The sequence below is a fragment of the Malus domestica genome, chromosome 11, assembly GCF_042453785.1.
Source record: "Malus domestica chromosome 11, GDT2T_hap1".
Classification (NCBI taxonomy): domain Eukaryota; kingdom Viridiplantae; phylum Streptophyta; class Magnoliopsida; order Rosales; family Rosaceae; genus Malus; species Malus domestica.
Window position 1 is genome coordinate 25,013,434 of NC_091671.1, and position 63,561 is coordinate 25,076,994.

General features: G+C 39.2%; 2 protein-coding genes and 1 pseudogene across 3 annotated transcripts; 2 read left to right on the top strand and 1 right to left on the bottom strand.

The window, feature by feature from the left end:
• Positions 1 to 33,677: 33,677 nt before the first annotated feature.
• Positions 33,678 to 51,302, top strand: LOC139189305 (palmitoyl-monogalactosyldiacylglycerol delta-7 desaturase, chloroplastic-like; annotated as a pseudogene).
• Positions 51,303 to 51,790: 488 nt separating this feature from the next.
• On the top strand, positions 51,791 to 54,189 carry LOC103423200 (mitochondrial fission 1 protein A-like). Its single transcript, XM_008361273.4, has 5 exons — positions 51,791 to 52,081; positions 52,910 to 53,048; positions 53,283 to 53,407; positions 53,770 to 53,833; positions 53,931 to 54,189. Exons 1-5 carry the CDS (start codon positions 51,989 to 51,991, stop codon positions 54,014 to 54,016), a joined length of 507 nt encoding a protein of 168 aa, XP_008359495.1. The 5' UTR covers positions 51,791 to 51,988; the 3' UTR covers positions 54,017 to 54,189.
• A 1,132-nt stretch (positions 54,190 to 55,321) lies between these two features.
• Positions 55,322 to 59,305, bottom strand: LOC103423201 (serine--glyoxylate aminotransferase). 2 transcript variants are annotated; one of them, XM_008361274.4, is made up of 6 exons: positions 58,770 to 59,305; positions 57,439 to 57,684; positions 56,891 to 57,175; positions 56,205 to 56,571; positions 55,902 to 56,112; positions 55,322 to 55,614 (listed from the first exon to the last, which is right to left on the bottom strand). In XM_008361274.4, exons 2-6 carry the CDS (start codon positions 57,641 to 57,643, stop codon positions 55,477 to 55,479), a joined length of 1,206 nt encoding a protein of 401 aa, XP_008359496.2. In that variant the 5' UTR covers positions 57,644 to 57,684; positions 58,770 to 59,305; the 3' UTR covers positions 55,322 to 55,476. The 2 variants fall into 2 exon arrangements, with proteins under 2 accessions (XP_008359496.2, XP_008359497.2); XM_008361275.4 differs by having other exon boundaries at positions 57,439 to 57,653; positions 58,770 to 59,087.
• Positions 59,306 to 63,561: the final 4,256 nt, after the last annotated feature.

The following is a 63,561-nucleotide window of genomic DNA, read 5'->3' on the forward strand; positions in this document are numbered from 1 at the left end:
GTGCAGGCAAGGTAACAGAGGATGTTTTATTTATGGCCATATGGGACATCAGGCTATCCAGTGCCCACAGAACCAGCAGATTTCCCAAACATCTGCCTTACCACCACTAGTTTCTATCCAGCAGATTCCAGGGTTTAGTGGTTATACCCAGACAGGTCACGGGGGTGCCTATCATTATCAGAGGGATATAGCTCCATATTCCAGAGGGCAGTATCAGTATCTACACGATCCGTATCAGTAGAGTGGTTATGTTTAGTATTCAAAAGGTTATACACCATATCCATTGTATTTAGCTAGAGGATCACAATGGCATCCTGGAGGACAGTCACAAAATGTTGAAGTTACTTCTAGTAGTGCAGGATCATTGTGGCAGCCTAACCAGCCTGGTCAGGGACGAGGTGCATAAGGACGTGGAAATCAAGCTAACAGAGGTCATGAAGGACGGCAACAGCAACAAAGCAGTGTTTACCATAACACTTTACAGGACGCTAAGATCAACCCCGATCTAATTATGGGTACATTAAATATCCTTGGCCATTTTGCTAGAGTATTAATTGATTGTGGCGCTACACACTCTGTTATTTCTCATACGTTTGTTCAAACGACGCAACCTCATCCCACACCTCTCGGGTATGAGTTAGAGTTTTCAATGCCTAGAGGTGAGACATGTTATGTTAGTTGGGTGTATCCAGAATGTCCTGTGTTGGTGGAGGATGTCGTCATGCCAGCTAATCTCATTCCGTTAAATATCGTTGATTTTGATGTTATTTTGGGCATGGATTGGCTACATTACAATCGTGGCAAGATGGATTGTTACGGGAAGACATTCACTTTCCATTGTCCGGGCTTGCCTATGGTTACATTCGTGGGCGAGCGTAGTGGAGTGAGACACGACGTTATTTCTGCCGTGAGGGCTAAAAGGTTATTGAAGGCTATCAGGGGTATTTGGCTCACGTGGTATTAAATGTAGATACTCCTATCATTGTGGAGGATGTACGACTAGTAGGGCATTTTCCTAACGTATTTCCTGATGACTTACCTGGATTACCGCCAGACTGAGAGATGTGGAGTTCATTATCAATTTACTTCCAGGTACAGATCCTATTTCTCTAACACCTTATCAAATGGCTCATGCTGAATTAAAGGAATTGAAAATCCAATTACAGGAATTGGTTGATAAGGGTTTTATTCAACCTAGTACTTCACCTTGGGGAGCTACAGGTTTATTTGTACGAAAGAAAGATGGGACTTTAAGGTTGTGTATTGATTATCGGCAGTTGAATCGGGTAACAATTAAAAACCATTATCCGTTGCCTTGTATAGATGATTTATTTGATCAACTTCGAGGCGACTGCATGTTTTCTAAGATTGATTTGAGGTCTGGATATTATCAATTGAAGATCAAATGTGAAGATGTTCCTAAGACGACTTTTAGGACTCGATATGGTCACTATGAGTTTCTTGTGATGTTATTAGGGTTAACTAATGCACCTACAACTTTTATAGACTTGATGAATACAGTATTCAAGCCATATCTTGATAGGTTCGTTATTGTCTTTATCGATGATATTTTGGTGTATTCTAAGTCTAAAGCGGAACATGTTCGACATCTCACTTCGGTGTTGAAAAAATTGAGGGAACATCAATTATATGCTAAGTTTAGCAAATGCCAATTTTGGTTAGATCATGTGGCATTTTTGGGGCATGTAATATCAGCTCAAGGTATGCAGGTGGATCCACAGAAAGTTGCAGTTGTTGAGAATTGGGAGCAGCCCCGAACCGTCACTGAGGTACAGAGTTTCCTTGGCCTAGCAGGTTATTACATATGGTTTGTTAAAGATTTTTTAGTTATAGCTTTACCACTGACGAGGTTGATTAGGAAAGATGTTAAGTTTGAGTGGGATGATAATTATGAGCAGAGCTTTCAGCAACTAAAGTATTGTGTCACTCACACCCTTGTATTGGTGCTTTTAGATGACAGTGGTAACTTTGAGATTTACAGTGATGTTGCGTGTTGATGCTGAAGGAAATTTTGTGAAAACATGTTCATTTGAGCAACATATATATAGCATGCATTTAACAATTAAAGGAGGAATCATGCTTGCATGCACTCAAAAACAAAACATCAACCATGAAATTCAAAGCCTAGTAGATTGGTGAACCAAGACTCAACTCAAATCAAAGTGAGTTGAGAAATTTATACCTTTGTAGATTCCTCTTTGCATAAGCAAAGGCTAATCACCCAAAGAAAGGGCCTTCATTCCTTGCATCTTAGATCTATGGATTTGGATGGATGAAATGGTTCTCCAAGTTCCCAAAATTGAGAACCTCTAAGTCTCTTCACCAAGGTTAGATTGGAGAAGAAATGAGTGACCTTGGAGTAGTATGATTGCTAGCTAAACCCTCCAAGGAGGCCGGCCACTTTAGAGAGAAAGGAGAGCTTATGTTCTCATCATTTCCCCAAAAGAAAACCCTTAAATGAATTTTGGCTATAAAGTCATATTTATACCTTAATTCATTGGAGTGGCAAACTTGTAAATAAGTCCAAAACTCACTCCATCTCTAAATGGCCGGCCTTAGGGTATTATTGGGCTAATTGGGCCTTTGTGAATCATTATTCATTAAGTTGTCATACAACTTAATTCAATGGGCTTAACGTTCGAAGCCCATTGGGCCTTAAGGTCCAAAACTATCCCGAGGTCTTTAACGAACTTATTCGTTTGATTAATTAACATATTAATTAATCCTTGCCATAAATAATTAAACCATTTAATTATTCTTACTCATCTCCATTGTTTCTTCAATCTCCACCTTACACGGTGTACGATCCATTAGGTTCCTTTTAGCGAGGCAGTGGGCGATTAAAACCATTTCAAATCAATTGTGAATTGAAACTTACTTTCAATTCTCCCTTTAGTGATTATACACGTTTAGGGCTTCCACAAACCATGAGTGACACCTAGCAGCATATCATGGTTACCTAAGCTAATCAGAAGAGGTGGAGAACCTATTCAGTTTAGGATTACAAATGCAATACGGTCTTTCTCTAATACAGTACTTTTGACCACATTGTTTGGTTTGATAGTTTATTCATGTCTACTATCCAATGTGATTCGTGTGCTTATATGTTTACCTTGAATGTGATTTGGAACGACTTCCTAAATCTCATTCATACTCTGGCCAGAAATTCTTAATCATATCATAGAGTATTCTCCCCCAAATGGTTTGAAGGTTAGAGATCCCTTGTTGCGCATTCACTTGCCTCTATGGCTAAGTGGCTTAACCCCGACGATGCCGTGGACACCCGCGGATGGGGTGGCTTTGACATAATCAAAGATCAAGTACCTAATCACAAGTCAACTATGATGCCTCAGGTCAAATGACTACTTTGCATTATCCCAACCATGAGTTCTCATGTGACATGAGTATGAGAACTCCTCGTTGATCGTGTTCAGTGGACTCATTCATTATTGAGCACCTACATGCTTGTCTTGGTGTCAATCACACCAATGACTCGAGACTAGTCACTCTCCCTAAGAGAAGACATAGCATGTACTGATCTTAACGGACTGTCAATGCCCAATTGGCAATCCTATGATCAGGAACGTTTAGGATATGTATACAAAAGAATGGTCTCATGAATCTAACTTCTTTAGATCGCATTCTCCCAATCACATATTCCTTGGACTTATCGTTTAAGCGTATAACATTTATATGAGACGGCTTAAACAATAATCTTTGCCCTTGATATTAAACTAGATTAGTTTAACATGTGAAATGTCCGTAAAGTATCATCATATGATTGGTTTTAGGGCACATTTCCAACAATCTCCCACTTGCACTAGAGCTAATCAGCTTGGTCATCAGTGATGATACTTTTTCTGTAGTCATTTCATAAATGGCTGAGTAGTAGGCCTAGACAATGGATATCTATATGTTATCCATAGAAGCAACCTTGAGAATAACGACGTCACCATTATACATGATTCTCAATCATGTGGTTTAGTCTCTCATTTGAGTTCGGATCTTGATGAGACCTTGATTCCCTGGCTTGAGCTATCGCCCCATTAGTGTCGTAGTGTCGGTACACTAGAGTCACTTTCTAGTTGGAACCGAATAGAGAGTTCATGAATGAACTTTCCCATCCAAACAACATTGTTTGTAAGCTTCTATATGGCAATATATTTGCATTCATAATGGAACACACTAAAGTCATTACTTTTAATGTTTCCATCCAAATATCTCTTTAGTCATAATAAAGAGATATCTGATTATCTCTTCATTCATAATGAAGAAACATCCAATGATGGATTAGATTCATAATCTAATACATTTACACTTCCTTTACGTTACTCTAATTCTTCCTCATTCTTTGAGGAATTTATCCTTTAGTATTTCTTAAATACTTAAGGATTCACTTGACAGTTGCCGTGGTTCTGATCCTGGGCTTGCATTGATATCGTCTTGTACCTTTCTAGGTACAACTCATATCAATGTTTTTCATACAATATGAAATACATAAATCACCTTTCTGCGTATGCATAAAGGATTCTATTTACGCAATATTTCTTTGGGAGTCAAAGGGTACGTTCCCTTTGAGAAGGGCAACTTGCTAGTCTCACTAGAGTCGTCCTTCTAATTGAAGTTTATCATCATATGAGAAACTTCCTAGTATCTCTTGTCTATTATTAGGGATTGATATAATCGAATTATATCTTGAAATATGTCATTATAGATTTCTATCCTATGTTTTTAGACTATATCTCCCATATACATTCTATCGTTATAGAATGTTTAAAGTCATAACTTTAACGAAGAAGTATTCTTTTCATTTCCAAAATTAATATATCATATATGTGTATATATATATATATATATTTAAATTTAGGAATATGATTAACTCCCACTAATCTTTTGTAAACCTAGTAAACAAAAGATTCATTCACATCTTTATGAGAAATCAAACGATTTGATCTTTCTCTCATAAGACGCTTATAGCTCCCACTAGCTTGCTAAGATCCATGATGGATGGATCTCTACAACTTACATGTCTTGTGATTCATAGTTTTAGACATATATATTATCAAGACTATCTTAATAATGGTTTCGGAAACCCATATAATGTCCAAACATTGAATCACCATTTAGTTGTAGCTAGCAATCTTCGAATTAATTGAAACTAAGACTACGTCAAAGATGGTTTCTTCAAAGTCAACCAATCTCTTTGATTGTAGTCACCTTAAGCTACCAATTAGCTATGAAGGTTTCATCATTTCGTGTCAAATGGTACTTTACCATTTCCTTGAGTATATCTCGTATATACACTCAATGTAGTCATAAGGATTTTCATTCTTATTTCTTTCAAATTAAGAGGTGTAACTCTATGACATAGTCATAAAGTTCAAACCATTCAACTGAGACAGTTTATAAATCCTTCTCGACTACCTTGGAGCTTGTGGTGTAGAAACTAGGTTGTTATATTTGTTGATTATCATCTTGTCTCTCAAAGAACCTATTCTTTGAGTTCTATCTCTTGTTCATTTGCGCTATCTTAGGCAAATCCTAGTGTAGGATTACAATGAACTACCCAACAAACAACATTTGTTAGTTGGTTTATAGAAGTGATATCCAAATGTTAATTTAAGGATACCCACAAGATAATTTTAAACAAATATTGCTTATTAGCACACAACCCCAAATCTTAACATGATTTAAGATTTGTCTTTCTTTCCAACTACATCTTATGGACTCATTAAATTTTTTGGAAGATCTTCTAATTGACAATCATATTGTCTTAGAAGCATATATCCTATATATGGGTAATTGATAACATCCAACGAACTAAATCTTATTCAAGTTCGTTCTTCTCCTAATGGAGAAATCCATTATCTTTTGATGCTTCTTTCCTTGATATTTTTCAAAGAAACTGTTCTAAAGTGTTATCTTTCCTTGGATCAAATCTAAGGAGGCAAATACTTTAGACGTCTTACTCATCAACTTACATTTCTTGAATTCTTTGAAACCTTTTGCAAAGTATTCGGATTTGTGTTTATTCAAAATAAACTATAGTCCAACCGAGAGCGATCTTCGGTGAATGTCATACAACATGAGTAGTATTATGTTGCGGACAAGTGCCACTAACATCTAAGTGAATTAACCTCAACAACTTTGTGATTCTTTCTTCTTTCCAAAAGAATAAAGATTCGAACACTTCGCCTCTATACAATTTTAATAAGAAGGTATTGGATCCAGATCTAACGATCCAAAGCATCCATCTATGACCAACTCGTATTTTATGTTTTTGAGGTATCACAACTCAGTTGGGATTAGTCACTACCTTGCAACCTTTTGGGTTTTAAGCATCGTTATATTCTAAACAGTTAACACTACCATATCATCTCTACTATAGAGACAATCAATTAGATTACAATAATCTAATCATTCATTAATAAAGAACAATGTTTTGTCAAACAAAACATTCATCCATCCCTTGTAGTGATGGAATTAAGTTCCTTACAATTGGAATGTAAAGACAATCTTTGGTTTTTCCAATTTCTTTGGTAGTTCATATGAGGAAGTAAGTACCATATGCTTTCGCAGAGATCTACATTTGATTCACTTTCCGAATGTGAAGTACTTTCTCTTCTCTCATTAATCTTCTACTTTTTATTAGCCACACTTTTACAACGATTGTAAAACATAGTTACTAATACTGAATCAAGCATTCAAGTAGAAGAACTAACTGTTTTGAACTTTTCAAGAACAATTTACAACACCTTCGAAAGGTGTGTTCTTGACACTTGCAAGACATTTCTTGCAAATACCCCTTCCAATGTCCATCCTTTCATAAAGAAAGTTTGTTCCCTTGGAGTTAATTTCGCTTTCTTCATTTGACTTCTCCTTTTGACTACAATAGTCATGGTCCCTAAACTCCCACTATCTCTCTTGAAACTTATTTCAATTGTGTTATACACATCAAACGATTTGGAGAGTGTGTGGTTATTGTTCAATAAACTTAGTGAACCATTTGGATAGGGACACAAAGGTGAAGTCCTTGCCTAGTTTCCGCTTCTAGAAGTGGTGTAACACTTCAACACTCAATGATTCAAAATCATCATAAGTCCATGTTGATGGACTATTTTTGTCAACCAACCATTATGTTCTAAACATAATTACAAACTTTCAAGAGTTGTTCAAGGCAACTCTCATTTCTTCATACAACAATTTGTAAGTGAAGAATCATGGCACATAAAGTGTCCATGCCCTTGTGCTTTCTTCTCAAGTTCTTTGTTCATTTAACAAAGAAACAAGCACTAGTGTTTGCATTAGCTAAGGGTTGTTCAAAGCAACTCTTATTTCTTCATACAACGATTTGTAAGTGAAGAACTATGACATTGAAAGTGTTGTCCTCTTTATGATAGACTTATCTAACATGTTCTTCCAATGATACATTACCAATAGGAAGATTGTGAGGATTAGACTACTTAGGTACATATACAATCCATTTAAGACAATCTTTGGGATTGTGGTACCAAGTCCGGAAACTAAAGCATTCGGCTTTTCTTAGTCAAGTTTTGGATAGCGTTTGCAAATATATTGGTAAAAAAATACATAACGAATATAAATTGATTGATTTGAAGCCATTTAATTCTGGTCTTTAAATCAAATAGCACCACCCACTATTTTTGGCAAATTCCATATCCCTCATCGGAATTCGAGAGTTTTGGAGGAAACTCTTAGTAGGGTATGGGAGGCTCACTATTACCAAGCCCACCTCAGAATTATATCATGTTGGCTAGCGTTAATAATAATGAGAGAGTACGCTTACTCATTTGCATCTCTTGCAAGTACCCATCTAATTTGGCCTCTAGAGAATGATGCCTCAGAATTATATCATGTTGGCGTCATTGTACTTAGTTAAGTCATTGCCACCATGCCTAGTTCGTGTAGGGGTTCAAGCATAGCCTCAGAATTATATCATGTTGGCTAAACTCGTTGCCTACCTCACTTCATCATGTATGTATATAGAACTCCTCCTGAGTGTAAGCACGCACTTTGTACTCCCCCATTATAGGGTGAAGTCGGTGTACGAGTCACAAACGATCGGAGCCTACCACGGTGGAAGGCCACGAAAGAGTGTTCAAAGCACTCTCACGCTTATCAACTTAATAATGGTTTGGTTGAGGGTTTTTAGGTCTCATCACATATAAATATTCATTTTAATCTTTATTAAAACAATTTTGGTCCTATTACAACTATTGGTCCATTTGATTGAATTTAGTTGTATATAATACTCCCACTATGCTTATAAAACGGTTTTTAAAGCAAGAGTATATGATACTACTAACATAAACTTTGCATTCATTTGATGGACTATATAGTTGCCTTAGGGCCTTAGGATGACGATGAACCTTTGTTTAGATTCAACACAAGCCTAGTGTTGAATCTCGGTCTAGGGATGGTTATTGATTTTAGTTACGCGTTTAATCACATTAAGGCGTGTTGTCTTAGGGGCGTTGGACCCTCTACTCCATTTTCATGCATATCAAATAATACAAGAAAGGAGTACTCAAAGTAAAGATGAGCTTATGCTCTTTACAACATTTGAATAAAACAAATTACTTTAAAGTAAAGAAGAGCTTATGCTCTTTTACAACATTTGATCAAATCAAATTACAACCAAAATCTAATCTACACATTCCCATGGTTCAAACAAATTTGAAACGGCCTTTCACATAGCTCAATTATCGTAGGCTTAGGTTCATAATCACCCTTTAATTAATTAACACTTTAACTAATTAAACTTGAATGCAACATTTTCATTTGGTTTTTGTATCCATAAAATTGATTTAAATGGAGCTAAATGAAATGAAAATCCAATTCTCATTTAAAGAGACAAAACAATTTTGTTCTCAACCTAATTTGGGCCAAAATGTAATTACCACAACTTTTTGGGCTATATTGCAAAACATAAACTTTTGGGGTCACTTTGTAAAAACACAAAAGTCCACTATTTCATGTAATTACAACTAGAACCTAAAAATTTCAACAAATTCAAAAACTTCATTAAAGGAACAAAACAATTTGTCCTTTAATGATTTTGGGCCTTTACGTAAATACGTAAACTTTTGGGTCAAACTACAAATTACACAAAAGTACCAAAACTTTATGTAATTGCATAAAAGTCTCAAAAACACCCCACTTGTAGGGTGGCCGGTTTTGGAGAGAAGGGAGTGATGTGTGTGTTGATTTGTAGTTTTAGACATAAAGTCATGCAAGTGGTGCATGACATAAATGTCATGCAAGTGATGTGTGTGAAAGGGAATTAATCCTTACACACCCACCAATATTTCTTACACCTTTCTAAATAAATATCTAACACATTTAAACATATGAAAAACATAAAACATAAACTTTATGAAATAAATCAAAACTTTGAATCAAAACACCAAACTTTTTGTTCTTGGCAAAATAGTCAAGAACAATGAAGAACACTCATGAAAAACTCAAAAAATTTCCAAGAACATTTTTCACCCAAAAACATCCCAAAACCATTCAAACTTAAGGGAAATAACATATAACCAAACTAGGGTACATAGGGGTTCCAAAAGTCACTTGAAAACACTTTTAACAAGTCAAACATGAACCCAAAAATCCACCCTTTGGATTTGGCCGAATTTTCCCAAAAACATGGCACCAAATTTTAGCTCCAATATTCATGCTCATATGAACTACATCTACAACATTTGAGATGGCAAATTTTCCAACAAAATTTACATTCAAAGAAACAAGAATAAAGCTTGTAACATATTACAACATTTAAATCAAAGACTATGAACTACAAAACCCAAAAGGATTCACCAACTACTAGACCTAGGCTCTGATACCACTTGAAGGAAATTTTGTGAAAAAACATGTTCATTTGAGCAACATATATATAGCATGCATTTAACAATTAAAGGCGGAATCATGCTTGCATGCACTAAAAAACAAAACATCAACCATGAAATTCAAAGCCTAGTAGATTGGTGAACCAAGACTCAACTCAAATCAAAGTGAGTTGAGAAATTTATACCTTTGTAGATTCCTCTTTGCATAAGCAAAAGCTAATCACCCACAGAGAGGGCCTTCATTCCTTGCATCTTAGATCTATGGATTAGGATGGATGAAATGGTTCTCCAAGTTCCCAAAATTGAGAACCTCTAAGTCTCTTCACCAAGGTTAGATTGGAGAAGAAATGAGTGACCTTGGAGTAGTAGGATTGCTAGCTAAACCCTCCAAGGAGGCCGGCCACTTTAGGGAGAAAGGAGAGCTTATGTTCTCATCCTTTCCCCAAAAGAAAACCCTTATATGAATTTTGGCTGTAAAGTCATATTTATACCTTAATTCATTGGAGTGGTAAACTTGTAAATAAGTCCAAAACTCACTCCATCTCTAAATGGCCTGCCTTAGGGTATTATTGGGCTAATTGGGCCTTTGTGAATCATTATTCATTAAGTTGTCATACAACTTAATTCAATGGGCTTGACGTTCGAAGCCCATTGGGCCTTAAGGTCCAAAACTATCCCGAGGTCTTTAACGAACTTATTCGTTTGATTAATTAACATATTAATTAATCCTTACCATAAATAATTAAACCATTTAATTATTCTTACTCATCTCCATTGTTTCTTCAATCTCCACCTTACACGGTGTACGATCCATTAGGTTCCTTTTAGCGAGGCAGTGGGCGATTAAAACCATTTCAAATCGATTGTGAATTGAAACTTACTTTCAATTCTCCCTTTAATGATTATACACGTTTAGGGCTTCCACAAACCATGAGTGACACCTAGCAGCATATCATGGTTACCCAAGCTAATCAGAAGAGGTGGAGAACCTATTCAGTTTAGGATTACAAATGCAATACGGTCTTTCTCTAATACAATACTCTTGACCACATTGTTTGGTTTGATAGTTTATTCATGTCTACTATCCAATGTGATTCGTGTGCTTATATGATTACCTTGAATGTGATTTGGAACGACTTCCTAAATCTCATTCATACTCTGGCCAGAGATTCTTAATCATATCATAGAGTATTCTCCCCAAACGGTTTGAAGGTTAGAGATCCCTTGTTGCGCATTCACTTGCCTCCATGGCTAAGTGGCTTAACCCCGACGATGCCGTGGACACCCGCGGATGGGGTGGCTTTGACATAATCAAAGATCAAGTACCTAATCACAAGACAACTATGATGCCTCAGGTCAAATGACTACTTTGCATTATCCCAACCATGAGTTCTCATGTGACATGAGTATGAGAACTCCTCGTTGATCGTGTTCAGTGGACTCATTCGTTATTGAGCACCTACATGCTTGTCTTGGTGTCAATCACACCAATGACTCGAGACTAGTCACTCTTCCTAAGAGAAGACATAACATGTACTGATCTTAACGGACTGTCAATGCCCAATTGGCAATCCTATGATCAGGAACGTTTAGGATATGTATACGAAAGAATGGTCTCATGAATCTAACTTCTTTAGATCGCATTCTCCCAATCACATATTCCTTGGACTTATCGTTTAAGCGTATAACATTTATATGAGACGGCTTAAACAATAATCTTTGCCCTTGATATTAAACTAGATTAGTTTAACATGTGAAATGTCCGTAAAGTATCATCATATGATTGGTTTTAGGGCACATTTCCAACAGATGCAGCATGGTATGGTGATTGCTTATGCTTCGCGACAGTTGAAGCCTCATAAGATGAATTATCCTACTCATGATCTTGAATTAGCAGCCATTGTTTTCACCTTAAAGATTTGGAGACATTATCTATATGGGGAAAAGTGTAAGATTTTCACGGATCATAAAAGTCTTCAGTATCTTGTCACCCAGAGAGATCTTAATCTACGACAGCGGAGGTGGATAGAATTGCTCAGCGATTATAATTGCACCATTGAGTATCACCCTGGGCGTGCAAATGTTGTGGCAGATGCACTTAGTAGGAAATCTCAAGGCCGAATTAATGCTTTATACTCTTGTCGTATCCCTCTTCTCACTGATTTGAGATCCATTTGAGTGAAATTAAGGGTGAAAGATTGAGAGGAAGCTTCACTTACTAGTTTCCAGGTCAGACTAATTTTAATTAATCATGTGCTCGAGGCTCAGATGAATGATGAGGAAACTCAAGAGTTAATTCAAACAAGATCACAGGGGAAAAAGAAAGACCTCAGGATTCGAGAGACTGATGGTATGCTTATGCAAGAAAGCTGGATGTACGTACCGAATATTACAGAACTAAAGAAAGATATCCTTGATGAGGCGCACATATCGGCTTATGTGATGCATCCTGGGAGTACCAAAATGTATCACACTATTAAACCTTTCTACCATTGGCCGGGTATGAAAAGGGAGATTGCTGAATATGTGAGTAGGTGTGCAATTTGCCAGCAAGTTAAAGCTGAAAGAAAGAAACCTTTTGGATTACTGCAGCCATTTCCTGTTCCCCAGTGGAAATGGGAAAATATTACTATGGATTTCGTGTACAAGCTTCCTCGTACACGAAATGGTTATGACGGCATTTGGGTGATAGTCGATCAGCTTACTAAATTAGCACACTTTATTCTAATAAGGGAGAAATATTCTTTTAGTCGATTGGCTGAGTTATTTATATCGAGAATTGTTAAATACCACGGGCTTCCAATTAGTATCATTTCTGATCGGGATCCTAGGTTCACTTATAAGTTCTGGGTGGCATTTCAGGAGGCTCTTGGCTCGAGATTGTTTTATAGTATGGCATATCATCCCCAGACAGACGGTCAATCCGAGAGGACTATCCAGACATTAGAGGATATGCTGAGATTGTCAGTACTATAGTTTGGTGACACTTGGCATAAGCATTTGGATTTGATGGAGTTTGCCTACAATAATCGTTATCACTCTAGCATTGGTATGTGACATTTTGAGGCACTTTATGGTAAGTCTTGTCGAACTCCTTTATGCTGGTCAGAGGTTGGTGAAAGAGTATTGGTGGGCCCTGAGATTGTAGACGAAACTACACAGAATATCCAGGTAATTAAATCTAACCTGAAAGTGGCTCAAGATCGACAAAAGAGTCTAGTTGATAAACACGCCACTGATAAGGTGTATAAAGTTGGTGATTGGGTATTTTTGAAACTATCACCGTGGAAAGGTGTAGTATGGTTCGGGAAAAAGGGTAAGTTAAGTCCTAAATATATCAGACCGTACCAAATCACCGAGTGAATCGGTGAAGTAGCTTATAGGCTTGAGTTGCCTCCATAATTATATAAAGTGCACGATGTTTTTCATGTTTCTATGCTTCGCCATTATGTCTCAGATCCATCACACGTGATACCTCTTCAACCACTGGAAATCATTCCAGATTTGAATTATGACGAGCAGCCAGTGATGATTTTAGATTGGAAGGATAAGGTTTTGAGGAACAAAACCGTGCGTTTAGTGAAAGTTTTATGGAGGAACCATTCAATGGAGGAAGCCACCTGGGAGATGGAAGATCATATGAGAGATATCTATCCACACTTGTTTTATGAAAATTAGTGGGTTGTTATGTTGGTGTATGAAATTTCGGGGACGAAATTTTTTAAGGGGGGTAAGTTGTAACAACTCATTCCAATTTGTTGTGCATAATTTTGTCATGAGTATGTAAAATGACGTTTATGCCCTCAAGGCTTAGTGACTAGGATGTACGTATATAGTCTAAATTATTTTCTCGCCAATGTGATTAAGTTGAATTCGACGTCACGATAGTGTGGAGGCAAGTTAGGGCCGAGTTAGGTGTGTATGATAAATCTATGAAGTATAGGGGGTTGGGTTAGTTCTTTTAGACCTAATTGCATGGATCTTGAATTTGGTAGCCTAATTAGAGCTTGAGGTTGTTTTAGGTGATCAACCCCGTAAGCCACACACACACATGCAACCTTCATCATTCTTCCCTCTTTCTCGAACCCTCATCCCCGTCTGTACAATCCATACACACACACACACCCAACCATCTTCATCTTCACATATCGAACTATTAGAGGTCATTTCCAAGTTCCTTGCAAGTTCAGGAACCTAATCATACTATTTGGTTAACGTAAGGACCTCGAGAACTCTGGAACCCGTGAGCTCCGAAGTGGTGTTTTGTAGCTCCATGGTGATCGTGGTCATATTACAGAGTTTTAAAGCTTAAGGGAGTCTTAGAACTACTCCATAGAGACTTGGGGACAATTTTGGAGTGGTTTGGACGTCGGGACACCTAGGTTTATCGAGTTGCAAACTTAGCCGGACTATCGAAGGATTTGCCGACTGTTTCCCGTCAGCTTTAGGTCTTCAAAGTGGTAAGAATATGTTCTACTCGTTCATATCTTCATTTTGGTTTAAATTTCATGAAATTTGGTTGAAAAACGAGGAAGATAGTCCGGTGAATCATCGGAGAAGAAAGAAGAATATTCCGTCAACTTTGACGGAATATGCTAACGATGTCAGTTAACACCGTTAGTTTTTAGATGGAATATGTTGTTATTTAACGGAATATTCCCTAACGCCGTTAGGGATTCCGTCCAACGTGCCTGCGCGTGGCCGCATATATGGCCGTGCCTTGGCCGACTCGTGAGGGCACGTTGGATGTCGAAATTTTTTTCTAAAAATATGGCGATGTTCATGGTGTTGAGTAGGCCACGATGGTATATTTAAACACCTCAATTGAGCAACGTATGAGAAGTTATTACATAGTTTTGGTTATGTGCTCAAAATTGACGTTAAAATAGTGGTTTCACATATAGGTGAGACGTTTCCTGAGGACGACCGCAGCCAGGCGAGACTAGGGGGTTATGACCCGGCTACATACCAGTGAGTAGGCTTTTGATTATATATATGTATATATGCTTACGTTTTCCCAGAAATAGTTTTAAATGGTTTTTATGTTTTAAAATGCCATGTCATAGTTGCTTTATATTTTAGCATATGATTTAGTATAGCTTTGCATAATATTGCATGCTATTGCGGAGGTCAAGGTAAGTTCAGGTGAGTACTCATTGTTGATATGATTACATAGTAGTTAGTGATGAATTGTTGTACGTAGAACTCGTTGTCCTTCACCCCGGTGTTAGTGCTCCGCCCGAGGCTAGGGCCTAGCCTTCACGTGATTGTTCACCTTCCGCACCACACGCTCACCTTGGATCCAAGGCAGGTGCCAACCTGTCGTACAGACCACATTAGGTGGTTCCGACTCGTAAGTGACTTGCGATACTTCGCACAGCCTTCATGTGATCATAGCACTGAGTGTATTTATTTGCACCTAGCATGTTGTACAGGCCACATTAGGTGGTTCCGACTCGTGTGCAAGACTTGACTGATGAGTTATAGACTTAGTCGTACAGGTCACGTTAGGTGACTTCGGCTGATATGTCAATTTATATTGATTCATTTCACTTGACTTACTTATGCATTGTGGAGTCGATTGACATGGCATACATGTGGGTTTTGCTACTCTCGAGCATGGTTCTTATATACGTACGTAGTATTATTTTCTGGGAAATTATACGAGTTTTACGGTGAGGGGTTATTATTTTTGGAAAGCTTTGTTTTTGCCCACTCACACTTTCTGTTTTGCGCCCCTCCAGGTTCTAGATAGAAGTTCTTGCCGGTGGCTCACGAGGACTCCACGGCGGTTCTGACAGACATCCATCAATGTAGGGTTTCTTTTATGATTTGTATGATTAGTAATTAGACTTTTGGGCTACATTCTGATACCTACGTTATGGTTGTGTGTGTATATCTACACTTTAAACACTTTCACTTGTTCTTATATGCTAGTCTAGTGTAAATTAGTTAGTTGGTTTTTTATTACCCACATTTTTTATATCACGTTCACTTCCGCACAGGGCACATGGCTATGTTACCCTCACGTGACGACCATCATGCCTCGATTAGGGTCGGGAGGTGTCAATTTAATTACGATAGCGATAAAAAATAATTTCAGAACAAATAAACACATCCACGTCACTTGACAACAAGGGCATAAATGTCAATTCACATACTCAGGGAGAAATTACATAGAAAATTAGGGACGGGTCGTCACAGAGAAAGAGAAAGAGAGAGAGAGTGTGAGTTTAGAAGGTAATAATAACATGACAGGGCTATGAGGTTTAGAAGAAAAAAAAGCAAAAAGTTGTTTGTCGAAAATTACTTTAATGCCCCCAATTTTTTCTTTTCTCACATTTTTTCAATTATGGATTAAAGGTTATAATTGTAATTTCATTGATTTTTGATTGACAAAGTGAATTTTATTAATATGTAGTTTAGAATATGAAGAATAAAGTGAAATTTAAATTTAAATGTAATTAATACATTAAAAAAAAGGAAGAAATAGATAACAAAACATCAAAATATAATTAATAAATGAGATGGTTAAATTTACCAAGGACTAAAATTGGATTTTAATCTTACACAAGGTTATAGTCTAAAACTTATTATTTTAAGAATTAAAATGAAGTTTTCTATAAAATATATATATGTTCTAGCCTCTTTGTTTATAGGGTAATTCTCACTTTACTGCCCTAAAGTATCATGGTTTTCAAACTTTTATACATCAAATTTTTTTTCATCCCAGTGTCATAGCTAAAGTGAGAATTGTGTGGCACTTTCATACATATGTTAGGTTTTCCGTGACAACTGCCTTTAACTCGTGATATGTCGTTCATGTAGATAATGACTGAGCGCCACTTATCAATACCTCACGTGAATATTAAAAAAATTAAAAAATTAAAAATTGAAAAACTAAAAACCTAACATCTAAACCATCGTGCCCTCCCCTCAACCACCTATCGCTTTAGGTATGAAAGCTAAACCTAAAAGCTAAGAACCTAGGAGCCACAGAGAGGAAGACTCAAAAAGGGGAAGAGACAGAGACAGAGAGGACAAAAGCTCAATCTCGACCAAGGTATTAAATATCGGTAATATCGAAAATATCGGTAGTCCGAAAACACGGAAATATCGATGGAAATATCAGGATAATATCGATATCGATAAAAATTACATGGAAACCACGGAAATTGTAAGAAAAACTTGGAAATTTTTATTGAAACTTTGCAGCATGTTTATTTAGTCAATTATCTATTAGTTTATCACAAAAAAATTGGAAGGAAATGCATTGCATGATGGATTTAACATTATCAAGTTGATTATATAGCGAGCTGACAAACATTGTGAGTGTAGAAAATATGTAGTAATTAATGAAAGAAGTTAAAACACACCAATTGGGGCTTATTGCGGCAAGTTTTTTAGATATGACCTCGCATCAAGTCGTCTTTTGTGTTAATTTGTAATCTTAACTGGTTTTGTTGTGTTGTGTCAATTAGTTAAATTAAGCGGTACATCCAATTGGGGCTTATAAACATTTTAATTCTCCTTAAAAATCTAAGGGCATTTAATCAGGTTTTTAAGTGATTCTTTAAAGTTTAAGGGGTATTCGATCATGATTTTTAAGAAATTCATACATTCCAAATGTATTCATTTAGAAATTGATTCGAAGAGATTTTTAAAAAGTTGGGAAACTCGAAAAAATTAGAAATATTTCACATAATATTTTAAACATTCTCAAATCGCTCCTTGAAAATTTGAGGGAATTCACTTAAAATTTTACATAAAAGTTTTAAAAATTATTAAACTTCATCAACCACACACACACACAGACATGCCACCACACACGCACACAACACACACACACAGACCTCACACGCATAAGTCTCTCTCTCTCTCTCTCTATCCTTCTCTCTTCTTCTCTGAGCTCCCTTCTCCCCCTTCTCCATTCTCCCACACACACAGATCTCCCACACGGGTTCGAGTTTCCCCTCTCCCATGTGCTTTCCTCCGCACTTTATTTCTTCCTTCACACAAAACCCCTTCGATTGCTTCAATCTGCAGCATTTTTACTTCTGGGTTTCAAGCTTTACGATCCAATTTTCCCATTTTTTTCTTCAATCCACGGCGATGGCGTTTTTACTTCTGGGTTTCAACTTGAAACTCGGCGTCTCTGCAACTCGGCGCCTCTGCAACTCGGCGTCTCTGCAACTCGGCGCCTCAGATCCAGGCCGACGCCGACGGTAGGCATGGCGGACGTTTGAGGACTCTGAGTCTCCCTCTGACGATAGCTCTCACTGGGTTTCAACTTGAAACTCGGCGTCTCTGCAACTCGGCGTCTCTGCAAGCTTTACGATCCGCGGCGTCTCTGCAACTCGACGCCGATGGTAGGCATGGCGGACGTTTGAGGACTCTGAGTCTCCCTCTGACGATAGCTCTCACGCAGAGACTTCCAGCACAAGAGAGATTCGCAAAACCCTAAGCTTTGGACTTTACAGAGGTATGCTTGTTTTTCTTTTTCTTTGAGCCTGTTGCAAGGTTTTTGGGACGAAATCGGCACACCCATTATCGAAAATATCGCGATATTTTGTCGAAAACTGCTTGGATAGTAATTAAAATATCGGTACCGTGAAAAACCGATAATATCGGCGATATTTCGCCGATATTATCGGCATTTTGTTCCATGATCTCGACCCCTCCATCCCCGTTCGTAATTACTAGCTTCGATCCCCTCCATAAGATCTAGCAGAGCCAGGCCTCCGGTGAGGGCGATCTCTCCAGCCGCCTCAAGTTCTACCATCGGCAGCTCGAGTTCATTGACATCCAAGAGGAGTACGTCAAGGACAAGATGAAGAATATGAAGCGCGAGCCTCCACGCCCAAGAGATGACCAACGACCCAGCTCAGGTTGGGCGTTTTGATTTAAGGGGAGCCAACTGCATAAAGATCAATATTTGCCCAATAGGGGAGTAGGGTTTTGTGGGCGAATTCTGATTTAGGGGAAGCCATCGACCTCTTCGACAACAGTAAAGGGCTGGTATATGGGTTCCCTTTCACTGCCTGTAACGACATTGCTTCAGGGTCCTCTTCGTTCATCAGCCGTAGATGAACACAAAAAACTCAAAAAACTTTTGTTATGTATTTTTGGAGTTTATAATTATTTTTTTTAATTACTCAATTATATTTGAATTCTTTTAGTTAAATTTCTAATCAATCAAACAAAGGAAGCTGAGAGCTCAAACAAAACAAACTATGAGGAAGAAGTAGTAAAAAAAGGTTCCTTTCTAAAAAGTTTTGTGAATTTTATTTAGTTTGCCATTTAATCGAGATTGTGAAAAAATGATCAAATTTATTTTGGTTTGTAATTTACCCAATTTTTTTATTTTAATTTTTTTTTAGTTTTTAACGTCTATGAGGGGTTAGATGGCACATGGCGCCCAGTCATTGTCCACATGAGCGCCATGTCATATGTTAATAGAGGTTCCCACGAAAAACCTAACGGGCGTATGGAAATGGAAGTGTCCCACAATCATCACTTTAGGTATGACACTTGGATAAACAATAAAAAAAAATTTTAAATAATTGTACGAAAGTTTGAAAATCATAATACTTCTGGATAATAAAATGAGAATGATCCTTGTTTATATACCTCCATGTTTTGACAAAAGTATCATTTCCCTCTAAATTTATAACTGTGTCGCAAGTTATTCTATTTCGTCAAGTTACTCATGGAAATTGTTAATTTACTTGGCTATTGTGGAACTAGAGCGAAAAACTCGACATTTTCTTTGTTTTAGCTTTAGTTTCACAATAGCCAAGTTAAAGATTTTCTTGACTAACTTAACGATACGGGTAACTTGAGACACAGACCAACAACAAATGAGACAAAGTTGAAGTTATTTTTTATAAATTTTTATTCATGGAAAACACTGAATTGTTTATTAATTTCTTTTAAAGTACAATTTCGTAAATTATTTTTTATAAATATAGTGTCAACATTTTTTGAAATAATGTCATTGTTTAGAAATGGTGACACTGTTTCTAAAAATAGTGATTACTATCTAGAAATGGTGACCATTGTTTCTAGAAATGTTGTCACTCCCTCGAATGGTCATCACTGTTTCTAGAAATAGTGATACTAGGGTGTGTTTGTTGTACCAGACTATCTTGGATTGGACTAGCTCTAGGGACTAAGCTGGATTGGCTTGGCTTGGACTAAGCTGGATAAGAATTATGAAGTGCTTGGTGCAGCAACAAACTAAGAAGCAGGACAATAAAAATGTTCATTTTATTTATTATTAAATTGTTATTTTGTAGTTATTTCGATAATCTAAACACCTAATTAATTCTAAAAAATATTGTTTGACCATTTATTAATTTACTTTTGTCCTTAGAAAAACTAAAAAGTAAGGAAAAATAAATAAATTAACTTCAATCATTAGCCCTTCTTCCTCCCAAAAAGATACAAAATCATGTCCATCAAGCAAGACCATCGTTGTTTCTCAAAGCCGTTCTTCTTCTTCGGGAAGCAAAACTCATGAAAATATTTGATTACTGTGGAACAAATGGGAGAGAACCTAGAAATTAATCAAACCCAAAGTCATGAATTCAATTGAACAACATGAAGAACCCAGCCAAACCCATAACAATTCTTGCCATAGAACACAAGATAGAACGTGTTTATACCATATTTAGGGCCTCCGTATTTAGATCTCGTACAAATACTCGGGGGGACTTAAATGTAATTATGTAATAAAGGAAGGAGCAAATATGCAATAAGTGAGGAGCCCTTATTCTATAAAAGGACTCATCACCCTCACAATTAAGGAGAGGCCAATTCCTAGGCCATCAAGGGCCTCACTCTCTCCCTCACAAACAGATAAATACATAATCAGTGTGGACGTAGCCCAAACCTTGGGGTGAACCACGATACATCTTGTGTTATTTACATTTCTTGCAGATTCACGGTCGGATTTACGTTGTTCCAAGACCTCCGGTTTTGTGCATCAACATTTGGCGCCGTCTGTGGGAATCGACACAAAAAGCTACGTCGGTTCTCTCTCAATTTTTCATCTCACCACCGTGAAACCTTCACAACCTCACCACTGTCTACCGTGAAATCTGTAAAACCCAAGAAAACCAAACCCTTCCTCCCAACCCTTATTTCCTCTCATCAGGTTGTACGCGAAACCAACAAGCTTCCTAACACTTGAAGGGCAAAAACCCTTTCATCTCATTTCACACCACTAATTCCTTGTTTCACAAGCAATTCATGACATAAATTGTTGGTCTCCACGACAATGGGAGATCACCAAACCCAATCATTGTGGCGGATGCGCCTATGATCCGCCCTACGCACGGCTTTGGCATGCATCATAGTCAGCTACACCACCCTCTATGGACCTCCACAACTTCAAAAGTACTTAACCTACTCGTCCTTTTCGTACATCACCACAATCCTAATAGTCCCGGACGCAATGGTTGGGGACGTCATGAGAAGCTGTTGGCATGTGATCTTTGCCACAACACAGGTTCTGGTGTCTTCTGTGCTGACCCTTTGGTTGGTCGAGCCTAAAAACTTTTCGGTGGGGCTAGCGGTAGCGGCAGTAGCACTGAGTTCTTTTGTGGTGGCGTTGCCGGAGTCCACGCACTTCATGTCTAAGAGAATTGCATTTGGATAGTTTGTGAATGTTTATGTTGGCACTGTGATTTACGGTGCTCAAACTAGAGTTGTCATACACCCATTTGGTGTTGCATCCAGCACTGCCCTTGGAGCTCTAGCTTCTGTTGTGACCGTCTTCTTTCCTTATCCTCAGCACTGCCCATGATCTGAATCCTCAGAAGGCTATTACCATCGCAGCCACTACCCATGGAGCTACCCAATGCATGTAGAGGCTCACAGAGACTCATCGCCTTAGCCCAGAAGCTCCACATCTACAAGCCGCCGCCTTTTCCCTACGATGACGACATTGAGGAGCAGAGAATCGAAGAAACTGCCGGTAAGGTCGTGTCCCAGGTGGGTTTTGCCAAATCCGACACCCCTGTTGCAAGGGACCCAGAAAAGTTCAGACCCAAAAGAGCCGCCGTCTTGATCTGTCTCTTTGAAGGAGATGCCGACGATCTGCGTGTCATTCTCGTGCCAATGACTGTCGAGGGCCCGCCGGACGAGGTATCCCCACTGCTCCTCTCACCCAGGCCCAGCCCAGTCTCTCTGGCCCGGTTCGCAGCACCGGTGGACCCGCCCTAGGTACAATACAGCCCCAGATCTCGCGCTCGCTAGGTCCGAACTCTCCAAACACCTCCGTCAGCTCTGTCGCGGGCGACACCGTGCCCACTGTCTGCAACATTCTGTAGCTTTCGCCGTTGTCAATCCTGGCCCAGATTGGAATAAATCCCCCAGCAGTATCCCACTCCTTGGATCTTAGTTTTCTTTTTTTTTTCTCATCTGGGTCCTCCTCAAATGGAAGGCCGCTTTGTGGTTCTGATTGGTTCATGAAGGATCTCTACATTCAGTTCGATTCATCGTCGTTTTGCCCAAGACCTGCTACATTCAGTTCGATTACTTGGTCTACTACGAAAAGACCATAACGGGCAAGCTCACATACGGGGCAATCATCTACTTGAATGAGATTCAGGTCCAGAGGTTCTTGTTCTGGTTCGACGCCGACGAGATCAGGATCGATTTACCGCTATCTGATAGCATTTACTTCATTGTTGGGATCATCACTGATAGCATTTACCGCCGTCTGATAGCATTTACTTCACTGTTACAATCAATCCCAAATTGCTTTTCAGATGGACCCATATCATGGAGCTGAGGTTCAATGTCGTGGTGGACAGAGAAAGCTGATGAAAAAAGATAAGAATTTTTTATCTGACGAATTAATGTGTCGACCACCAACTCAAAAAGAAAGAGACACCATCATAAAAAAACAGGCAAACACAATCATCCACTAGTAGTGGCACGGGCACCACCAACGGGTTCTCCATGAACTCCAACCATGCACTCACCTGTTATATATATTATCTCCACTGCAATTATCTGTTGCAACTATGCAAAGCTTGCATGTGCCCATATCCGAACAACATGCAATTATATGGCGTACAGGCAGGCAGGTGGGACTTTTGCGTTTTTCGACTCCAAAGTTTACATTTTTCGAGGTTATTGGGATTTTGATCATTCACTTGCTGTCAAGCCTGGTGTCCATTTCTTTTTGTAGGGTAATGCCATTCAGCTTTTCGGCACAAAGCGCCATCACGACAAGTGGCTGAGTTACACTGAGAACTATGCAATCAAGGGTTGCTTTGCAATGTCTGAGTTGGGCCATGGCAGTAATGTATGTTGAACGTCAACTCGATCTACGCACAAGCAGAGCAGCCACACACCCCGATAAAGCAGGATACAAATAAAGAAGTATCTTTATGCTTCTCAGCCGTTGGATCCATAACCAAGCTGACCAGCTTCACCATTCTTGCTTTCTTGCTTCAAAGAGCATCTTCTTTACAGGGTGGTAGCCATGTGAAATCACTTTCTGAAGGCCCAGAGGATATGTCTACTTGAGCAAAGAAACACAGTGGGAAACAAAAACAAAAGCAAAAACAAAGCAGAAAAGAAAGGAGAAAGCAAAAGCAAGGAATAAACACCCCACCAGAATGATGTGATTTACTTTTCTTGTTTTTGTATAATGTGATTTATTTTTCTTATCTTTCGGAGACATCTGTATAAACCCCATCAGAGGATAATAATAAAAAAATAAAAATAAATAAAAATAAAAAAACGGCAAAGCCCAAAATAAATGGGATGGAATGTTATGTGGAGAGCGAAGGCCTATAAGCCCAAAATAGCACCAACCAGGTGATCAAAAGTACACCCAGTACTCCAAAATTATTCGACAACCTGCCACTATTACCACTAACCAGGTGATCAAAAGTACGCCCAGTACTATAAAATTATTCGGCAACCTGCTGCTATTACCACCAACCAGGTGATCAAAAGTACGCCCAGTACTTCAAAATTATACATGAGCACTACTCATGTCAATCATACATAAACATTCATGAGCATCACTCATATCAATCATACATAAACATTCATGAGCATCACTCATGTCAACATTCATGAGCATCACTCATGTCAACATTCATGAGCATCACTCATGACAACATCCATAAGCATCACTCATGTCAATCAACATAAACATTCATGAGCATCACTCATGTCAATCAGCTTCAAAAGCTTCATTTACAGAGCTCTAGCTTCAAAAGCTTCATTTACAGAGCTCTAGCTTCAAAAGCTTCATTTATAAAAGCTCTAGCTTCAAAAGCTTCATTTACAGAGCTACAGCTTCAAAAGCTTCATTTACAAAAGCTCTAGCTTCGAAAGCTTTCATTTACAGAGCTCTAGCTTCAAAGCTTCATTTGCAAAGCTTCACTTACAAAGCTTCAGTGCAGGGTATACAAATACCACCTCCGAACAACCACCACTTCGGCCCATACATGGATTCAATTTGAAGCCTCCAGCCAACAGACTCTATTGACCGAAGACTTGGGGGACTACATTATGTACCATATATTGGGCCTCAACTGGGCCTCATGAAAAATACTTAGGGGACTTAGCCCATTATTTATGTATTGAGGAGCGAGCCATTATTCTATAAAAGGGACTTCCTCACTTTCATTAGAGAGCACCCATTATTCATGAACTGAGGGCGAGCCCTTATTTTATAAAAGGGACTCCCTCACCATCATTAGAGAGCATCAACTCTAACCCATTATTCATGTATTGAGGAGCGAGCCCTTATTCTATAAAAGAGACTCCCTCACCATCATTAGAGAGCATAGCCGCCTACTGAGCAACCGCATCACCACGAGCATCGACTCTAGCCCATCATTTATGTATTGAGGAGCGAACCCTTAATCTATAAAAGGGACTCACTCACCTTCAACGCCACAAGCCGAGCCAACCAAGGCAACATAAGCTACAAGCTGAGCAGCCTCGCAACATGTGCTACTTCTAGTTGAGCATCATTTCAGATTGAGCACCGCCTCATATCGAGTATCAGTCCTAGACAACATCTAGTCACTTCGGCCCACACATGGACTGAATTTCAAGTCTCCAGCCAAAAGACTCTCTTGACTGAAGACTTGGGGGACTACTGTTTATACCATATTTAGGGCTTCCGTATTTAGATCTCGTACAAATACTCGAGGGACTTAAATGTAATTATGTAATAAAGAAAGGGGCAAATATGTAATAAGTGAGGAGCCCATATTCTATAAAATGACTCCCCACCCTCACAATTAAGGAGAGGCCAATTCCTAGGCCATCAAGGGCCTTACTCTCTCCCTCAGAGGCTCTGAATCTCTCTCCCTCACAAACAGATAAATACATAATCAGTGTGGACGTAGCCCAAACCTTGGGGTGAATCACAATACAACTTGTGTTATTTCCATTTCTTGCATATTCATGGTCGAATTTACGTTGTTCCAAGACCTCCGATTTTGTGCATCAAAAGAACGTTTTCATCATTCTACAATATTTGATCGATGAGTTTCAGAGTCAATAACAAGACAAAAAAAAGTAGATGGCTGATGGGTTTCAGATCTGGGGTGTAAGCGAGTACTCTTAGCGAGTACTCCCAGCTAAGCCAGTCCCCACTAAGGAGGCCTAACAAACAGGGCCCTAGTGTATTAAAAATTTGTTGATAATAATTTGTTGAATTTTGACATGCGATAAATAATTCATATTATTCTGTCTAAAAAAATATGATGAATTTTTAAATTATATACGTAACAAAAAAACAGAGGGAGGAATTAGTGACATGAGAGAGAGAAGAGGGAGAAATGATGGTGATGGGTGAAAGAGAAGAGAGATGATAGTGAGAGGTGAAAGAGGAGAGAGAGATGATGGCGATGCGTGAAGAGAGAGGGGCAACGGTGAGGGAGGATGGGAGAGAAAGAAAGGTGTGGTTTTTTTTTTTTTTATCATATTAAACTTTAGTGAGCTTTATATATAAAGACAAAAACTGGCACTATATTTCAAGGAACTCCACTGGTTCTTAAACATGTGAAAGAGAGACAAAGGCATAAAAACAACTAATGCCTAGCCCAAAAACTTGGAAAGGAAATTTTGAAATACTAGCCATACCCTTAAGGCTTTAGGGCTGATAATAGAATCCAGCCCTCACAACTCTAACAATATTAAGGCTTTTTAGCCAAAATGGTCCCTAAGATTTGCATAACACATCACTTTGGTCCTTGAGATTGAAAATCAACAGAAATGGTCCTTGAGATTGTCCACTATCCATTATTTTGGTCCTTCCGTTAAAAAACTCTGTTAAGTGTCCCGAAGCTCTTGGCCAGAAGTTTGTGCAATTTTCAAAGCTTTGTAACTTAATCATTTCTTAACCAAATTTGACCCATAATATACCAAAATAAAGATAGGAAAGTGCTGAACAAGATTATACCTATTTGGAAGCCCAATGGTTGCCGGAGATGGCCGGAAAATAGCCTGAAAGGTGACTGCTCCGCCAGAAAATTGGAAAACTCGCCAGAAACTAGGTAAAATTTAAACGTTCATAACTTCTTCAATACTCAACGAAATCAAGTGATTCAAAAACGAAAATCATACTTCTCAATGAGATGAAGAGAATGGAATCTTTTTTAATGGCTACTTCGCCAAGGTTTGGCCAAAAAATGGCTCGAAAGTGGCTAACTCGAGAGCAAGACAGCCATTTTCGAGGACAAACCACGATGATTTAGTCATCGAGAAGGGTACCATTCTCTTTGTCTCTCAAAAAGTATGATTTTCATTTTTGAATCACTCGATTTCGTTGAGTATTGAATAAGTTATGAACGTTAAGTTTACCCAATTTCCAGCGAGTTTTCCAGTTTTCCAGCGGACTGGTCACCTTTCAGGCTATTTTCCGGCTATCTTCGGCAATCATTGGGCTTCCAAGTAGGTATAATCTTATTCTACAATTTCCTATCTTCATTTTAATATATTATGGGTTGAATTTGGTTAAGAAATGATTGAGTTACGAAGCCCAAACTTTCGGCCAAAAGCTCCGGGACACTTGATGAAGTTTTTAACGAAATGAAGAAAATAATGAATGGTGGACAATCTCAGGGACCAAAGTGATGTGTTATGCAAATCTCAGGGACCATTTTGGCTAAAAAAAAACCAATATTAATATGTGTCATAAGCTCAATCTATCCTGTGCAGAATCAGTTTTTGAAATTATATGTAGAATTAGCTTGTATGCTTTATTACTAGAATCAATTCAAATCGTCCTCGATCATTTTTGCAGAATCAGTTCAACCCGTCTTTGACCATTTTTGTAGAATCAGTTCAATGAATCTTTTACCATTTTTGCATAATCAGTTCAACCCGTTTTCGACATTTTTTGCAAAATCAATTTAACCCATCTTCGACCATTTTTGCAGAATCAATTTAATCAGCCATTAACTATTTTTGCAGATTCAATTCAACCCATCATCGACCATTTTTGCAGAATCAGTTCAATCAGTCTTCAACATTTTTTGCAGAATCAGCTGAACTCGTCCTCAACCATTTTTATTTTTGTAGAATTAATTCAACCCATCTTTGACTATTTTTACGAAATAAGTTCACCTTGTCCTTGATCATTTTTGCAAAATTAGTTCAACCCATCATTGGCCATTTTTTGCAGAATCATGTCAACTCGTCTTCGACCATTTTTAGCGAATCAGATCCAAATACATGTCGAATCAGTTTTATATACTTTTTTAGTAGAATCAATCTGTATATTTTAGTTCAACTAGTTTGTATATTTCAACAAACTACATACATGTCCTCAGTCCAACCCGTCGAATCCTCCTCCCATAATTTTGTTTAGATTAAATCAGATCACCATTCTAGTAGGAAAAAAAAATACTTCCCTATGTTTTCTTTCATTTCCCATTACTTAAAACACAATGGTTCAAAAAATAATAGACAAGAAGAGACACAAATGTGTCAATTCTATCTCTAAGCCTTTTGAGGAATTTCTCATTATCTTCTACAACAATGTTTAATATGTTGTCCATCAACTGCTTCTTATCTTCAATCAAAAGCTTAGTAACATCAACCTTGTCATGCACCACCATGCCAACAACTGCTTCTTATCTTTAGTCTGTAACTTTCCTACTTACTTTCCAAAAGAAACCTAAAAAGTTAAAATTAATAATTCAGTTTTTTTTTAATTTTTAATTTTGTTCTTTAGATGGATTATAGTTGTCACATCCCGGTCTGGGCCCCCACCACATTATGGACTTGACTCCATCGTAGCACAATAGTGTTTGCTTTGGGCCCCCACTATGACACACCCCGACCGAGGCCAAGGCATGCTGGCTATCACGTGAGAGTGACGTAGCCATGTGCACAGTGTGGAAGCGATAAAGATAGCAATTATACGAATAATTAAAAACCACATTACTAGAGTGCACTTCTAAACAGAAAGTGATAGGAGTTAAGTACAACAGTAACACTCTTAGTTAGAGCATAAAGTCTAGGTACAGTCCAGTAGGACAAGTACTAGTTATACAGTACCAGGAATGTCCTACTATTATTTAGACAAGTCAGAACAGCCTACGTCCGCAAGCCACCAACAGCAAGCTTACTTAAAACCTGGAGGGGCGCAAAACAGAAAACGTGAGTGGGCAAAAACAAATACTTTACAAAATCATTTCATTTATCAACATACTAACCCCTCGCTGTAAATCATATAAGATTTTCCCAGAATCAAGATCTAAGCATATACAAAAATATATCTGAATCATATCAAGTCAATTCATGTTTCACATAATCATGTTCATATGTATGCCATGCCAAAATATAACAAAGTAAACAGTTCAGGTAAGAATGATTTCATGGAAATACGATATGTTAGCCGGAACTCCTGTGGTAGTTTGTACGGTTGAATTCATAGCCCAAACTCAATCTAGCCGGAGTCACTACTATGACCTATACGGCATTATTCTGCACATAAGTCGGAACCACTAAAAATGGGTCTGTATGACAAGATTGGGTGTAATATAATTATGCTCAATTTTACTCTCTCAATGCTAGCTGTACGATACTACGTTAGTTACCTATGAGTCGGAACCACCTATAGTGGTCTGTACGACAAGACTGTGCACCTAATTGGATCCAATGTGATCATATGGTGCGGGAGGTGACATAATATACAGGCCTGTGCCAGCTCTCTCTCTGTGGCTAAATCGCAATCACCCTACTGCAGGTTATGAGCTCAATGTTCATCAATGCATTTATAATCATTCTATTCACAACTAAGGCATTTGCCTCAACTATTGTATGACTGCATCTAACGTATCGTTAGACTGCCTACGTACCCTGAATAGGGATCAAGTCATTCGTAGTTCACATAATCAAACATAACTTACCTGAACTTACATGTGCCTCCACAGCATCACATATATATATATATATATCAAGTATATAAAGGCATTTGGCATGGAAATTCAAGACATACTTTCATTTAAATGCATTTCTAGGAAATATATCAAGTATATAAATATATACTGAAAACCAAAAGCCCACTCATTGATATGTCGAAGGGTCGTAGCCCCCGAGTCGCCCGTGGATACGCTCGTCCTCAGGATAAGTCTCACCTATATGCGAATTAACTATAAAAACGTTATTTTAAAGCACGTAGACAAAACTAGCTAATAACTTCTCATACATTGCTCAAAATGGGTATATGAATATACCAATGTGACCTACACAACCTCACGAACATCGTGATATTTTTAGATAAATTTTTAGGTGGCTCACGCGCCCCCACGAGTCGGGGAGGTCACCGCCTCACGCGCGGCCCAAACGCATCGTCTTCAACCTCCAGACGTCGAAACTGTCACCGGCGTCGGATTCTGGGCAGACCTGCAACTGCCCATTTCTCACTCGATTTTGCACCATTTTTCACGTATTTTATACCAAAATGAAGCTCTTAACTTGTAGAACACAATCATACTAATTTAAAGCTCTAAAAGTCACGGGATCTCACCAAAGAATTCCAAGAAAATCGGCCAAACTTCGTCCACACGATCCCGACGTCCAAAACCTTCAAACGAAGCACTCCGAGCTTCCTTGGGACCTCACTAATCTCGCTATAAGCTTGGATTATCCTAAAACATAACCATTTAAAAGTTCATGAATAGTGCTCAACTCGGAGCTTGAATTTTCAACGAGATATCGAACGAGTTCTTACCTTAAATGGGTGCCCTAGAACTCGTATGGTCCTCACGAACACAATGGTACTAATTTTGGCCACAATCCGTGAAGTTTCAAGGGTCTTGGGTGCTTGTCCGTACCATTTCAAAGGAGAGAGAGAGAGAAAGAGAGAGAGAGAGAGAGAGAGAGAGAGAGAGTCCGAGAGATAGAGAGAACAGGGGAAGGAAAAAAGAGATAGAGTAATGTGGATGAGTGTGTGTGGTCTAATCTACACACCAATCACAACTAACCAAGGTTTAGTTCTCATTGGCCCCAAAAACTTAGGAAAATAATTATATTGGTCCACTTCTAAAACCATGTCACATACGACTCATCTCAACGCTCAAGGGCATTCTAGTCTTTTCACACCTTCGATAAAAGTATTTCAGAACGGGCTGTGACAACCACGTCCTCACGGTTTTGTTTCTGGGAACTCACACGAGAACTTCCCAATGGCTCACCCATCCTGGGATTGCTCTCGCGTGAACTCGCTTAACTTGGGAGTTCCTACGAAACCTGAAGTCAGTGAGCTCTCAAAAGGCCTCGTGCTAGGTAGAGATGAGAATATACATATAAGGCTTACAGGATCCACTCCCCTGGGTAATGTGGGATGTAACAATCCACCCCCTTAAGGGCCCGACGTCTTCGTCGGCACACATCCGACCAAGAATTGGCTCTGATACCAAATTGTCACATCCCGGCCCAGGCCCCCACCTCATCCCGGGCTCGATTCCATCGTAGCACGATATTGTCTGCTTTGGGCCCCCAGATTTTATTTCTGAGAACTCACACGAGAACTTCCCAATGGGTCACCCATCCTGGGATTGCTTTCGTGTGAACTCGCTTAACTTCGGAGTTCTTACGAAGCCTGAAACCAGTGAGCTCCCAAAAGGCATCGTGCTAGGTAGAGATGGGAATATACATATAAGGCTTACAGGATCCACTCTCTGAGGCAATGTGGGATGTAACAATAGTAGTAGTAATGTAAAACATATGTGTGTGCGTGTGTATTTTTGTTGAATTTTCTTATACGGGGAAGAAGTCGTGAAAGTACCTAGTCATTTGGAAAGAACAGATTTTGGAGAATCCTTATTTGGGGTAGCAGCGGTGGGCAAAAAATTATTATTATTATTGTTAGAAGAAATGGTGGTGGCTCTGGTTGGTGCTTTTAATTCTACAATTTCATTGAAAGATGACAAATTCTCTGTTGCTCTCAATACTGACCACGCTCTCTCTCCTACCCATATGTGTTTTTTCACTCTTTTTTTATTTTGAAAATTTGATAACCCAATTGTCTATTTTGCTGAATTGAAAAACTCAATTGTTTGTTTTTGGTGAAATTAAATTTCTTTATCCTTTTCATGCTATGCCGAAATTGACTGTTGATGTGGTAGAAACTAACACATAAATTAAACCCTATAAATTATGCAATCGTAGTACGAGTAAGTAGGGATCGTTCTATTCTGGGGATTAGAAGGGATGCTAATCAACACAAATTAAACTTATAAAATTGAAAACTAAGTTAAACTAATAACAAAACAATGACTGGTGGAATTTTGGACGAATTTGATTAATACAAAAGTAAATGGCAGCAAGCAAATTAAGTTGTGAATGAAATATGGATGAAAGGACAGCTAAAGGATTCTTCTCCACACATGAATCATATGCATACAAATCGATGTCCAGCTATTCTTCCTATAAACCATGAATGACAACGCCCTAAATTAACTGTGAACAACACTAATTAACTCTCAGATTTTCCTAAGTTCATTGAATTGGACTCAGTGACGCAACCAAATTATTCTTCTCAATTTCCGTAACTATGAAAAGCATGATAGAGATACATCTCAAAGATCATTAAGTACTGTGAAAATCATAAGCATTGACAAAGCATTCGTAACTATGAAAAGCATGGTATTCCTACCACAATTAGGTGAAATTCCCTTATATTCTAGCATCAAATCCCTGCATGCAAACTAAGTGTGCATCCTTAATAAACATACAAGAATAAGTTCTCTATAAAGCAAATAAGTAAATCACATTCATGTCTTACAAAATAATAACTGGATGTAATTAATTTATATAAAACATATGATCATGGCTTCGAATTTACCTTTAACTAAAAAGAAACTTAGTTACACATGTTCATGATAGCTAAAAAGCAATCTAAATAAACATTGAAACTTAAAACAAATATAGAAAGAACTCTGAAAATTCCAGCAACTTCAATGGATGAATGGTAGGTGCGGCACACCCTAAAACAAGCAAGAATTTCATATATATATATAAGGAGAAACGGCTGAATCTAAGGAGAAAAGGGATTAAGTGTTTTGAGTTATTTTAGGACTCTAAAAATCCGGTAGAGAGTGTTGGAATGTGATTAGGATTCCTTTTTGCAGCTGGAGATAAGATAAGATAAGATAGGATAAGATAGTGTTCCTCTCCAACTAGGATTCCTCTTTCTTGTGTAATTCCTTGCCTTCCAAGCCTCAACTTTAATTTATCCAGATTTTAGCACATGTCTAACACCATTTAAACACCAAAAACGTCCAGCCCATATGCTATCCATACATGGTATCCAATCCAAGTCCAAAACGGCTCCAGTTTGCTCCATTTTGCCATTTATTGTCATATTTACCAAATGGATCTTCAATAATACGAAAATAACTTAAATTACTACAATAAATAGAAATTAACTAAATAAATGCAAAAAATAAGATAACAAAGTCGCATAAATATGCTCCTATCAGTTGTTTGTTTACTGTATGAATGGTGAAATGGGGAGAGAGAGAGAGAGAGAGAGAGAGAGAAGGAAGCAAGAGAGAGAAGTGTGGAAATACACTAAAGATAAATGGTATTTTTGTAAACTTACACTTCATAGAAGAAAAGTGTTGTCTCGATATGAAATTAAGAAGTGGAAGCATACTCAATGTGTAATTTTTTTCTAAATTTTTGTCATTTTCATTGAGTTTGAGATTCAAGCATTTTGCATTAAATAAAAGGAAAACTAATAAAAATGGCTTGAAAACTTTGAATTTTAACGATAAGGACAAAATAAAGGATAAAGTGAATAGTACCAGAATTGACTTTCTAGTGTAAAAATGTAGTTTTTGGTTTAAGTGAACCAAAACGGAAACTTTTCGTTAAAGTTGCCTTAAATAAAGTTATTAAGTTATTTTTTTGTTAAGAAAAGTTTAGAGAAACCTTTTTATTAAGGGAACTTTAACGAAAAGCACCCGGTACTATTCACTTTAATGAAAAACCATATTTTTACACTAAAAAGTCAATCATGGTACTATTCACTTTACCCTTTATTTTGTCCTTATCATTAAAACTCAAAGTTTTCAAGCCCTTTTCATTGGTTTTCATTTTTATTAAAGCTTCCTAATAATGAGTGGTACATAAATTACCTACCACGCCAATTATTTACCATGCCAATCGTGACAAAGCAGTGCGATATTAAATTGCTTCTCTATATATCTAATGGCTCGCGGACCAACATTTTCCGAACCCATAAGCATTTTCATTCAACGTTCTCTGGATCGAGTAGTAGTGAGATATCAGCTTCTAGCGAGCTTGGTTTTGTTAGTGCAGATACCAGTCGTAGAAATAGCAGGAGTGACTAGTGAGAGAGTCTGCTATTATATACCATATGGGGCGTTGGGTGAAGATTGTGATGATGCCCGTGGAGAGTTCTTGGGGAGAAAATGGAATTTACAGGACCTAGTCATAGCGAGTACCCTTTCGTCTATGCACTTTCATTCTTTATTTGCACCCTGTTATTTTGCTTGGGGTGCATTTTGGGTCGCCTTTGCACTCCATATGTTAACCAGTTTAGGAGTCACTCTGTCATTCCATAGAAATCTTTCACACAAGATTTTCAGGCTTCCGAAATGGCTCGAATACTTATTTGCCTACGTTGCAGTTCTATCACTTCAGGTACATTATATATGTGTGCGTCGTGAGCAACGTTTTGTTACATTTTAGCATCATTCTGTGCTTGAATAGTAGTTTTTTTTTTTTCTTGCAATATTATTAGGGAAAATGATTGAGTTTGGTGTGTTGCACATATTTGCAGGGTAGCCCAATAGAATGGGTGAGCTCACACCGTCACCACCACCAGTTTACCGATACACCGAAAGATGTTCATAGCCCCATTCAAGGTTTTTGGTTTAGTCACATTGGATGGATCATCGATAGCGGTTCTCGGTTTGGAAAGATAGCAACAACATACACAACTATATATACACATATCCTACAAGCATATGTCGTCGAACTATTAAATTAACATTGGAAATTTTGCAGTACGGGGGAGTAAAGAACGTTCAAGATTTGAAAAGGCAGGCCTTCTATAGGTTTCTTCACCATACTTATGTTATACATTCAGTTGTTCTACCTGGAAGTTTATTATATGCCTTTGGCGGCCTTCCCTTCCTGGTTTGGGGACTGGTGAGATTATTAATTGCTTCCTCCTAAGTTTAGCTTTTTATCCCCAAAAGAAATTTGTTTACATTATTGTCACAAGGCCTTATACATAAATTCCAATTCAAATCAATGAAAAAATTGCACAGTTTCTATGTGGTCATATATAAACCTCACTTGCAAAAAATTAGTTTCTTGGTCAAAAAGTTCATCTCATAGACCTCACTTGCAACTTTTGGATGGAGTTTAAACTTGAGATTTTAACTAAAATTCGGGCTTTATAGATGCTTTTTCCATTTCTTCTTCTTCTTTAATTTCTTTTTCTTCTTCATGAATGATGTAGTCCAAGTGCCCGACCCTAAAAATTTTCAGCCTAGCAAAGTGTTTGGGTCCAAAACGATGTTTTGGGCCGAAGGTAACAAATGGGCCAAGACTCTTGATCCATTGGTAGCAAGGGGGATCATGGGCCGGCTAGGTACTAGGGCTTGTCTAGTTGTTTGTCGATCGAGTCCCTTTGTGAGAATGATTGATTTGGATAAAGATGAAGGATGAATCCTTAAACCCTCAAGAATGTTAAAGTTGTTGATGCACAAAATTAGTGAGGACTTTGGTACAACAAAAAATGTTAAGTTTGTGATCTTCACTAGATTGCTCCGGTCACTGGTGTGAATAAGTATGTAAATAGATAAGGACAGGGAAGCAAACAGAAGATGTACGTGGTTCACCCAGATTGGCTACGTCCACGGAGAAGAGGAGTTCTCATTAATTGTGAAGGATTTACACAAGTACATAGGTTCAAACTCTCCTTTAATGAGTACTAGTGAATGATTTAGTACAAATGACATTAGGAAATATTGTGAGAGAATGATCTCTATTTATAGAAGAGAGTTTCTAGTTTCATTCTGACATTGACACGTGTCGTGTTGTGATTGGCTTCTGATGTCGACACGTGTCGCGCTGTGATTGGCCTCCTGGTTGGAGGGAAACTCTTCTGGGTCCTTGACGGTATAACATTGACCGGTGCTCAGTAGTTTCGGGATTGGTCAAGTATGGTACAAACAAAAGCTAAAGGCAAGAACACGGAAAGAATCTGGTTCGTTGTGGAGATGTGTTCAAAGTCCTAATTATAGTAGGATTGGCCGAGTCTTATTTAGATCAGGATGAGGAGTCTTACTCCGAGTAAGGTTCTAACTCGGTCGGAAGTAGGTTCGCTCCTATAAATACAGAGGATGAACACACATTCAGGGGTTCGAAATTCAACACATAAATTGCCCTGCGCAAACTCTCGCTCTACGCGAAACCTCTCAACAACCTTGAGATTTTTTATTTTATTTTCCGCCAACATATCTTTAGTTTGGATAAACAGCACTGTGAAAGTAACCGGCGAACATCTTCAGTTTGGATAAACAGCACTGCGTCGAGGCCGACTGGTTATCTATCCAAGTATCGGCTGTGAAGGATTTTTGAATCCTTATTGGTAGAGGTCATCTCATTAGCCTTCTTGGTGAAGTGAGGTGTTACAAATTATTGGGCTCGGCACATTGAACCCCAAGTTGTTTATGATTGGTTATTCACAAGTAGGGTTTAGAGTTCGGCATTCTGACGGCCGAAACACGTTTACCATCAAGACATATATTTCCTTTGAGTACTTGTGTCCGTATAGTTTGGAGCCGGTTCGGCATGCTTATACTCTCACGAATATAATCACCGTGACCGAACTCGGTGCGAACGATTGGTGAACTTCGCAAAACTAGCAGCCTTATCTTCAGGCTCTAGAACCCGAAAGCCAAGATGTGTTCCTTCCTCGGCCGCAGTCGCAAGATTGAGAAGTTAGTAGCCCGCTCAATGCAACATCAACATATTTTACTCCTTGGCCGAGCTCGGCTAACGGGTTGGCACGCCCGCATACAACCGAAGGACATAGTTAGCTCATTAGTTATTATGCTTGCGTGCCACGTAGGCTTGGTAGTTTTTAGGGTCAACATTTTGGCACGCCATGTGGGACCGAGTGCTAAAACTATGAAGTTCATGACCATCGAAACACGATCGGTTAAAAAGAAAACAATCATGGGAAAGTCAATGATTGATCTGCCAGTTCAGAGTCCTGGACAAGAAGTGTCACATGCACGAAATCATCTTGTTGCTGTGACACCTGAGATTGCAAGTGTGACACATCGAGAAAAGGAAGTTTGTCTCGGTACTCAGCCTCGGAACACAGAAGTCACCAACAGAACCGTAGGTGTTTTCATTGAAAGGATAATGGAGGACTGCGACGAAGATGGTGGTGAAGGCTCAGACCCTCTGACTATATCATTTCTTCGAAGACAACTTGATGAGCAATCTTGGCAGGTTGAACAAACAGTTATCCAAAAAATGAACAGTTTGCTCGAGGTAAAACAAAGTAATGGTGATACGCACACCAAATTGCTCGAATTATTAGTTAGCAGAGCCTTCGAATGGGGCCTGCTAATCAGTCTCGCCAGCTTCCACTCAAAAGTAATCCACTATAGGCCGAAACAGGATCTACTCGGCTCAAAAGATTGACTTGGAAAAAAAGAGGAGGATCAAGCAGTAGATCAGACGGATCCAACCAGAAAGTGGAAGCAACATCGGTCGATATGATCGAGGTCCAAAGAATGATCGATTCGACCTTGAAAAAGGGGTCGAAGTTTCTGAAATTCATCCATCCATACCCAGCTTATGTAGAAAAGTTCGAATATCCTAAAGGCTTCAAGATCCTAGATTTCAACCTTTTTGTTGGAGAATCGTCCTTGTCCTCGTTAGAACATGTGGCCCGGTTCACTACGTAATGCAGAGATGTTAATAGTGACTTCCATCAACTGCGACTATTCAACTTTTCGTTGATGGGCTCGGCATTCACATGGTACATCGACCTCCCACCTAATTCCAACCAAAGTTGGGAGGAATTGGTCGAGAAATTCCACGAGCAATTCTATTGGCCGGGGATGGAAATGTCAGTTTCTTCATTGGCTAGGATGGCTCAAGCATCTGATGAGTCACCAATGGATTACCTTACAAAGTTTAAATCGGCCAGGAATTGGTGCCGAGTCCCTCTACCCAAAGTCAAATTTGTTAGGCTTGCTTTGAATGTGCTACAAAAAGAAATTCCTGAGGGCAAACTTCCGAGATATGTATGAACTGGTCCAACACATCGAGCAATATGATTATTTGCTCCGAGAGGAAAAGATCTCGAATTCCCCATCCTAGGGAACAATTTACAAAAATCCCACAATGAGCTACGCATCGGCCGAATGCGAGGATCAGCAATATGTCAGTGTGGACGCGGCCGAAATAGTGTTAGATAAACCGTACGTTTGCAAGGCATTGGCTCACATTAACTTCAAAGATGATAAAACCCACTCGGTTTCTGAAGAGACGGTTAAAACATTAAAGGTTTACACTTTCGATATTACCAAGGTCGATGCAATCTTCGACCAATTGCTGATGGCAAAGATCATCAAAGTTCGGCCAGAACACAACATTCCTAAGGCCGAATAGTTGAAAGGAAAGACGCATTGCAAATACCATAATTCGAATAAGCATACCACAAACAATTGCGTTGTGTTTCGTGATGCTATTCAAAGTTGGATCGATAAAGGCAAGCTAAAATTTCCTAAGAAAAAGATGACTGTCGACGTTGATCCTTTTTCCTTCGGCGACAGTTGGCATGCTAGATGCTCATTTGTCCAAAAACAAAGGGAAAGGGAAGGCCGAGTTTGTTCGAACATAACACGTCCCAAAGCAGAACTCTCAGCCGCGACTCAAGATTGATCTATTTTCAAACGAGCCACCTACAGAGTTTTCGGGACCAGCCATAGTCGAATCCATGTCAAACACCAGTGCAGAGGAAGCTGAGAGACCGATGGTTTTATGTAGCCGTTGTAAAGCATGCATCATCCTAACTGAGCCAAAGGAGAAACTACCTCAGGCTCTGACACCACGACAACCATCCAAGGCCGCGGTAACACCTTCAAAGGAACTCGGTGGAGGCCAGCGCCAGAAGGTGTTGGATAGGCTCGGCCCTCAAACACGAATAGACAACCCCACTTCAGCTAGACGGCGTCTTGATTTTGACACGCCATTTTATAATGAGGATTATTACTCACGTAACTTCAGCAGCTCAAGGTCATTGGCGAATCAGAAAACCTTCAGGCCACCTGAGCCACGCGACCAACGTTGGTATAGTTACAATTCTCCAACTGGCATGTATACTGCATTATCCAAATCTCATAAACATTGACGCCAACGGATAGACTACATGGCTCGACGACAGGCAGTACAAGCCACGTCGACTACCAAATGGCAGCTGAAAGAAACAGCAGGAAACGAAAATGATCAACAAACCCCAGCAATCATGGTCGAACTAGTTCTAGGGAAAAAGGTAATTGATCGTGACTTTGAAGCCACCATTGAAGAATCAGATAAGCACATCAAACTCCTCCTTCGGCCCAATGAGATAAAAGCTTGTTTTGAGCATTTCAGACAAGAAGCCGAAAGCAAGCTTCCCCCTTTTGGAGTACATGCAAGAATTTCACAAAACACATTCTACTAATGACTTGTACGGTCTACGCAAGGCGGCGCAAGAAGCCCTCGACCTGGCACTCACTTGCCTTAATGCTAAACAGATTATTCAGAAAACTACCAACCCAACAATGAAGGCCAGGTTCTAGCACATATGTGAAGCTCGGGTCCTCGGCTTCGAGGTCGACCCGTACACGGACATAGACACCACCAAGCTCCATTTCTCTTTCGAAGACCTTCAGTACTTATGACATCATTTCAAAGTCTTCTTAGCCGTATCTCTTTTCGACCTTACGGTCGACGAGAAAGATTGTGTGGCGCGTTTGGATGCCTACTGATGCGAAAATTAACTTAACACACAAATTAAACCCTCTTGTTGTCAAATTGTAATATAAATGCAAGTAGGGATCATTCTAAACTGGGGATTTATGAGGGCTTGCTAAAACCTCTAAACTGACTTAAAAACATATAAACAGAGTTAAAAACACTAAACTAGACTCAAAGAACTTAAAACAAACTCAAAGGACTCAAAACAAGCTAAAAACGCTCAAATCTACCTAAAAACACAAACTAGGCAGATTGGACTCTAACACACTTTTGGGACACCTAAAAACACAAACCAAAACAGATTTTGACTAATAAAACACTTTAAAATAAATGGGGCTTTAGTTTTGACGAATTTGAAAACAAAACAAGTAAATTAAAGAACTAATGAAATCTGCACGAATTTGAGTAAATTGAATGGATGGAAGGCTAGCTAGGAGGTTCTTCTCCACATATAACATACTTGCACATAAACCAATTTTCAGTTGTTCTTTCGATCAATCATGAAACTCAACACCCCAGGTTAATTAAGTCCGCTTAAATTAACCTTCAAGTTCTCCTTAAGTTATTGAATTGGATGGGAAAACGCATACAACAATTCAAGCATTCTTTAAAAGTTCTTTACGTGAATAGCACAATAAAGATACAATCAAAGATCATTAAGCATTATGAAAACTATAAGTATTGACGAGGCATTCGTTACTATGATGAGCATGAAACTCCTGCCAAGAATTTATTTAACGCGATCGTTTATAAGCGACTTCCACTACTTGTGAATATAAGTTTGTAACTATTAGGTGAAACTCCCTTATACTCTAGCATCATATTCATGCATGCAAACTAAGTGTGCACTCTTAATAAACATACACGAATAAGTTATCAATCAAGCAGTTAAACAAATTGAATTCACAACTTATGAAATCACAACTGAAAGTAATCAAATCATATTGCAAGCATGAACATGGTTTCGAATTCCCCCCTAGCTAAGGGGGGTTTAGTTCCTCATACTCACAAAGCAAAGATAAACAAATTTAGACATTGAAAACAAAAGAATGAAAACACCTAAAAACGCTCCAACAGTCCAACTTGAATGGCAAGCACGTCCAAGGGTCCTCCTTCTTCTCTTTGTTGCGGCACAAGGTGTGGTTTGATGGATGAGTGGTAAATTATGGTGGTGGATGGATATAGTTGAGTTATGGTGAATGGTGGATAGGTGGATTGTGTTCTCCTTTTGGTTGGATGAGTGTCACGGCAAGGGAATGCCAAGAAACAAGCTAACTAAGTCGCATAAATATGCTCTAATCACCTACCTAGACACAAGGGACGCCCGAATCGCCTATAAAGAACGAGCCCATAAAGCACTGCAAAGACAAAACCAAGCCCTAGCAACGACCGAGCTCAAAGATGATAGCCAGAATGAAACAGGTTCAGTTAACACACCACAAGAACAGGTACCCAATGAGGCGAGAGATGATCAGGTCGAGGAAGCTCCAAAACATGATACCGTACTCGATAACCCAACAGATGACGACCAAGACCCGATGGGCCTTTGTCCTCGACAATATGGAAATCAGCATGGTCCATGTCCTACCTGCTGAATTTCAACCAACTACACCCCAACCAAATTCCTTGGATGGGGATGCAGTTGCCGAGGAAGAAACACAAGTTGATTTCATCACTACCGAAGAAGATAAGCAAGCGAGTAAAGCCGACAAACTTAAAATAGCTTTGGCCATACTGTTTCCCGCTTTTCTTCGGTTAATCTTCAACATTTAAAGCCGTTATGTCATGGCTCACATCGAAGGTTATCCAATCTTCAAAATCTTTGTCAATTGTGGGGCTACGATCAATATCATGCCAGTATCTGTCATGAAGGCACTACAATGGTCCAACAACAAACTCATACCATCATGAATAACCATGAGTAACTTCGTCGGCGAAAAGTCTCAGACCAAATGAATGTTTCCCTTGGAGGTAAGCGTTACAGGTCGCAATCACATGACCGCATTCTTTATCGTTGACTTTAAGATCGAGTACAATGCATTGCTCGGTCGGGATTGGCAAACAAACTGCATTCCCTCTTCACTATATTAGGTTCTTATTTTTTGGGACAGTAAATCTGTTATGGTGTTTCCTGCCGACAATCAACCTTTTGAAGCCAATATGATTCAAGCACGGTATTACGATGATTATGTCGGCTATATTACCCTACAAGGTTTGAACAAGGAAGGACGACCAACTCGAATTTTGATACAGAAAGCAATCAAAGTATGTGCCGAGACTATCCATCAAGATTCGGCAAAGCTTGGATTGGCCGATCTGATCGTAGATACTGATATCAGAAGATCGCCAGGATAGATGACGGGCTGCGGTTTCATCTACCATGGAACAACTGCTGGCCCATTAGTATGTTATCTCCAAAAAACCAAATTCGGGTGTCAACTTAGTCGAATATTTGGCTGAATGAGACAACGGCCCAATGCTTTCACTAGATAAAGTTCAGGCTGCACCAGCCGAGCTCGAGGATACTTAACCTCAAGTCAATGATCTTTTAGAGGAAATAAATGTTGGAATGGCCGAAGACCCACGACCCTTGTTCATTAGTACTTTGTTACCTCAACATGTAAAAACTGAGCTTTGTAATTTGCTTAAAGAATTTAAGGATTGTTTTGCTTGGAGTTACCATGAGATGCCTGGATTGGATTGAACGCTAGTTAAACATGAATTACGCATCAAACCTAGGTGCAAACCATTCCACCAACCACCTCGACGATTCTCCACTAAAGTACAACTCAGCATAAAGGATGAACTCGTTCGAATTTTAAAAGCTGGGTTTATTCAGATAGCTCGATACGTCGAATGGTTGACGAACATCATTCCAGTATTAAAGAAAAGTGGTGTCCTACGTATCTGTATTGATTTTCACAATTTGAATTTGGCAACTCCCAAAGATGAATATCCAATGCCAATTTCAGATTTGTTAATCAATGCAGCAGCAAACCATGAGATATTATCCTTTATGGATGGACATGCTAGTTATAACCAGATTTTCATCGCCGAGGCCGATGTCCATCAGATCGCTTTTCGTTGTCCGGGGGCACTCGGCACATACGAATGGGTCGCCATGCCATTCGGCCTCAAGAACGCTGGTGCCACATACTAACGAGCCATGAATACTATATTCCATGATTTGATTGGTACCACCATCAAAGTCTACATTGAAGATGTTATAATCAAATCAGAGTGTCCGCAGACATATCTAGATGATCTCCGCCAGGCTTTCCTGCGTATGCGTCAACACAACCTTAAAATGAATCCGGCCAAATGTGCTTTCAGCGTACCAGCAAGTAATTTTTTAGGATTCCTTGTACATCATCGTGGCATTGAGGTGGACAAGAATAAGGCACGAGCAATCATCAACGCTCCACCCCGACTACCAAGAAACAACTACAGTCGTTGCTCAACAAGATTAACTTTCTCCGCCGATTCATTGCCAATTCAGCGGGAAAAATGAAAGCCTTCTTCACGCTCTTGAAGCTTAAGGATACTGACATCTTCGAATGGTGTGCCAAACATCAAGAAGTGTTCACACAAATTAAGGTCTCATTCACAACTCTACCCATCCTGGTCCCACCACGACTTGGCAGACCTCTCAAGCTATACATCTCCGCGATCGAGGAGTCCATCGGATGCCTTCTGGCACAAGACAATAATGCTGGGCGTGAACAGGCCATTTTTTATCTCAGCCGAAATCTCAACCCACCAGAGATTAATTTATTCTGCCGTCGAGAAGCTTTGCCTCGCCTTATTTTTCGCCCCATCTAAACTCAAGCCTTACATGCTTGCGTCGGTCACTTTGATCATTGCCCAGACCGATGTCATTCGTTATATGCTCACTCGGTCGATAGTAAAAGGCCGAATTGGAAAATCGACAATGGCGCTGTCCGAATTCAATTTGCAGTAGGTGCCCCATAAAGCTGTTAAAGGCCAAGCGTAGGCCAATTTCTTGGCCCAACATCCCTCACCATATGATTTTGGGGGCAATGACATGGACATCGACATGGTGCAAACATGTGACAATTACTGGACAATGTACTTTGATGGCTATAGTACTTCCATCTCAGCTGGCGTTGTGATCATTATTCAATCCCCCAATCACAGCCGCTGATAATTTTCACTTAAGCTCGAGTTCGAGTGCAAGAATAATCAGGCCGAATATGAAGCCCTCATCATCGGCCTTGGTGTCCTTCACGATTTGCGAGCAACTCGAGTCCTTATTCTCGGTGATTCCAAACTTATGATTAACCAACTTAATGGGACTTTTCGTTGCGTGAGATGTACTCTGGCGCCATATCACATGGTTTTCAGCTATTTGGCCGAGTCTTTCAACGGCATTACCTTCAAACACATTTCATGGGTTTGAAACATTGACGCCGACGAATTAGCTCAAATAGCCTCCGGAGCACAACTTCTGGGGGGCAAACTAGGCCGAGAAATACCTGTGACCCGACGAGCATACCCGACCTTGGTTAATCAGCAAGTTCTCCAACTTGATTATGTGATCTGTACACGAGTCATGTCATTACCATCGTTGTTAAAGCGGAAGGACCCTATAGAGGTTTGCGCAGTCGAGGCAATGCCAGATGACTGGAGAAAGTCAATCATATGGTATCTTGACAATCCCAATGGTAAACATGATTGTAAGACAAGGGTTCACGCCACGAATTATGTAATGTACCAAAATCAATTATATTGAAGGGGTGATGACGGTCTATTATTATTATGCCTTGGCCCTCAGGAAGCTGCTCAAGCAATCACAGAGGTCCATGAAGGTATTTGCAAGGCTCATTAATCTGGATGAAAGATGCATTGGCTGTTTCGGCGACATGGCTATTTCTGGCCAAGCATTTTAAACGATTGTATCGAGTACGCAAAGGGATATGTACAGTGTCAAATTCATGGGACTATACAAAGAGTTCCTGCCGAATCATTCCATTTGGTCACCAAACCATGGTCGTTCAAGGGACGGTCCATGGATGTAATCGATAAAATCACACCATCTTCCAGGTCAGCAAAGAATGCGTGGATACTTGTCACAACGGATTACTTCACCAAATGGGTCGCAGCCAAACCATATGTCGAGTTAACGTCTAAAGAAGTCTGTAATTTTGTAGAAGAAAACATCGTGACTAGATTCGACGTACCAGAAATAATCATAACAGATAATGGTACGATTTTTACATCCGACAAGCTTCAGGAGTATACTGCAAGTCTAAAAATTAGACTCGAGCAATCTACACCGTATTACCCACAAGCGAACGGATAGGCTGAAGCAAGTAATAAGGTTTTAATCGGTATTCTCGAGAAAATGGTAAAAGAAAGGCCTAGTATGTGGCATTTAAAGTTAAACGAAGCATTATGGGCTTATCGAACTTCACCCCGATCGGCCACTGGAACGAATCCATACGTGTTAACCTATGGCCACAATGCTATGTTACCAGTTGAGCTAAGTATAAACTCGTTGCGAGTGATTGAACAAAGTAGTTTGTTCAGTGCTAAGTACAGTCAAGCCATGCGACGAGAGTTAGAACATTTGGAAGAAAATCGGCTTGACGCTTATAATTTATTGGTGGCACAGAAAAAAATTATCGAGCGAGCTTATAATCAGCGAGTCAGACAAAAAACATTTGAAGAGGGCGAGTTAGTTTGTCACACTATGCTGCCCATAAGAATTAAAGACCCCAGGTTCCGCAAATGGTTGCCGAATTGGGAAGGACCATTCATTGTTCACAAAGTTCTCGGCAATGGGGCAATACCACCTCAAGGATCGAATTGGTTTAATTCATAAGTTGCCAATCAACGGGAAATTTTTAAAGAAATATTATCCAGTCACTTGGGAAATGCGAGAATAAAAGATCATTTCATTGATTTTGCAAAGAAACGTACAAGTGAAGTTACAAAAGATTCCAAAAGACCAAAATCCTAAAAGGTCGAAGAAATGAAGGCTTCAAGAACGACCTTCAGTTCCAACCACCTTACTTCACCCACAGTGACTTCGACTTGCCTTGTCCTTCTATTAAACTGAAGTTGCTGGATGTGCCTTGCGCCAGCCGTGAAGTCTATTCACCAAGCCTTATTTGCTTCAAAATTCTTTTCGAGGTCCGAAGCAATGACCAACCTTTGTCGTTGAAGTTTGGCAATTTGACGTTGCAGCTCAGCAATTTGATGATCAAAGTTGGCCAACTGCATTTTCTTTGCTTTAATGGCCTCAACCTCCGACCGACTGGCTTCATGAGTGGTCTTGGCAGCCTTTAAGTGGTCTTCAGCCCGGATAGCCCGTTCAAAAGTAATAAAGAACTAATGAGTCCGCTTTAGGATATCGGACATGTGGATGACATTCTTGGTACTCAGCAGTCCACCAGCTGCAAGAGCGTTAAGGCACTCTCCTACGGAGTCGAGGCCTTTGCATTGAAGGATTTGTGAAGCAGAGATAGATAGAAGTTCTTGCAACTTGGCGAGGGCATTGGATTCGACCTCGGTTGGCGAAGGCTCGGCCAATGTAGTAGATGATCCTGCTACTCCAGCAATATTCGAAAGGAGAACGTCGAGCTCGACTTCCCATGAAAGCTGCACATGAAAAGGTTTTAGGTGAAAAGAAAATCGTAAAGAATATAACTGAGAGAATTTACTTTAGACTTGCCAGGAAGAGACTTCGACCATGTCCTCTAGTTCATTGCTTGAACCTAGAGAGCTTAATGGCCGAGCCTAGTATTTAAGACTGTTTCTCAATTCAAGTGGCCGATAAAGGTTATGTACGTTCGACGGCCACTGAGGTGGCCAGGAAATATAGATAACACCCTTTGGCGCATAGAATTGTCGGTGAAATGAATAATTGGGCACCTGACATTTAATATTATTCTCGGTTCAGACTTGTTGTAGTAAAATCAACGAAAGAAAATGATCGAGCCTTACAAAAGCTGAAGTAACTTTTTGAGGATGAATGTCAATGTCCTGATCCTGCGGATAGATTAGTGTCTTCGCCGTCGCTTCAGGCTCGACAAGGGGCCCTTTTCCACGGTCAGCTGCATGAAGATCAACCTGGTCAGTCGTCTCAACCACCGGTGGAGGATTGTTGGTAGGAAGTCTAGTTGGTCAAGGGTGACTCGTCAGTGGGGTTTCTTCGTTGTCGACGTCCTGAAATAAGAGTTGTTAGTATTTAGAATCTAATCGAAAAGAAAATGACACCAGCAATGTAATCATACCTCCCCATAATGACTATTGGTTTCGGTTTTGGATCAGAAGGGAGATTTTTCTCGGCTAAGGTGGCCACTTCCTCTGAGACAGAAGCAGCGGTCGGTTTTGTTATTGCAAGTTCCTTGACCATCGGGTTATTGGTTGGTTCGACCACGACTTGTCGAACAGGTCGAACCTCAAGTGCTCAATAAGTGGGAGGGTTTGGTTGAGTGTCCGTCGAGGCTCGAGCAACATAAGCACGATGAGACTCAGCAGTTGCTCATGTGGTTTGGTTGGAGATAACATGAATTTCCCGCTCCCCTTTTTTCTCCAATTGCTTGACACGTTTTTTAGGACGGGGAGCATTGCCAGTCGTTATAGCCTCTGGGCGAGACTGTTTGCCCTGCAAGGTCAGTGAAGCGGTTACGGTATTCTTTAGCAAAGGAGCATGTTTTTTCTTGGGCACAACTACGGCTGCCACGTCCGTATGAATGCCTAAAAAAGTTAAAATCAAATCAGAAGGAAGTTTGAACAAACAACCAAAGGATAATGATAAACAAAGATAAATACCTTGAGCCGTCTCTTTGGATTTGGGGTAAGGGCTTTCTTTGGGCAGTCGCTAAAAGCTTTTTTGATGGCCTTCTTGATCGATGTATGAAAGAAGTCCTGAGTGTATGTTTCCCACCAGTCGACGAAGGTGGCGGTGCTAAGGGTTTCAAGCACGTTAGGCCGGAGACGGAATTTTTGGCACCTTTCTTGAAATTTACGAACTGTCTCCTTGCATTCTCTCTTCGAAGAACCAGAGAAACATCATTGGCATAGAAGGGAGCGAGAAGTGAGTAGAGGCACTGGGCAACCTTGGAGGTAGCCGAGTTGCCAAGCAGTGAAATAAAGATGGTATACTCCCAACTCACTAGAGGGGCATCGCAGCCGAAGGGAAGGTCGCATGTTAACATGAACAACCCCCAGTTTTGACGAAGATTAGCATCTTCAACTTCACTCCATGTTGATGATGGAAGCTTGATGGAAGGGGGATACTCTTGATGACAACATATCAGAAACTCGTCATTAAATAGGTCTTCTAGGCTGAAAACGTATTTGAAGACTTCTTCGGCCTGGTAGGAGGCACCTGTCGAGACGTTAACAGAGGACCGAGCGCCTCGGTGGGTTGGAAGCTGGGGATCTTTGGTCGAAGAGTTGCAAAATAGACCTGCAGCCAAAGTTGGAAAACCCAGAGCAGACCATTCTGGTGCAGATCAATTTTGTTGGCAAAAATGGCCGAACTGAGGGCCAAGGTGTGACCACTTGCTAGGCTTCGACAACCGGCATATTCTCAACCAAGCACTTATTCGATTTGGTACAACAAATAAATTTGTTGTACTAGTAAAATAGGAAGGCTTCGTGCTCCCCTTTATGAATGTTTTCTTTTCCTCGGCCAGCGAAAAAGAGGATGAAAATTTTGTAGTTGAAGAAAATCTTGTGTAGTTTTTTTAATCTCTTCTCTTAAGGGTTCTTGACCCTCTTTACTCAGCACTTCAACAACCCACTCGTCAAATAGAGCTTTAAGGTCGAGGATAGACGGATGCCTAGAGAGGTCAGAATGAGAGGTTCCAAGGATAGATAAGAAGTCAAGGATGTGGGAAAGCCGAGAGGAAGGACCATGGTGTTGGTGGTGCAGCACCAAAAGCACAAAGCTGCCATAAGAAGTTCTCTATCCATGATGATTTCCACGGTCGAGAGTTTAATGACATCAGAGATGCCAAGAGTCTTCCATTATTGGCCGAAGATTTTTTCCATCCGTTCGAACCAAGCTACCCAAGCTGTGGTGGTTAAAGGCCAGGCTCCTTGGGGTTTGGTCAGGTCCCACTTCAACCAATCGAACCCTTGCAACAAGGGTGTCAGGCAACGATCCTTGAGGAGAGTGGTGATGGACGATGGTACGACATCCTTGAAAAAAGGTCTCAATATCTGGTGGGAGGCGGTCAAATCGCCTTCGAAACGTAAAGTTTTGATGGCGCTTCGATCGATGAAGCCTTGGCATTTGTTACATTCGTCGGAAAGCTTGGAAATGAAGGAATCCATTGATGAGGAATCGAAGAATTTCTAGGTTGAGAGTTTTCTGGGTTTTCTGGGAACTCAATAGCCAAAAGCAAGAGGGGTTCAGGAATTAGTAAAGCGTAGAGTTTGAACGAAGAAGAGATGGGTATTTATAGCGGTTTTGGGTTGAAAACCCAACGGTTTAAAGTTTCGAATAAAGGATAAGACTAGTCATATAGTTTAACAATCATTATAGAGATTCGAGAAACCCATATGAAGAGGCCAAGAAATTCGCAGATCAAGGCTATACGATGACATATGACGGCGGATTCAATGATGAAGAGACGTTTGATTATGTGCATGACTCAAACAGACCGAGAAATTCACGAATCGAGGTTGCATAATGGCATGTTGTGGCAAGTTTAATTATGAAGAGACGTTCGTGTATCTGCACGTCTCAAAAAGACTACAATTTCGCAAATCAAGGTTGTAATGATGGTGTGTGGAAGGCTAGGTGTTTTAGTGTCAGGTAAGGACAAGCATGTTAGAAAGATGCCACATGGCAGGGTGTCTGACAAAATTAAGATCATGCAATCGTGCTTCATAAATGCGCCGGATAGATGGAATATTCGAGTTTTTTTTTTTTTAAATATACCCTGGTTTGGTTTCACTTCTTCAAGGTCAAAATTCGGCTAAGGAATTCTAAGCCGAAGACCTCAGAAACGAGGGGGCAATGTTTGGGTCCAAAATGATGTTTTGGGCCGAAGGTAACAAATGGGCCGAGACTCTTGATCCAGTGGTAGCAAGGGGGATCATGGGCTGGTTGGGTACTGGGGGTTGTCTAGTTGTTTGTCGATCAAGTCCCTTTGTGAGAATGATTGATTTGGATAAAGATGAAGAATGAATCCTTAAACCCCAGGAGTGTTAAAGCTAAAGGCACTAAGGAACACGGAAAGAATCTGGTTCGTTATGGAGATGTGTTCAAAGTCCAAAGTAAAGTAGGATTGGCCGAGTTTTAGTTAGATCAGGATGAGGAGTCTTAGTGTGGGTAAGGTTCTAACTCGGCCAGAAGTAAGTTCGCTCCTATAAATACAGAGGATGAACACACATTCAGGGGCTCAAAATTCAACACACAAACTGTCTTGCGCAAACTCTCGCTATACGCGAAACCTCTCAACAACCTTGAGATTTTTTATTTTCTTTTCCGCCAACACATCTTCAATTTGGATAAACATCAATGTGAAGGCAACCGGTGAACATCTTCAGTTTAGATAAACAACACTGCCGCCGTAGAATTAGCCGACCTTGAAGCACCTTCAGTTTGGATAAACAGCACTGCGTCGAGGTTGACTGGTTATCTATCCAAGTCTTGATCGAGAAGGATTTTCGAATCCTTGTTGGTAGAGGTCACCTCATTAGCCTTCTCGGTGAAGTGAGGTGTTACAAATTACTGGGCTCAGCACATTGAATGCCGAGTTGTTTATGATTGGTTATTCACAAGTACGGTTTAGAGTTCGGCATTCTGACGACCGAACCATGTTTACCATCAAGACATATATTTCCTTTGAGTACTTGTGTCCGTATAGTTTGAAGCCGGTTCGGCATGCTTATACTCTCACTAATATAATCACCATGACCGAACCCGGTGCGAACGATCCGTGAACTTCGCAGAACTAGCAGCCTTGTCTTCAGGCTTTAGAACTCGAAGGCCGAGACGCGTTCCTTCCTCGGCCGCAGTCGCAAGATTGAGAAGTCAACAGCGTGCTCAATGCAACATCAACATATTTTACTCCTCAACCGAGTTCGGCCGACAGGTTGGCACACCCGCATACAACCGAATGACGTAGTTAGCTCATTAGTTACTCGGTCTGCGTGCCACGTAGGCTTGGTAGTTTTTAGGGTTAACACAAAGATAAACAGCAAGATCATTGTATTATGAAACTTATGTCCCTTTTGTGATTGTAGGGAGTGAGGATAGTAACTGTTCTGCACGTAACTTTGCTAGTAATTTCTGCCGGCCACATGTAGGGTAAACAAGTATACAACACCGGGGATTTGTCCAGGAACAATTGGTATAAATTTCACTTTATTTGCTTCCCTCTCGTACTACCACATATATATAAGTACTCTTTGATAAATTTGGAAGTTAATTACATATTTTTATTTAATTTTAACTGTTTTAGGTGGTTGGCAATGGTTACACTTGGCGAAGGGTGGCAGATTGACTTAACTTGGTATGTAATCAAAGTTTTACAAGCAATTGGATGGGCAACAGATGTGAAAACTCCAACTGAGTCCCAAAAGCAAAGAAAGGTGTTCAATGGTGAAATGGTGCCAACAGATGTGAAACCTCAACCTCCGACTGAGTCCCAGAAGCTTGTGTCGTAATGTAGCTCCGCCTACCGGTTGCCCATGTCCCTTGCTCCGCCCACCGTTTGCAAGTGGTTTTTTAGTTTTGTTTTTCGTCCAAGTAGTTTTGTTTCCAATTGTGGTAATACAATATTAATATATTTCTATCTGTTCGTAATTGTAATCGTTTTCGGGAAATGATGACTGATTAATGAAATATAGTTGAGTTTTCTCTAAATTAACCTACAAAAGGTTTTAGATGCTGAAAGATTGTATCGATAAGGATTCATGGCGAATCTCAATATAGGTGACTAATCCTGAGGGTATGATTCTTACCCCACACTACTGTACTTTACTTATGCTCTGATGTCGCGTGTGAAATTGGTTCATTCCCACTCAAAGCGCACTCTTGTATTTAAGCACTTTTAAGTTTAAATTTATTTACATTTTCCACATCACTAAACTTTATGGCTTTGTCACCTTCCAGGTGTCGGCCAGCACAGCTCGATTCGAAGATCTAGTGGACATTCCGAGTCGGGGTGTGTCACATAGTGTTTCATGCATGTTTAGTAATTTTTCAATATTTATCGAAATCTAAATGTTTACGTTAAAATATTCATGAGATTAAATTGGGATAGCCTACATTTTTTTTAAAAGAAAAAAATTAACCTAAATTCATTTTTAATAATCTCGGACTAAAAATTTAACCTAAAAGGTTAGAACAGAAAACCTGTTTTTGGATTAAAACCTAAATTTTTTAGGTTAAATTTTTAACTCAGGATGGAAATGGTTCTCTCTCTTTTTTTTCTTTTTTTTTGAGAGAGAGAAAGAAAAATAAAATAAAATAAAAGTTCGGCTTGAAGGCTTGAAGTAGAACAAAAAGTCGCTCAGGTGTGAAAGAGTTTTGTGGGTTTTAGTCGGCTTTTCTTAATCATAAACCCAACAACGCAGACGAAACGAGAATGGCAGATAACGTTGCGAAATTCTTCGAATCGGTTGGCAATTTCTTCTCCGGCGGCGATCAGATACCATGGTGCGACCGCGACCTCATCGCCGTAAGCACTTTCCCTGCGATTTTTTGTTTATTCAGTTCTTATCTGTTTATATTTGTTGTTGGTATACATGTGATGTGATGTGAAATGAGATTGCACCTTTAGGGTTTCAGAATTCGATTATTTAGTTTTCTCTCAGTGCGTAGGGTTTCAATCATTAGGATTTGAAGTTCTGTTGATACAATTCTTCGGGTATTTCTTTGAATTATTTAACGAAATAATGGAGAAAGATATATCATTAAGATTCAATCAATTGGGGACTAAATCAAATATAGTAATAATATTACTAAATCCCCTGTAAGGCATCTTTGTAGGGATTTAATCAAGGGGACGATTACTGTAAGCATCTAGATGTGGTTCACTTCTAATGCTCAAGCAACTACCTCTTCCGCTCCTCAGCTCCTCTAGCCTTCAAGGAGTAGTGATTGGCTCTTAACGATTGGTATGAGCCAAATCGCATGTCTAGGGTTGAAGTTCTGTAAGCGCTATCTAGGTGCTGGCTAAGAATGCATTGGTATTAGTAGATGAGTGAAGCTACTAGTGTAGATGGCTTCCACCTCACCAATGGTAGAGGAGCCAACGGAAACATCAGGATTTAAAATCATAGTGGAATTTTACGATATTAAAGGTTGAGTATTGGATGGTTCTTAAGAGAGTCGTAATCTGGTCAGATGGGGAAATAATAAAATGGCTAAGAACTGTTGAGCATCCTAGAAAGGAAAATGATTCATTTTATAATGTTGATGAGAGTTTGGCAAGATGGTCTTGCTGAATGCCACACTTGGCAGATGTTTTCGTGTGTTTATATCTTTCGAATGCATGCTATGACAGGGTATTGAGAAAGAGGTTGCTGATGCTCAGAATGGTTCCCCTGATCACATTTTCAAAGAATGTCTCATGCGATTATCATGGGCTCTTGTTCATTCAAGGCATCCAGAAGATGTGCAACGTGGCATAGCAATGCTTGAAGGTTCTATCTCTCGCTCTTATCTCTCACACACCTATAAGCCCGCACATCCACTAACATACTAACATACAATACATACATAAACACTTTATTCCTTAGTTTTTTTTAGATAACGCAGTGTGCTTGCTGTAACTCTTTTGACCATATGATGCCTTTTCCTAAGCACTTAACACTGAACCTCCTTCGTGCTGCTCAATTTATTGTCTTTTGTACTTTCTCTGACTTGATATATTGCAGAGGTTATGAGGGATCCTACTAAAGCCCCTCTGGAAGTGAGAGAGCCGCTATATCTTCTTGCTGTTGGGTATTACAGAAGTGGTGACCATACCAGGTGCAGGGAACTTGTAGAACAGAGTTTGATGGTATGATCTTCGTTTAGATTTGATTATGCAAACATAATCAGAACTTAATGCATGCCTATGTACTTTGAAACTACTTGCTCTGCACGTGTAGGATAACTCTTTTCTTTGTAACTTGTAAGCATCAATGGTGAAATTTAGAAAGGAGACGTAGAGCAGCTTCTCAGGAACAATGGGTGGAAAATACTCGGTTATTATCTTCTGTTTGCCTTTACATTCTATATAGTAGTCCAGATTGTATTAATTATGTTGACGCTATTACATATGCATGCTTATGGAATCGTTAGTTTTTTCTTTTATCTCTGTATCCTTCAATGTGCTTGTATAGTCTGCACTAGATTTACCATGATATGGTTCTTTTGTAGGTTGCACCTGATTGGAGACAGGCACTGAACCTTAAGAAAATGAATGAAGCCAAGATCAAAAGAGGTAGAAATCAATCATTTCGCTCTCTCTCTCTCTCTCTCTCTCTCTCTCTCTCTCTCTCTGAAACTGACAATACTATCCCTCCTCTGTTTGAATGCAGATGGTGCGATTGGCATAGGGATAGCAGCGACTGCTGTTGGACTGCTTGCTGGTGGAATTGCAGCAGCTGTGGCTAGGAAGAAATGATCTGGTATGCTTGACCTGTGAGTTGCCTGTTCATATAAATTTTACATTAGATGTAAAATTGGTACAAGTGTTTGCTTAAACAAACTATCATGAAGAAAGTTCAAGAGTCAGATAATCTTCTTTTTTCTCTTTTAAGAGAGTTTACTTGAATTATAACATGTTAGAGTTATGAACTTGCTATATGCCCTTTCTTTTTTGCTTTTTCACCTTCACTTTTTCAGTCATTTGTTAGTAACAGCCCAAAATTTGTCACAGACGAATATGCGACATGGGTTAGATGTTGGACTAGGATCCTCTCTGGATCTCTTCCGGAGCAATATATCCTGGCCGTTCAACCCTAAGCTTGAACGGCCAGGAATCAATTTTAAATTTTCTAAAGCTATTTTTCACGCAAAACAAGAAGCCAAACTCGCCTTTCCTCCTCCTTCATGTTGGCGAACAAGCACCTCCCTATTCACCAACCTCTAAGATATCCAACAAGAAGAAGAAAGCCTTAGCCTCCATCAACGTGATAGTGTCCAAGAACTACTATAAGGTGGGTGTGCCATCCTGGGAATTTCATCTTTTCATCTTTAATTTATGGGTACTGAGACAGTTATGGCTTTGTCCTAATTGCTTCTCTGTCGTGCAAGTGGATTGTGGGATTATGATTGTGATGTCTGGGTCGGGAAATCAAGCGTAGACTCGTACAATTTATCATGATATTTGACGGATGATTCTTCACTCGAGTTGCGGTGGTGCGGTGAAGGGTGAAGAGACAGGGAGACGAAAGTTGAACGGAAGAAAGAGGTGTGATCCTATTGCTACATCATTTCGCGTAAAGAAATAAAATTGATTCCAGCCATTTGTGTGAACGGTCAGGATTGAAGGATTCTGGATGGATCTAAAGGGGGGTCTCAGGCTTTAGATGTTTATGACTTGGATTAACTGGCAAAAAATGAAATTTTCATCTTCCCGTATCCATTGGGGGTGCCCATAAATTCACCACCAGAAAGTTAAGACCCTCCAAACATGGTACGGCGTGCGTACCTAATGAATTATCATCAAGCTCAAACGTCGATCTTGGGAGGCAGCTGTTCATCTACTAAGAAACCTTGAGCCTTTGGATTCTCATTCGCCTTCTAAGTCTAACTTATAAATTAGAGAGTCCTTGGCTCATGCTCCTTTCTCGGTTGCAAAACCGCCTTGGTAAATCTACGCTTGTGTGGAATTTGATTCCGTCGCAGGTATGTTTTTATGTACTGCTGCCTAATTGTACACACTTTACTACCAAGAAAAATTCAAATATAAAGCACAAACAGTGGATTGTACTCAAATTGCTTCAGATATAGCAACATTCAAAAGACCATGTATCAAGTAGGGAATTTTGTTAACCTCAAAAGAGTGCAAAAGTAGGAAAGAAATACGCATTATTTACAGAGCATCCTGAAAGAAAATGAATTACACGGATAAACTGTGAATCAGATCCGGGAAGGGATCAGAGGGGTATTGTTCTGCAAGTATGCACTGGCAGCTGCAACTCCGCTTCCGAGCTTCACTGGGTATCCGACATCCCTAAGCACCATCTCCACACCAGCGAGACAACCCAACAGTTGCAACTGGAAACAGAACAATTTTCAAATACCACCAAGTGAGAAGGTAAAAAATGAAAAGGATGTATTTAATTATAACAGATCCCTTTTACTTGCATTGCAAGATTTCCCTACGCTATTCCTACTTATAGCGTATTTGAGAGACGGAGGTTAAAAAGCTAGATTTCTACCGACTCTATTCCACGTTAAGCTAATAAACGAGACCGTTTTCCTTTTCACTTCCGAGTTCCAACCACTTTGTAATAAGAGCTTGGAATATGTACACAATGTAAGATGCCAAGAATCGACATTACCTCATTCAGGTTGCCAAGATGCCCTATTCGGAAAACCTTGCCGGCCACTTTGTTCAGGCCTAGGCCTAAGCTCAAATTGTACCTTTTCCATGCCCGTTTCACAATTTCGGTACTGTCAATGTGTGGAGGAACAAGCACAGCAGTCACTGTGTCACTCACCCATTCCTCCCTTTGGGTGCAATTCTTCAAGCCCCAAGCCTCCACAGCAAGCCTGTATTTCCGAGTTGTAGGCAATGTTCAAATCCCCCGATAAATGCAGTAAAAGGTAATTGGGACACGAGTAGTTGTAAAACAAAGCTCTACCTTGTTGCTTTGCCCAAACGGCTATGCCTTGCAATCACATTGTCAAGTCCTTCCTCAAAAAGAAGATCGAGTGCTGTACGTAGCCCATACAGCAACTGGATGGAAGGGGTGTATGGCCAGTATGTTCCCAACTTATAGAACTTCAAGTAATCATTCCAGTCAAAGAAAACTCTCACGGACTTTGCAGTTTTAGATGCCTCCAGAGCTTTGGGGCTTGCACACACAATCCCAATCCCAGTGGGGAGGGAAAGAGCTTTCTGAGACCCAGTTAAAGCCACATCGACCCCCCACTCGTCCATACGGAAATCAATAGCACATATGGAAGATACTCCATCGACAAGGAAGAGAGCCGGATGCCTGTAGTTATCTGAGAGTTCAATGAAAAAAAATGAGACGCGTTCTATAAAGGTAACTGACAAAGAAGAGAGAAATATACAGCATGAAAAGGAAAAAAAGTGACAAGACTGCTTTCGGCGTGTCAAATTTAAACCCTAGTAACTAAGGTACTAGACAAGCTATATTCGAAACTCAAGTACTCTATGGCTCGGCCTCGGATAGATAAATAGAGAGCCACATACATATGCATATAGACAACCATTTTAGAACTGATAATAAAACATGTACAGAAGCAGATTTACGGATATTAAAAAGAAAGCTAATTCAGGCACAGCAGAAGACAAGCTTACCAAGTATTTTTCTGACTTTAGCCAAGTTGTTGGTGACTCCAGTGGCTGTTTCATTGTGAACAATGCATATTGCCTTTATGGTGTGGGCGGTATCTTCTGCAATTTTTGATTCTAGAATGTCGAGGTTGGCACCTTGGCCCCATTCACTTTCTACGACATCCACATTGAACTTGAGGCGCTGCTGCTGATCAATCCATAGCAAACTGAATTGGCCAATCAGGAAAGATACAGTCCGGTCTCCCGGAGATAATGTGTTTGTAAGTGCACTCTCCCATGCACCAGTGCCTAAACAAAATTTAGAGTAACATTATTGAGTGAAAAAAAAAAAAAAGAACACAGTCATTCACACTGAATTCACTTAATCATGAACGTAAGATCGCTTCTAGTTGTTCAAACCATATAATACTTTAGAAACAACTTTTTCTTAGCAGATCACAAAATCTTGTAAAGGAACTCGGTGTTCTTAATACTCACATATCCATCCACAAGATGTTATTAAATATATATAAATGAAAGGGAAAAACTGAGACCATAATGGTTTGAGATACCTGTGGTAGGGATCAAAAATGGAGTTCCAGTTGTAGTTTTGAAAATCTTCTTCACATCCTCGAGCAGAGTTTTGGTCATTGCTGGAACAGCAGGAGAACGGTAATCCTCATTGTTTCTGTTCATGGACCGAAGGACTGCCTCCGGAATATTGACCGGGCCTGGAACAAAGAGATGGTTCCTTCCTGGTCCATAAACGTAGTCCATTTTCGCCTCCCTGCAAGTTCACAAATTGAGCCGACCCTCAGCTGCAAACAAATTAAAAGTTAACCTCAGCCACCATAAAGAAAAGAAAAAAGGTAGTCCCCATCTTATGCACTTCCCAGTTAGAACTTAACCTCAGACCCATGAAAAGAAGTAATCCGCAGCTACCAGAGAAATGTATGATTTCACACACACACACACACACACACACACACACACACACAAACACAAACACGTAGATATCATGTTTCTACAGGGGAATACATATACATGTGAATTTTTTAAATCGAAGGTCACATAAGTTCAACCAGTACTTCCCGGCACCACCTATGCAGCTGCTATACAGAATACGTAAATAAATATATGCCTTGATTCTTAATTTTCTCTAGTGTTTCTAAAGTGTTATCCGAACCTTATACATAAGTACACATAATACATGTATCATTGTATTATTAGTTACTATGGAGAGAAACAACATTCAGGGCTCGTTTGGTGCCTGAGATTGGAATTGACTGGGTTACTCTATAAATTCAAGTATATTGAAGGATTGAGATGAATGAGCTTTAATTTTGATGGGATTAGACATGAAGGAAACTTATCCCTTCTAATCCTTAATGCGTAATCCATCTTCTACCTCCAAGTTTTTCTAATCCTTAATGTGTAATCCATCTTCTACCTCAAGTTGGACACAATTTTTCATTTGTTCCTTCAACAAACCCTTAAACATAGTGGCTTATCTACTCCAATCCAATCCAAAACACCAAACGGAGCCTCAAATTGCATTTTATATCTGAACCCAACTCCAAATATACTAAGAACAACCTTCACATAACACGGAAAAAATAAAGATTTGGAATATTTTGTTATTATATTTTGAATCAAAATTAAAGCTAATATAAAGCTCTATTAAAATTTCGGGGTCAAATAACACACACACGCACATAACAAAATTGAAATCAGCAAATTCATAAAACAGATATAATTATAAACAACCAGAGAAAATATCCATACATGAACACTAACTGATCACCAGAAACATGTCGAGATATAAATATATATATATATATGTATATGTATATGTATATAATCAATGAAAAGAGAAGAGAGGAAGAAGAGGAGTTTTACATACCCAAAGCCCAAAGGCAACAAGTGGAAGAGAAGCAGAATTCTCTCTTCTCGGTGGGCACCCGTGCTCTCTTCTTTGGACACACAGAGAGCAATGCCAAACTGTTTTATATTTCTGTAGCGGGAGGTGCAAGTGCAAGGGATGTTGATGGGGACCCACTTTTCTCAAACGTGGAAGATAAGAGCCACGCCAGTGGCGTCTCAAACCCCGGGTAGGATTATCTCTCCTCTTATTATTTCCTTCCATAAATGAAGAATTTAAAACCAAACTATTGATCACCCATTATGTGGATGAATCTAATTCCCTATCCAAATATTTTGTATAAAACAAGATGTTTATTTTAATTTCATTCCATCTATTTAAGTCTAAACTGTAAATAGAACTTAGGTGCATAAAGACACACACTACTCTAATCAACTTGATTGCACCTAATGTCAAGGTTAACAAGGGCTTCAATGAAAATCAAGGACTGTAATTGGGGAAATTGCTTGCAATATCTAGGGAGAAAGAACTTAAGCGTTGTTTGGTAGGCTGGTTGAGATAGGTTACAACCAATTAAAATGGACTGAGTCCAATTTATTGTTTGTTGTATCAAAATGTGAGATTGACAGAATTAGACATGATGGGTTATGAATCCAAAATAGAGTGGGATATTTAACATATCTTTATACATGGATTACAAGTCTTGCTTACATGTCTCTTAACAATCTCATCGTATCTCTTAGACTCAATCTCATCCGGCCTACCAAATTGACCCATAACTAAGAAAGAAAGAAAAATAAAGAGCAAAGAATGTAAAACAACCAGCTGGATTGAAGTAGGATAATGTATAGTAGACAATTCAGTTATAAGAAAACACTTGAAAAATGTATGGACAAGAAATTACTAGAATATGGAAAATAAAGGAATGGATTTAGACACATAATAATTCTATTTTTTTCTTTTGAACAAAATGATATTATATACACTCTGGGAGTGGGAGAGTGGGGGAGTGGGCTAAGCCTCACATTTGACTAGCTATAATAATATGGTTCAAACTCACATTTGATGAGAATTGAACTTAAGACCTCTCACTTACAAGTAAAGAGAAACACACTACTAGACTGTAATACAAAATGACAATACATAATAATTCATTAGAATTAAATTTTTGGATGATAAAATGAAGGTTGAGGTTGAGAAAGGAAAGTGAAAGATAAAGTGATAAAGTAAGCTGCACACCACACCTATTTTGTAGGAAGCAACACCACACCTATTTTGTAGGAAGCAACACCACACAGGCCTTTTTCATCTTTGTATTTTACCAAGTTTGTTTTCTTCCTATGTTTTGTTCCGTTTCACATTCATGTCTGTCTAACTCTAAGTTTATGGGGCATTCTTATTTTTTAGATTTTTCTTCGATACTATGTATCATTAAATAATACAAGAAATAAATGATTGATATTTCAAAATAAAAGATCTAAACAGTTGTGAGAATCAAATTTAACAGCTAAAGCACCTATAACGTTGAATGATACGTAGTATTTGTAGCTGCACCCCTTTTTTAATCATCTTTTATTTAACTTCTTTTTATTTTCCCAGCCAAGCAATAAAAAGCGGTTTGATAAAAATAAAAGTTCTACTTACTTTAAAAGCACTGACATCTAGACAACAGTTTTTAAAGCAACTTGCAAGTTACTTTTATAAAAAATAAAAATAAAAATAAAAATAAAGTTGAGCCATTATTGAATATTTTTAAGTCCTGTAATAGTCCCATTCATTTTTGAAAATTACATTATTTATTATTTATCCTTCTACACAAATTCTCTCCATTAGAGTATCTTCATCCATTAGTAGAAAGTATGGGCAATGAAATTGCCCTTAACATCACTTTAAACAGTAACCGTCCTTGTGCAAGTCCACATGTTTAGAATAATGAAGGGTAAGGACGATTACTATTCACAAATATATATATGTGTGTGTGTGTGTGTCCTATCCTCCACATGTTATCATTGTCATAAATTTTTGTTAAGATTATCGACCATTCATGTAGCGCCACGTGATGCGAAAATTTACTTAACACACAAATTAAACCCTCTTTTGACAATTGTAGTATATATGTAAGTAGGGATCGTTCTTAAACCGGGGATTAGGAGGGATTGCTAAAACACTTTAAACTGACTCAAATAGATAAAACTAAGCTTTAAAACACTTAACTAAACTTAAAAGACTCAAAACAAGTTCACAAGACTCAAAATAAGCTAAAAACACTCAAAACTGTCTAAAAACACAAACTGGGCAATTTCTTACTCTAAACACAATTTTGGACGAAAATTGGTTTTAACTTGACTCAAAACACTTAAAAACACAATCTAAAACAGATCTTAACTAGGTAGACACTCTAAAGTAAAGGGGGATTTGGTTTTGGACGAAAATAAAGTAAACAAAACAAGAACTAAAACTAGGCAGATTTGCACGAATTTGGTGGAATGAGATGGATAATGGGCTAGCTAAGAGGTCTTTCTCCACACATGACATACTTGCATATAAAAAAATTTCCAGTTGCTTTTTCAATGAACCATGAACCTCAACACCCCAAGTTAATTAGGTACGCTTAAATTAACCCTCAATTTTTCCTTAAGTCATTGAATTGAATGGAATTAGCGCATCGCAATCAAATTATTCCTCAAAAGTTCCCTACATGAAAGCGCATAATAGAGAAACAATCAAAGATCATAAAGTTCTATGAAAATCGTAAGTGTTGACAAGGCATTCGTAACTATGAAAGCGTATGATACTTATGCCAGGAATTTACTTAACATGATTGTGACTAACAACCTTTACTGCTTATGAATATAAGTTCATAACGATTAGGTGAAACTCCCTTATATCCTAGCATCAGATTTATGCATGCAAATTAAGTGTGCACTCTCAACTCACAAACATAAACAAGTTTCAATTCAAACAGATAAGTAAATTGAATTCACAATTCATGAAATCACAACTGGATGTAATCAAATCATATTGCAAATATAGTCATGGTTTCGAAATTCCCCCTAGCTAAGAGAGGTTTAGTTCCTCATACTCACAAAACAAAGATTATTGAATTTAAACATTGAAAACAAAAGAAAGATTACACCTAAAACGTTCCAGCAACTTCAATTTGAATGGCAGGCACGTCTAAGGGCTCTCCTCCTTCTTCCTTGCTGCGGCACAAGGTGTGGTTGGTGGTTTTGGGGGCGATGGATGGTGTATTCTTGTTTAGGATGATGAATGATGGCTGATGAGGGTGAAAAGTTGCGGCAGGTTGTATGTGGAAGTGAATGGATTGAATGAATGATGTAGAATGGTGTCTAGGGTTGCGGCACAAAGGTTTCTGAATAGTAGGGGGTGGTGACCAATTTATCGCTGAAAATATGTATATATAGGCACGGCACAAACCCTAGGATGAATCAGATTAGGGTTATGAATCAACACATTAAAAGTATTAGGGCCCTAAGGTGCGGCATTGAGTTTAAATCCACCAAGAAAAGGGTTTGGCCCAATTAATTTCAAAGAAGGATTTGTATAACCCAAATCCACAAAGAATAAAGCCTAATAAATCTGAATCCAACAGGGAAAAGGGATAGAGGGGTGCGGCAGGTATTGGAGGGAAATGAAAGTGGATTGCAAGGCAAGGCAAGGCTTTCTAGAAAGGAATAGGTGCCACATTTGTAGGGTTTCTAGAAACAATGTGTTTTGTGATGCGTAAAATAACTAAGCACACAAATTAAACCCTCTTTTTGACAATTGTAGTATGGATGTAAGTAGGGTATCGTTCTAGGCCGGGGATTAGGAGGGATTGCTAATCTATTCTAAATTAATTTAAAAATATTAAATAAGACTCAAGGACACAAAACTAGGCTAAAAACTCTAATAACTCGAAACACACTTAGGATAACTCAAAATAATGAAAACAATCAAATTAGACACTAGGAACTGCAATGGACGGAAATTGAATTAAAAGACTAACAACAAAGAAAACTAACTAAATAAAATAATTTAATAATGGGGGGTTTGGTTTTGACGAGAAGTAAATTAAACTTAAATAAATTACAGAATTGACAAAAACATGAAATTAAGGTGAAAGGATAGGTGATGGATTAGCTAGAGGGTTCTTCTCTACACATGACACATATGCAACCTAAATTGATTTTCAGTTGTTCTTTCAATAAGTTGTGAATCTCAACACTTCAGATTAACCGTGAACATCACTTTTTTAATCTTCAAGTTTTCCTTAAGTTATTGAATTGGACGGGAAAACGCATACAACAATTCAAAACATTCTTCAAAAGTCCCCTACGTGAAAAGCACAATAGAGATACAATCAAAGATCATTAGACTTTGTGAAAACTATAAGTATTGACGAGGCATTCATAACTATGAAAAGCATGATACTCTTGCCAAGAATTTACTTAACGTGATTGTGACTAGCAACCTTTACTACTTGTGAATATAAGTTCATAACGATTAGGTGAAATTCACTTATATTCTAGCATCAAATTCATGCATGTAAATTAAGTATACATCCTTAATCGACATACAAAAATAAGTTATCAATCAAGCAGTTAAGCAAATTAAATCACAACTCAGAAATCACAACTGAATGTAATCAATTCATATTACAAATATATTCATGGCTTTGAATTAACCTCTAGCCAAGATAAATTTAATTACACATTATTAAAACAGAAATAAAATAGAAGTTTGGAAAGTTTAAACCGAGAGAGAGAACAGCTTGCAGCTTTCTTCACTCCGTGACTTCCCTCTCCCTGCG

Coding starts and splice junctions, on each gene's coding strand:
- LOC103423200 (XM_008361273.4), top strand. CDS start 51,989: ATGGCAGATAACGTTGCGAAATTCTTCGAATCGGTTGGCAATTTCTTC. Junction 52,082..52,909: donor GCGACCGCGACCTCATCGCC/GTAAGCACTTTC, acceptor ATGCTATGACAG/GGTATTGAGAAAGAGGTTGC. Junction 53,408..53,769: donor TTGTAGAACAGAGTTTGATG/GTATGATCTTCG, acceptor GTTCTTTTGTAG/GTTGCACCTGATTGGAGACA.
- LOC103423201 (XM_008361274.4), bottom strand. CDS start 57,643: ATGGACTACGTTTATGGACCAGGAAGGAACCATCTCTTTGTTCCAGGC. Junction 56,572..56,890: donor TAAAGTCAGAAAAATACTTG/GTAAGCTTGTCT, acceptor TTGAACTCTCAG/ATAACTACAGGCATCCGGCT. Junction 56,113..56,204: donor CGTTTGGGCAAAGCAACAAG/GTAGAGCTTTGT, acceptor TCGGAAATACAG/GCTTGCTGTGGAGGCTTGGG.